Below are 61235 nucleotides of genomic sequence, written 5' to 3'. Positions count from 1 at the left end.
TCAATCTTCGTTGCATATGTGAAGTGGTGTAGTGTGACTGTGTGGTGTGTGTGTTGTGTGTGTGTGTGTGTGGAGTCTGTGATGTGTGCAATGCTGTGTGTAGGTCAGTGTGTGTAGTCAAGCTGATTGATTGTGTGTGTGTGTGTGTGTGTGAGTAGTTTGTGTGTGCTATGTGTTGGGTGAATTTGGGCCCATTCCTCCTGACAGAGCCTGGTAGTAACTGAGTCAGGTTGTAGAGTCGTCTCCTTCGTCGCACCACCAGCTTTCAGATCTGCCCCTCTCTGATAATTGCTCTTACTAATCTTTGGACTTGAAGATCCGTCTGACTTGGTTCTTCGGTGATACGGCACCACGGCGCGACTTACCTTTACTTTGTTTGATCCATTTAGATCCATTTTGCCACAACTGTGGAAAGTTAACTGCGACATGCGACATCATGTAGATACCATGATTCTCTCAAAGACCACGGAAAGATGTAGGCGGAAAGAAGGACCAAACAACAGAACTTCAACCTAAATATCCAAGTGTACAATTTCCTCGAAACAGAGACAATAAGACTGGATGTGGGAGATGTTAGCGCTGTCGAAAAGACAAATATCGCGAACATAAAGTATTGAATATTTCGCTTAAGAATGAATCCGAACCATCTTGATTTTCTATTGCCGCATCAACTTGCCGTAAGAGCACTCAAGACAAAGTGGTGCTCCTGCCTGGCAAGCAGAAAAGAGATTACTGGTGTTTTGATAAGTAACATCAGAGTTGAAATGCCAGGGCAACCAGCAAGAAGATTGCCACTCCTCCCAGACCAACTAAGTAGCATCTTTGATCCCCATGTCTGCCTCGTTTAGCAGACTAGTCCGGTTTTGATGTGTCTCGTGCTTTTAAATATGGGAGAAGGTTATTATGGGGCGCAGATGCACTGCTGTGGCATAGTCCACTCTCTGAACTCATAGATCGTCGTAGCGAGCCCATTGCAAATAAGTCATGTGTCGATGTGGATAGGACCGTTTTCTTCTCCTGGTGATCTCTTAGTTAACCACTTTGGTACTGTTGCCTCCACTGTGAACACCTATATCACTTCAAGGTCTCGAGTGTGCTTGTAGTTCTGGGGATCTGAATACCAATGAGATGGCATGCTTTTCGCGGCACCAAAGTACGTTTTCAGGTCTCAGGAACAGAACGGTCTCCTTCCTGAGCGATCCTGTGGATGACGCTGCCGATGGTACCCATGGTGTTTATACTGGTGCATACTATTGTTGATGTACAGTGGTATGGTCAGTGTGCTGTACCTTACTGATGACACTTGTGTGGTCTGTCTCTTTCTCAGGGAAGGATCCAATAAAAATGAAGAGTGTTGGTACCGTTCGAGCATTTGGGAACTGTGTGCTCCCAAGATGAAGCGTGTCGATGATCGTTTGTGTTGTGATGGTTGTCTGTACGAGTTGTTCTTGTGGGTGTGTGTGTGTTGCTGATTGCTTATCTTTTCTCCCTCATGATCAAGCAAGATGATACGTGATGTCTAATGTGTGTTTGTGATGACTGTTTTTTGTGTAGGGCCTGATGTGACGATACTATGCCACAGAGTACACCTCCAATGATGTCGTCAAAATGGCAATAGCCTATCAGTAGTATGTGCTGTGCTGTTTGTCTGAGTGTGTCGTGCTATGCACGATATAGGACTCGTTTTACTGTGGACATAGATACTTTTGTACCTGTTTCCTCCAGCATCTTCACAAGGTCCTTTGCTGTTATTCTGGGATTGATTTGCTCTTTTCGCACCAAAGTACGTTCATCTCTAGGAGACAGAACGCGTCTCCTTCCTGAGCGGTATGACGGCTGCATGGTCCCATGGTGTTTATACTTGCATACTATTGTTTGTACAGATGAACGTGGTACCTTCAGGCATTTGGGAATTGCTCCCAAGGATGAACCAGACTTGTGGAGGTTCACATTTTCTTGGCTGATTGCTTTTGATTTTCCCATGATGTCAAGCAAAGAGACACTAAGTTTGAAGGTAGGCCTTGAAATACATCCACAGGTACACCTCCAATTGACTCAAATTATGTCAATTAGCCTATCAGAAGCTTCTAAAGCCATGACATAATTTTCCGGAATTTTCCAAGCTGTTTAAAGGCACAGTCAACTTATGTATGTAAACTTCTGACCCACTGGAAATGTGATACAGTGAATGATATCACATTTCACAAGATATCACAAGTGAAATAATCTGTCTGTAAACAATTGTTGGAAAAATTACTTGTCATGCACAAAGTAGATGTCCTAACCGACTTGCCAAAACTATAGTTTGTTAACAAGAAATGTGTGGAGTGGTTGAAAAACGAGTTTTAATGACTCCAAGTGTATGTAAACTTCCGACTTCAACTGTACACATGTCAATAACAATGTGCTACATCTACATGCAGTGAATAACCAGTCTAAATACGCATACCAGAGATAGTTTCAGCATGGATTCTGAATTCCATCATGCCTTTAGGTTACTGAAAACCAATGGTCATTGAGAAGGTAAATTTGGGAAGGACTCCCAATGTTGAACTTCAAAGAGGCAGTGCACTGTGTCTAATTCAGATGATAATGTCGGTCGGAGTGGTTGATTAAAGTTTGCTATCGCTGCACATGGAAATGGCAGGTGGTCTGTATGAGTGGTCTTCATGCTGAGAGAGATGAGAGGAGAGAGGAGGTTTAGCCAGAGGGCTCAGACAGAATGTCCTGTATGGATCTGTAGCCTTCCTTTCCTTTCATCTCTCGTGTAGTGGAACAAGCCACAGACACAGAGACAAGGAACATCCTACAGAGAGAAAGTCCTTTACACTCAGAATCATAGTAGAACAACCTATTGAACACTCTCTGGATATTCAGTGTCTCATTAGGCCATGTGGACTGGGCATCTGCCACACACAAAAAAACACAAATAAATCATTGTAAATCAAACTATGAATGTAAATTGCATTGAATCATCTGTGAGAGTGAGATCACCATTATCATTATGCTTCTTTTTTTAATCACATGCACAGGGTCACAGATGTAGTTGCATTGTATAGTGAAATACTTAATGTTCAAGCTCCAACACTGCAGGTGTGAATGAAACAATGATGTCCAAAGCAGCAGGAAGACAGGGAGAGCAGCTGGAAGACAGGGGGAGCAGCAGGAAGACAGGGGGAGCAGCAGGAAGACAGTGGGAGCAGCCAGAAGACAGGGGGAGCAGCCGGAAGACAGAGGGATCAGCAGGAAGACAGTGGGAGCAGCCAGAAGACAGGAGAAGCAGCAGGAAGACAAGGGACACAGAAGGACAGTGGAGAGCAGCCGGAAGACAGGGGGAGCAGCAGGAAAAGTGGAGCAGCCGGAAGACAGGGGGACCGGAGACCAGGAGGACCCGGAGAGTAAGGGAGCACAGGAACACAAGGGATGGCAGCAAGCGGGAAAACCAGGTGAGGAAGCGACTAGTGCCGGACAGACAGTGAGGCGACCGGAAACAGGGGGCAGCAGCCGAAGCACAGGAGACAGTCAGGAAGACAGTGGGACGCAACCAAGGCAAGCGCCAACGGGCCAGAGATGCGACAGGGACGAGTACAGTGAGAGGCAGCTAGAGAAGGAGAGGCGCACAGCCTACGCCACGGTACACGATCAGGGAGCAGCGAATGGACACGGGCAGCAGGACAGACAGTGGGAGCAGCCGAAGACAGGGGACAGAACAGGGAGCAGCCGGAGACAGGCGGACCGAAGCAGCTAAGCGGTCAAAAGCATCGAACAACGACGCCCACGGAAGGCAGGAGCGCAGGAGACAGTAGCCGAACAGGGAGCACGACCGGGCAGAGACAGCCGAAGACAGGGGAATTGACCAACACAGGAAGACCGGGAACACCAAACCACGGGAGCGTAGGACAACGTTTCTGAGGCAGGGAGCAAGAGGACAGGAAAACCAGGGAATAGCAGGGAGCCACCAGGAAGGCAGGGGTAGCACAGGAAACAGTGGAGCAGCGCGGAGAGACAGGGGCAGAGCAGCAGGAAGACAGGGACGAGAAAAAAAAGTACCCCCCCCCCCCCCCCCCGCCAGCAGGAAGACAGTGGGAGCAGCCGGAAGAGGCTGAAGGTAGAAGCAGCAAGAAAGGGGGCAGCAGGAGACAGGCTAGCGAGCAGCAGAAAATGACATATGCACAGTGTAAAGAAACAGCATGTGGACCAGCTTGGCCCGGAAGACAGAGCCGAAGACAGGTAGCACGAGAACAGGGGAGCAGCGAGGACAGTGGAAGCAGCCGGAAGAACTGAGTGTAGCGCAGAAGACGTGGGAGCAGCCGGAAGACAGGGGAGCAGCGAGGAAGACAGGGGAGCCAAGCAGGAAGACAGGGGGATCAGGTAGCTGACTAGTGCCTTCGGTCAGTGTGGTGGAGTTTGCCATACCCAGGCTGATAGATGCAGCCCGACAGTATGCTCTCGATGGTGCTCCTGTAGAAACACTGCCAAGGGGCCCTCGGGACAGACAGATTTCTTCAGCCTCCTGAGTTAATAGAGTCGCTGTCTGTGTGTTCCTCACCACGTTGCTATAACACGCCCGCCTGTTTGACGTATTTCGAGCTCCTTGGTAATGGGTGTACGCTGAGAACTTTACATCTTTTGACCTTCCTCCGGGCGGGACCATTGATGCGGCATGGTTGCGAATGCCCAGCCTGGGTCCTGTCTGCGTCTGAAGTCCACAACTGCACAGCTCCTTATGGATGTTGGTAGGAGATGTGCTTGTACCGTCCGCTCCACACCCTCAGAGGAGTGATCCCTCCCCAGCTGTGGATGGCCCCGGGTGCGTCGTCGTTATTGATAACAGGTCTGACTAACCTATACGTTGCACCGTCGTCAGCGAGACCTGTGATGATTTCAGTTATCTGGCAAACTTAGTGCGAACTTTTCTCCAACCTAGCAAACGTAACGAATAGAGTTCCCCCCAAAGCACACACAAGCAAGAAACACAGTATATTGAGGGACCAGAGTGCTGCTCAACTCGACATTCGCCGAGCTTTAGAGATTTTGCTCCTGCGCCGCACATGTGAAAATAAACCTGTAATAAAGCTTGAAATGACAATTAATCTGTCCGTAGTGAGGAGAGGAACAGACAAGGATAAACACTTGATAACATCTCCTGTCGCCTCTCACAACGAGTCACTGTCGTGTTAATCAAATTTCCCACATTCATTGCAGCTTACGGAGGGGAGAGAGAAGGGGGGGGCGGAAAAGGCAAGAGAGTCTCAGGGAGGTAAAGATAAAATGCTACAGTATCTATGTTGTCACATATTTGCAAAGATGATGGCATAAACTATTTCAATTAAATCAAAAGCTGCTGTATTGGGGGGTGTGTATCAAACGCTTGCATTGCAGTTACATATGCTGGACGATTCATAAATAACAATTCACTGTAATTATTCCTCTTCAAATGAGTTTTAACCTTCTGTGGCATGCCAGTGTGTTCTTTACCAGTAATCGTTTTTATTTCCTAAACCCTGTGTTATTCGTTGTTCTTAATGTAAGATTCGTCCTCTGATCATCGAGGTTGACAGATATCTGCAGCGGCGACAATTTCTCAAGATCCCAGTCAGGAAACACACTCAGACGTAAGGGCCGTGTGTGTGTGTTGTGGTGTGTGTGGTGTGTGTGTGTGTGTGTTGGTGTGTGTAGTGTGTGTGTGGTGTGTTGTGTGTGTGTGTCGTGTGTGTTGTGTGTGGATGTGTCGTGTGTGTGTGCGCGTGTGTGTGTGTGTGTGTTTCCTTCCAGAGGCCTGTGAACCCCTCTACCTCCTCCTCCTCCACTCCTAAATCTCCCTCTACACTCTGCACCACACCTCATCTTCTAACCTGGTATATCAACATCAACAACCACCTCTAGCCTCCACCATTTCTTCTTTCTGATGTTTATGCAGTTTGTGCTGTCTAAGAGAGAGAGGGGGAGACATAGCCTACAGAGTGCTGACTTGGTGAGAATCTTTGTAATGGTATAGTATTTTATTATACTTTGACTGACTTATGAGGGAGGTACTGTGGAAAGGTTTGCAGCATAGGGTCACAGTCAGGATTCAATAAGACATGCGTTTACAACTCCTCTCCATAGCCATAAATATATGTTCAAATATGACATGCCTGCCTTTGTCAGGGCCATATATCTCTATATGGCTCAGGCCTTTGTACATTCTCTAGGCCTACCTATAGTGCCTACGATTCCAGTTACCTCTTATCATCCAGAAAGTCAAGGCTTTCATATGATTCCTTTCTAGGACTGAATATAGAGCCTACAATTCAACTTACCCAATCCGTGTAAACAAAGCTTCCAGAAAGTAAAGGATTCCATATGATTCCTTCTCTAGGCTTACATACACTGAACACCTTCCTAATATTGAGTTGCCTTCAAAACAGCCTCAATTCGTCGGGGCATGGACTCTACAAGGTGTTGAAAGCATTCCACAGGGATGCTGGCTCATGATGACTCCAATGTTTCCCACAGTTGTGTCAAGTTGGCTGGATGTTCTTTGGGTGGTGGACCATTCTTGGTACACATGGGAAAAAGTTGAGCTTGAAAAACCCAGCAGCGTTGCAGTTCTTGACACAAAACGGTGCGCTTGGCACCTACTACCATACCCCGTTCAAAGGCACTTCAATCTTTTGTCTTGTCCATTCACCCTCCAACAGGCACACAGACACAGTCCATGTCTCAATTGTCTCAATGCTTAAAAATCCTTCTTTAACATGTCTCCTCCCCTTCATCTACACTGATTGAAGTGGATTTAACAAGTGACGTCAATAAGGGGATCATAGCTTTCACCTGGATTCACCTGGTCAGTTTATGTCATGGACAGATTTTGGGGGGAATTATATGACATTTAATCCATAGAAGGTCCTTTGAAGGAAGGATTGCTCACATATATTTGACATTTGTATATTAAAGCATTATTGAGAAATCATTTGTATGTAGTTGGAGCATTTGGGAAATATTGGCCTTCCTCAGGCCTCCTTTAAGACTCCATACATAATGTTTAATCTGTCATATGAAGCTTTACCGCTTTCTCCGTAATAGGAGTAGTATTTAGATTTTTTATTTCTTACAATAATTGTTCAATATTGACAAATATAAAAATGAATATTGAAAATAGAAAATGTTTAGGGAATAATACAAACTAAACTTACACAACACAATAACTACATAATCAGGCCAAAATGGCTCCCTTGTTGTTTAACCAACTATAGCAATGAGGTCAGAATAAAGGTATGTTCTGGGCATCTTCGTATTATCATACTGTATTGACCTTGACTAGTTTAGTGTGAATTCTTTTCACTTCTTTCTCAGTCAACAAATGCACATAGGATGTATGAGTGAAACAAAACAGTGTGGAAATAGGGAGAAAGGTGACAATGTTGATGTCATTGATGATGACGCTGATGGTTATGATGATATCCCAGAAGTGTTTTGATGCCAGGCAATAGATACAAATCTAGGGCTTTAGAGACACGATACAGTGCCATTTGTCATCGGCGGGCAAGGACAGTCATAATCACCCTTTCTGCTCACCTCCCCCATCAGTCTTCCCCTCGCCATATATCAGGATCAATCTAGGCTCATTTATTTTAATCATCTCCTGTTTGCTAAACTGCCAAAGTCAAAGGAGGACAATAGAAACAAACCTGTCTGCAAACAAGCCAAAACAGGCTTTTATTAGCCTGTGTTTGCTATTTTTACATTTTAAATGTAACCTTTATTTAACTAGGCAACTCAGTTAAGAACAAATTCTTATTTACAATGACAGCCTACACCGGCCATACCTGGACAACGCTGGGCCAATTGTGCACCGCCCTATGGGACTCCCAATCACAGCCGGTTGCGATACAGCCTGGAATTGAGCATGGGTGTCGGTAGTGACGCCTCTAGCACTGAGATGCAGTGCTTTGCACCGCTGCGCCACTCGGGAGCCCCCATTCAGACGACAACTTTTTCGAGAATATGGCTTAGGTTGAACTAAGACATGAAATAATCTAATGTTGTTGCTATTGGCATTTCTGACATAGAGTTAAATGATATTTTAAATTAATGTAGCTATTGCAGTGTCTGTGGTTGTGATAACTTGTCAAAAATGTCATGTTTAAATAGAACTGATATAACCAATGTTGGTTTTTTAAATTAAACAGCTCGCCACCCGCAGGCAGGAAAAACCTTTTAAATGTAATGTATATTTGATATTAATCACTCAACACACAACATGCTTTTCCCAAATGGCACCCTATTCCCTATGTACCGCATTACTTTTGACCAGGGCCCACAGTGTTTTGGTCAAAAGTAGTGCAGTATATAGGGAATAGGGTGTCATTTTGGAAAGCAGACCTAGCCTACTGGAAGTCTGTGAAATTATGTGACAGGCCTAAATCTCAAGTCATTTATCCTTCAATATCCCTCATCAGTTGACAGTAAGAGAGACACTCATGTGGAGAGAATGAGAGAGTGAGAGATAAGGCAATCACCAGCTGACCCTATTGACTCCCACATCTTATTGTGGTGGCTACAGGTTGTGCAAACACGGAAGGCCAGTAATCATGATACGTCAGAACTCTCAGGACCTGCTCTTTAAGTTGATTGCCAAAAGCAATTAAAGTGAAGATCAAATCCAAAGTACACTCAACAAAATGTAAAGTGTTGGTCCCATGTTTCATGAGCTGAAATAAAAGATCCCAGAAATCATAAAAAAGCTTATTTCTCTCAAATCTTGTGCACAAATTTGTTTACATCCTTGTTAGTGAGCATTTCTCCTTTGTCAAGATAATCCATCCACCTGAAAGGTGTAGCATATCAAGAAGCTGATTAAACAGCATGATCATGGGCCTCCCGAGTGGTACAGTGGTCTAAGGCACTGCTTCGCAGTGCTAGCTGTGCCACTACAGATTCTGGGTTCGAGTCCAGGCTCCGGGAGACCCATGGGGTGGCGCACAATTGGCCCAGCATCGTTAGGGCAGGACTTGGCCGGCAGGGATGTCCTTGTCCCATTGCACACTAGTGACTCCTGTGGTGGACCGGGCACAGTGCACACTGACACGGTCGCCAGGTGCATGGTGTTTCCTCCGACACATTGGTGCTTCTGGGTTAAGTGGGCATTGTGTCAAGGCTTGGTTGGGTTGTGTTTTTCGGAGGACGCATGGCTCTCGACCTTCGCCTCTCCCTAGTCCGTACGGGAGTTGCAGCGATGAGACAAGACCTGTAACTACCAATTGGATACCACGAAAATGGGGTAAAAATAAATAAATACTAATAAATAACAGCATGATCATTACACAGGTGCACCTTGTGCTGGGGACAATAAAAGGCCACTCTAAACTGTGCTGTTTTGGCACACAACACAATGCCACAGATGTCTCAAGTTCTGAAGAACTGCAACATTTACCTGGAGATAACTCTGCAAATAGCACTGCTTGGTGATTTAAAAAGTCATAGTCAATCGATTAATAATATCATGGGGCATGCTTATTTAAGATGGTGAGGAAAGCACTTTTAAAGAACAACCAGGCGTCCTCTACTGATGGAATGAGGTCCTTCCAGAATACCCGGGCCAGGTCGATTAGAAAGGCCTGCTCGCTGAAGTGTTTTAGGGGCTTGACAGTGATGAGGGGTGGTCGCTTGACCGCAGACCTATTACGGACGCAGGCAATGAGGCAGTGATCGCTGAGATCCTGGTTGAAGACAGCAGAGGTGTATTTGGAGGGCAGGTTGGTTAGGATGATATCTATGATGGTGCCCGTGTTTACGGATTTGGGGTTGTACCTGGTAGGTTCATTGATCATTTGTGTGAGATTGAGAGCATCAAGCTTAAATTGTAGGATGGCCGGGGTGTTAAGCATGTCCCAGTTTAGGTCACCTAGCAGCACGAGCTCTGAATATAGATGGGGGGCAATCCATTCGCATATAGTGTCCAGGGCACAGCTGGGGGCAGAAGGTGGTCTATAGCAAGCGACAACGGTAAGAGACTTGTTTCTGGAGAGGTGGATTTTTAAAAGTAGAAGCTCAAAATGTTTGGGCACAGACCTGGATAGTAAGACAGAACTCTGCAGGCTATCCCTGCAGTAGATTGCAACTCCGCACCCTTTGGCAGTTCTATCTTGTCGGAAAATGTTATAGTTAGGGATGGAAATGTCAGAGTTTTTGGTGGTCTTCCTAAGCCAGGATTCAGACACGGCTAGGACATCCGGGTTGGCAGAGTGTGCTAGGGCAGTGAATAAAACAAACGTAGGGAGGAGGCTTCTAACGTTAACATGCATGAAACCAAGACTTTTACGGTTACAGAAGTCTACAAATGAGAGCGCCTGGGGATGGGAGTGGAGTTAGGCACTGCAGGTCCTGGATTAACCTCCACATCACCAGAGGAACAGAGGAGGAGTAGGATTTTGTTGCTTCCAGCCTACAAACAGAAACTAAAACAACAAGCTCCCTCGCTCAGGTCTGTTCAACGCTGGTCCGACCAATCCGATTCCACGCTTCAAGACTGCTTCGATCACGCGGATTGGGATATGTTCCGCATTGCGTCCAACAACAACATTGACGAATATGTGATCGGGAGGCGTTCTTAGAAAGTGCATTGACGATGTCGTACCAAGCAACGATTAAACATTCCAAACAGAAACCGTGGATTGATGGCAGCATTCGCGTGAAACTGAAAGCGCTTTTAACCAGGGCAAGGTGACGAACATGACCGAATCAAACAGTGTAGCTATTCTCTCCGCAGGATCAACAAGCTAAGTCCGTATAGATACAAAGTAGAGTCGCAATTCAACGCTCAGACACAAGAGTATGTGGAGGGGTCTACAGTCAATCCGGATTACAAAAAGAAAAGCAGCCCCGTCGCGGTCCAGGATGTTGCTCCCAACAGGCTAAATAACTTTTTTGCTCGCTTTGAGGACAATACAGTGCCACTGACACGGCCCGCTACACAAACCTGCGGGCTCTCCTTCACTGCAGCCGAGGTGAGTAAAACATTTACGTGTTAACCTCGCAAGGCTGCAGGCCCAGACGGCATTCCCAGCCGCGTCCTCAGAGCATGCGCAGACCAGCTGGCTGGTGTGTTAGGGACATATTCAATCAATCCTTATCCAGTCTGCTGTTCCCACATGCTTCAAGAGGGCACCATTGTTCCTGTTCCAAGAAAGCTAAGGTAACTGAGCTAAACGACTACCGCCCGTAGCACTCACTTCCGTCATCATGAAGTGCTTTGAGAGACTGTCAAGGACCATATCACTCCACCTACCTGACACCTCGACCCACTCCAATTTGCTTACCGACCATAGGTCCACAGACGACGCAATCGCAACAATGCAACTGTCCTAACATCTGGACAAGAGGAATACTATGTGAGAATGCTGTTCATGCGATACAGCTCAGCATTTAACAACATAGTACCTCCAAACTCGTCATCGCTCGAGACCTGGGTTCGGACCCCTGTGCAACTGGGTCCTGGACTTCCTGACGGGCCGCAGATGGTGAGTGTGGTAACAACATCTCACCCGCTGATCCTCACACCGGGGCCCAGGGTGCGTTCTGAGCCTCTCCTGTACTCCCTGTTCACCCACGACTGCGTGGCCATGCACGCCTCCAACTCAATCATCAAGTTTGCGGACGACACTACAGTGGTAGGCTTGATTACAACAGACGAGACGGCCTACAGGGGGGGTGAGGGCCTCGGAGTGTGGTGTCAGGAAAATAACCTCACACTCAACGAAAACAAAAGGAGATGATTGTGGACTTCAGGACAGCAGAGGAGCACCCCTATCCACATCAGGGACAGTAGTGGAGAAGGTGGAAGTTAAGTTCCTTGTGTACATCAGGACAAACTGAAATGGTCCACCCAAAGACAGCGTTGTGAAGAAGCGGCAGCAGCGCCTCTTCAACCTCAGGAGGCTGAGAAATTCGGCTTGTCACCAAAAGTCCCCAAACTTTCTACAGATGCACAATCGAGAGCATCCTGTTGGCTGTATCACCGTGGTAGTATCACCGCCTGGTAGGCAACTGCTCGCCACAACCGTAAGGTTCTCCAGAGGGTAGTGAGTCTGCACAACGCATCACCGGGGGCAAACTACCTGCCCTCCAGGACACCTACCACCCGATGTCACAGGAGGCCATAAGTTATCAAGGACAACAACCACCCAAGCCACTGCCTGTTCACCTGCTATCATCCAGAAGGCGAGTCAGTACAGGGCATCAAAGCAGGGCCGAGAGACTGAAAAACAGCTTCTATCTCAAGGCCATCAGACTGTTAACAAGCCACCACTACATTTAGTGCCGCTGCTGTCAGATCGTCGTAATTTTGAATAGAGGACCAAGGCGCAGCGTGATAGAAAGAATCTTCTTTATTATGAAGACGAACAAACTAACAAACAACAAACAGACGACCGTGAAGCTATTCAAAAAATAGTTGCTGACACTAAAATACACATAGACAATTACCACAAAGCCTACTGCTATGGCTGCCTTAATATGGTCCCAATCGAGACAATGAATGACAGCTGTCTCTGATTGAGACCATTTAGGCATAGACTTACCTAGACTACACTCAAACAACCCATACACTCTACAAAAACCCCTATACCATACACCACCAGACAAGACAACTATCACCATCTCCGTCACACCTGACCTAACCAAATATTACGAGAAAACAAGATAACTAAGGCAGGGCGTGACGCTGCAACATACTGATCAACTCCAGCCATTTAAATAATGGGATTGATGGAAATTATGTAAAATGTACCCTAGCCACTTTAACCAATGCCACTTATATAATGTTTACATACCCTATTTATCTCCATATGTATATGTATATACTGTATTCTATATCATCTACTGCATCTTGCATCTTTATGTAATACATGTTCACTAGCCACTTTAAACTATGCCACTTTATGTTTACATACCCTACTTAATCATCTCATTGTATACTTGTACTCTATACCATTACTGCATCTGCCCTATGGTTCTGTCATCACTCATTCATATTCTTTGTATATTCTTTATCCCTTTACACTTGTGTGTATAAGGTAGTTGTGGAATTGTTAGGTTAGATTATCTTGTTGGTTATTACTGCATTGTCGTGAAGTACAAAGCAAGCATGTTCGCGTAACTGCTTAACATCTGCTAACCATGTGTATGTGACAAATAAAATTTGATTTGATTTGATTTGATAAGGGTACGGCTAAAGGCTAAAATAACTGGTCATCTAGTACGTTCAGAACAGAGATTAAAAGGAGCAGATTTATGGGCACGGTAGAATAGATTCAAGGCCTAATATACAGATAAGGGTATGGTAGGATGTGAATACAGTGAAGGTAAACCTGTGCATAGAGTGACGATGAATGAGATATTGTCTCTAGAAATATAATTTAAACCAGGTGATGTCACCGCATGTGTGGGAGGTGGAACTAAAGTGTTTACTAAGGCGTATTGAGCAGGGCTAGAGGCTCTACAGTGAAATAAGGCAATAATTACTAACCAAAACAGCAATGGACCAGGCATATTGACGTTAGGGAGAGGCATGCGTAGCCGAGTAATCATAGGAGTCCAGTGAGTGGCTTCAGGCAGCTAGCGGGCCGGGGCTAGCAAGCTAGCAGAAGGGCCTTTGAGGGACGTTGCGACAGAAGAAAGTCTGTTGTGGCCCCCTCGTGCTGTTACGTCGGCAGACGGATCAGCAGGGCTCCGTATGGTAAACCACACGGTTGAGTGAAGGATGGGACTAAAAACAAACAAAAGATAACTATTGTAAACTATATTGCGTCTGTAAAATATATATAGTGTTTATAAGCTGGAAGTAGAACCATAAGAGTTGTTGTCCATTAGTTTACTCCATTTAGCGGAGGGATATTAGGGTTAGGGGAAAATAATAAAGGAAATAAAAAATATTTATATATATATTTGTATGAATATACTGTATATATTTACAAAAAAATGTATGGTGGATTGGAAATGATGCAGACAATTACATTGATGGAAGTCACAATATATCTGCAAAATTAAAGCTGATCTACCACGCAAAAAAAATACAAATAAATGAAAAATAAATTTGAGGGAGTGTGCAAATGGCATGCTGACTGCAGGAATGTCAGAGAATTGAATGCTATTTTCTCTACCGTATGCTGCCTTCAACGTTGTTTTAGAGAATTTGGCAGTACGTCCAACCGGCATCATAAACGCAGACCACGTGTATGCCGTTGTGTCGGCAGGCGGTTTGCTGATGTCAACGTTGTGAACAAAGTACCTCATGGGGGCAGTGGGGTCATGGTATGGGCAGGCATAAGCTATGGACAATGAACACAATTGTATTTTATCAATGGCCATTTGAATGCACAGAGATACCATGACAAGATCCTGAGGCCCATTGTCGTGCCATTCATCCGTCGCCATCACCTCATTTTTCAGCATGAAATGATAATGCACGGCCGCATGTGTCACCTGTCTTTGTGATTGTCTCCACCCATCTCCAGGTGTCAACTCTTTTCCCCATTAGTCTCTGGGTATTCATTCCTGTGTTCTCTGTTTGTCTGTTGCCAGTTCGTCTTGTCTTGTCAAGTCAACCAGTGTGGTTTTCTGTGCTCTTGCTTTTTCCTTATCGACATTTTTCTAGTCCTTCCAGTTTTGACCCTTGCCTGCCCTGACTCTGAGCCCGCCTGCCTGACCATTCTGCCTGCCCTGACCTCGAGCCTGCCTGCCACTCTGTATCTCCTGGACTCTGACCTGTTTAAGATATTTTGCCTGTCTACAGATAAGGGTATGGTAGGATTATAATAAATATCAGAGACTCGAACCATCTGGCTCCCGTGTCTGCATCTGGGTCTGTATCGTTATACCATGTCGCAAGGTTCTGTACACAATTCCTGCAAGCTGAAAATATCCCAGTTCTTCCATGGCCTGTGTACTCACCAGACATGTCACCCATTGAGCATATTTGGGATGCTCTGGATCGACGTGTCGACAGCGTGTTTCAGTTACTGCCAATATCCAGCAACTTCTCACAGCCATTGAAGAGGAATGGGACAACATTCCACAGGCCACAATCAACAGCCTGATTTACTCTATGCGAAGGAGGTGTGTCGCGCTGCATGTGGAAAATGGTGGTCACACCAGATACTGACTGGTTTTCTGATCCACGCCCCTACTTTTTTAAAGGTATCTTTGACCAGCAGATGCATATCTGTATTCTCAGTTATGTGAAATCGATAGATTAGGGCCTAATACATTTATTTTAATTGACTGATTTCCTTTTATGAACTGTAACTCAGTAAAATCTTTGAAATTGTCCCATGTTGTGTTTATATTTTTGTTCAGTATAATATGCATCTAACTAACCATCACCAACACAGTCATATATGGTACATCAACATAAAAAGAAAAGCCTTCAGGAAGACTTGCTCAGAGAGGTGTTTCTCTACCTACTCACCATCAACTCAGAAATAATCATTCAGAAGTTAATATGAATGTCAGTTAATAAGGTTAGTGAAGAAGAGTTGTACATGGGAGTTGTAGTATTTGTTTCCCCACAACATTCTGCTTAACCCAGATAAAGATATGTTGGTTTTTGTTCTATCAGATCTGGTGCCAATGTGACATATTGGCAGGAATTTGGCTTACAGTAACATCACTGGGACTCAGAAGTGTAGTTGATCCTGTCAAAGAAAATACTGCCTACAATGTTGAACATATTTTTTCATGACTATTGAGGGTCATGGGCTTATGTCATGTCATTATCTGGGTCAAATGCCATTTAAAAAAATATATATTATTTGTGTCATCTCATCATACTCCATCCTCGATAATTTACACAAACTTTCTTCATAATCAGACGCCGTTCGACGGTTACCATGGTTACAACATCACTTTGTGCTGAACGTCACCACTTCTTGTGGCTAACGTTGTGCACATAACATGTTTTGAGGCGTTCTTTGTGCCATTGTTCAATCAAGTAAAAACGAGAAAACGGATAAAGTGAGTCATATTTTCAATATAAGGAATAATTGACAAAAGAAAGTAGTATGCTTTTATGCAGAGGAGCACACAATTTGTTTTATTTTCTGAAGATAATGGAATAAATACTACTAGCGGGTCGAGTCATTGCTAGCTAGCTGTCTAGCCGTCTAGCTAGTCTGACAGTTGAATGCTGTTTAGCTAACTAGCCAATTTGTAAACAATATAGTTATCTACTGAGCTAGCTAATGTTAGCTACATTGTTACTGGACGAGCAATTCTGCTAATGTTACAGTTGTAACTAATAGCTATGTATTTCCATTATCTGTCAAAACGTGTGTTCCAGAAAGCTAGCTAACGTTAGTTAGCTAGCATTGTTCCCATAATAATTGAATGGATAATGCTAGCTAGCTAGTTTAGCTAGCCATATCCCTGCAGGTCAAGCTGTGATGCCTGCATAGCAACATGTACTTTACTCTTGTCTCAACCACCACAGCCACTATCATTGTGACTAGTTAGTTATGTGCATTGCTATGATTATCAACACCACGACACCTGCTTGCATATGCTAGCCTATATTCATATTATATGTCTGATACCGAGATCATGGCAATTACTGCAATATGGCTTTTGATCAGTATAAAATAACAAAGTAAGGCAATGGCAGATGAAAATTTGCAGCAAAATACAATTCATTGTTGATTTGGTTTGTTGAGCTATTTGTAATCATGATTTATATTTGCAACACTCAGTACATTAAAAGGCCTGGCTTTAATGATGAAGGTGTTGGTACTTCTCTACCATGGCACTGAATCTTCTCTGTTCTTCTCCTCTTCCCAGTGGACCGTGGGTCGAAGTGCAGGCAGGTGAAGCCTCTGGCTGCCTCTCTGCTGGACGCCTTAGATTATGACAGCTCAGACGACAGTGATTTCGAAGTGGGAGATGCAGATGCCTCAGGTAACCAACCGCAGTGGGGGTCCTCTTCCATCCACTCCCCCTGTAAATTACACCCTTTCTTCCCCCACACACTCAGTTCATTCCTGTTATGTTCTTCTGTCAGTTCAGATAGAACTGGAGAGGAGAAAGATGGAGCTCAGAATTAATTATTCAAACCAACTTGAAATGTACCCAAAAGCAAGGCAAGGATTTCTATTGTTGTTTGTTGCTATTTGGTTGTGTATCCTTTTAGAAGTTGGCCATCATGGACTACTCGTAGTCATGAAGGCTCTATTTAGCTGTGGCTTGAATAGCTTTAAATGACACTTCAATGTCCATCTTTGAGATTTTCCTAGCTGTGATATTCTCCATGTCAACACAGCTTTCAGAAGACTATCTCCACCATTACTTTCTGCCCGGTGCGTCTGTCAGTGCCTCCCCACTCTCAGATGCAGGCATTCCAAGGTTTAGATGAAATCCTCATCACCCTGCTTGTCTGTGTCTTGTAGTGACCTTGTAGAGCGGTGTTTCTCACTGACTCGGTATGATCTAGAGAGGCTGTGGCCAGGCGATCTTGGGCCTGCCACTCTGCCTGGGCTGGATTTATCACTCTGTTGGCCCTGAGGTCTTCATCCACCCTATCTGAAACACACACACTGAGGCCAGAAGCTGATAATGAGATTCTACAGTACCGTGAACCTCCTGGGCTCTGTGGTTTTGGAGTGTTGGACTCTGGACCTGTCACCTGACACTTTGAAATCCAACAGCTCTTGTTAATCTGCATTGTTAATCTGCATTGCAGATTAGACTACATGATATATCGTTAGAGAGCTGAATTCAACTTTGTTTTTATCACTTAGCAACATGATTTGATCATGTTCATCTATATTTAAAGTGTCTTAATACAAACAAGAGATTAAGACAGCAGACATGCTTTCATTCATACTCCATGTTGAACATACCCTCATTCATACTTCATGTTGAACATGCCCTCATTCATACTCCATGTTGAACATACCCTCATTTCATATCATGTTGAAGCATACCCTCATATACTCGCATGTTGAACATGCCCTCATTCATACTCCATGTTGAACATACCCTCATTCATACTCCATGTTGAACATGCCCTCATTCATACTCCATGTTGAACATTCCCTCTGTCCTTCTTTCTCTGTTCTAGGGTCAGAGGGTAGTGCCATTGGGAGTGATGAGGAGGGGTCCAAGGAGGAGAGCGTTGCTGAGGACTCTGACAACGACAGCAACTCGTACAACATCGGCTCTGCAACGGACGGTGAGGAACAGACCAAGGAGCTGACAGGTGGCGACACCCCCACAGAGGAAGAGGAGAGGACCAAGGAAGAGCAGCCGTCCTCTGACACTAGCACCACCACCACTAAAGACCCTGCTCAATCAGGGGTGCCCAGGGGCCGACGGAGGAGAGAGGAGAAGGCCTCGGACACAGAGGCTGGGAGTGGAGGAAGCGGGAGTGGCACAGGTAGGCTATGTTTTAAAATGTTTTTGTTACATTCATGTTTTGAAATAATAATATTTTTATAAACGTGAAAAATAGAAACCCTTGAACCTTGATCCAGGTCGTGGTAATGTGGGTAGTGGTAATGCAGTAGTGGTAATGCGGAGGACGGCCGCCACACAGGAGCCCAAGAAGTGGAACCTGCGTCGTAAACACCCCATGCTGGACTTTACCACCGTGGAAGAGCTCAACGAGATGGACGACTATGACAGCGAAGACGACAACGACTGGAGGCCCGCCTCCGGCAAGAAGAAAGCCAAGACGGCGGCCGCTCAGAGAGGAGGAAGCGAGGGAGAGGAGGAGGCGGAGGAGGAAGATGACGACAGAGGCAGCGGTAGTGATGATGATGAGGATGACGATGGTGGTGATGATGAAGATGAGAAGGAAGAAGGGAGCAGTATCGACGGTGATAAAGAGGTGAAGAAACCCAAGAAGAAAGTGATAAGCAGCAGTGTGTTTGACAAGGAGCTGACCAATGACAGCATGTCACAGGGAAAGAGCAACAAGGTAAACACAACTTTATGTCCTCTGTATCACACTTTGTTGTTCGCAAACTGCCTCACGCCCTCAGCATTTAGGCGTATCATGTAGTCGTGAACGTTGTTAGAGAAGTTTATATAACTCTCTGATCCCTTCATTGGATCCAGTGTGTTAGCCAGCCCAGCACTATGTTGCTATGTGCCACAGAGTTATCATATAATCCAATGAAGAGATTGGATGGTAGAGTGAGAGAACCACAGAGACTGCTAGAGCGATACAGCTTTGTGTTAGGCTAATCCACTTAGCTTAGAGTCCATCCGTGTGAATGAGATTTAGCCTACTACTGTCTATCAATAACGATCTGTGGTCAGATGAGAGGGGAGATTGTGATAGGCTTTAGATTTAGGACTTGGAGGAACTTTGTTTGCAGAGGCCGGAAACTTTATTTTTTACGGTCCGTTGTATACAAACATATTAGAAACACATGTAACAGTGTATTACATTCTAACACGGAGATGAAGACATTTTAGAGACCTATACATTCCACCTAGTTAAAAACAGAACATGTGTACAACACCCGCAATATAGTGTATAAGGGTGCATTGATAATGGTTTTACTGAAACTGTACTGTCTCCCACTTCCTGTCTACCCAGGATGCCCTGCTGGAGCGTGCCCAGACATGGAGCGTGGCGGCCCAGAGGATGGAACACATCCTGATCTGCTGCGTGTGTCTGGGAGACAACAGCGAGGACGCTGACGAGATCATCCAGTGTGACAACTGTGGTGTGACCGTACACGAAGGTAAGAGATATGTAGCCTTTTCCTATTTTACTTCTACGGTAAGCACAGGTCAGAAACACAGCTGTTCAGAAGGGCCAGGACTACCTTGGTAGCTGTTCAGGTTTGGGTCAGAAGGTTTGTGTTTTTTCTGTAAGGCAGATATTTAAAAATGAGCCGGTGTTTGGGTGCCAGGTTGGGTTTTGGTTGCATGTTCCATATACCCACAACCAGAAACAAACACTAAATAATCACCACTTCACTGTCCACCCCACACATAAACATAGCAGGGAAACCAGCAAAACAGAAGTGCGTTCTCCCCATACAGCCCTGGCTGGGGAACTAACAGACTAACCCTCTTCCTCTTCATCTAGCATTATTAGCTCATTGTGTCTCCCTCTGACTGGTTGGAAACAAAATCAATGGCTTCTTAAATCGTGTCTCAGATGTGGCCTTCTCCTCTGGACAGGCGTGGTAACGCTGCCCATGCACACCACTGAATCAATGTGACAGTGCTAATTTTCAATTACGATCACTTTATTTATTTATTTATTTACAGATGTTTTACTGATTTTAAAGCACCTACAAATGGAATGCATGCAGGCACACATGCTGGCACGCACACGCCATGGCCATTGGCAGCACTAAATCAGAGGGTCTTTCAAGTGCCCCCCCACGCTCTCTCTCCGCCTCAGTTCTCATTCTCACCCCAACACAACACACACCTCACACATATACACACACACTTATCTCTCCCTCCCTGTGTTAATAGGTGCTTGGTCAAACACTGCATATTCTTGTTCTACTATTCGACAGTGCCACAGAACAAGTTGTGCTCCATAAGAAAATGTAAGACTACAAATGTTTTTGCTTTTACTAACATGCAGCATCTAATTATTTGGTTCCATTTATTCCTAATGTCTTGCTCAATTACAGTTGATGCCAACCACCAAGCAGACTCTCTCCAGGTATTATGACATGTATTTCATCAGAATTGCACGCATCAGGAAAACGGCTTGTATTACAAGCTTTCCTTTTCTTTCTGTTGCAATGAGAGATGGAGAGAATGCACGTTTTGAGAGAGAGAGATAAAGGGAGTGGGAGGACTGTAGAAAAGGCACAGTAAGACATGCATAGAGGTTGGAGGACTGTAGAAGAGCAAGAAAGTGACAAGTAGGAACTCTTTCTCCTTCATTAGCCTCACTGAGGCATTTTCTCCTCCCGTGGTGGAGAGAGGCTGGCAGGTAGGAGTGTTGTGGCCGCCCCCTGACTGAACAGACAGCTGTTCCATACTGAGCACTGCCCCTCCCTCGCAAGCCATTTCTTAGAGACACACACGGGCCCCCCCCTCGAGAGCCAGCAGCACCACAGTGCCAGGCACCCTGAGGGAGAGGGAGGTTGGTTAATTCAGGAGATGGTTGGCCCACACGGTTGCCTCCATGTCACAACTGCCCACCTGCAGCTCTGCGCAGCAGCTCAGAAAGTTGACCCCCCCCCCCCACACATACACACACACACACACACCTGTCATATGCATGGGATGATGCTGGCATGAAATGGGAAACAGGAATAGCCAGGGCCTTTCTACAGATTCTGTGCCCAGTGCCCTACCCACCCTGATGAGAAAAGAGTGAGCTGGCGTTTTGCCAACTCAGGAGTTTCAACTGTAGTGGGAGGAGGAGAGGATGCTGGATGCTAAAGCTATGCATGGATTCTTCTGTTAGCCTTTTTGGCTCCAACTAGCTCATGTTTAGCTCCTAGTTTTGGGGTCAAAAGGTGCTGAGTTATCCTCCTCTGGGCTTTAGAGGCACAGTGCTCTTTATGATGTCCCTGACTCACTATTCTGAGAAAATAAGAGAGTGAGGGTGGAGGGAGAACAAGGGATTGTAACAGGAAGGAGAGAGAGAAAACGAGGGAGTGATCGTGAGGAAGAGATGAGAGATGAGCTGTCATTATCTGCAGCTTGGTTGAGTCGTCCGACCACCTCGTCTCTCTGCTTGACTCCAGAACTCTTTGTTCTCCTTTCCGGAGCACTACACATTCCCTCGTTCAGACAGACACTCTCCTCCTCGGACCAGAGGGAAGGAATGATGGATGAAAGGAGAAGATGCAGGAAGTCCAGTGCAGAGAGGGAGGGAGGGAGGGGGAGAAAGATCAAAAGCCTTGGTGAGCACAGCAGAGGCTCAGATAGCCAGTTGTCCGTACAGACACAGCCTGTATCTGTCACAGCCCTGGAACCTGCAGACTAGCTGCTTTTGATTAGCATGGGCTAGTGTGTGTCTCTGTGTGTTGAATGATCACAGACATCATTAACTGCATCACCATTAAAAAAAGCTCTGATTCTTTCTCTCTCTCTGTGTCTCTCTGTGTCTCTCTCTGTCTCTCTCTGTGTCTCTCTCTCTCTGTCTCTCTGTGTCTCTTTCTTTCTCTCAAGCCTAAATGCTCCTTCTAGCTTTTCAGTAGAGAAGACAGTCACTTCTTGATTGTTTTTATGTCCCTTTACAATTTCTAGTCTTTTTTGTTTTGCAGTTTTCCTGTTTCAGCAGTGTGCTGGTATCCAGTGTGGCTGTTAAAATGCTCTCCCCTAATATAAGAACATGACATTGTCATTAATAGACCTTGCTTGCATCCCAAATGGCACCCTATTCCCTACATAGGGCTCTGGTCAAAAGTAGTGCACTAATAAGGAATAGGGTGCCATTTGGGACATACATCATTCTACCACCAATTAAATCCCTGTGCTATTGATTTCATTCGGCTCCCTAACGAGTTCTGGACCGTAAAGTTAATTATTTTCTCAAATGTGCTTAATTCATTTAGGCGCTACTGTTTGGGCTCATTTGTTTAAATGCATATTCAGTAGGAAACTATGTTTAGGAGGGCTGTTTTTTGTTGTCGCTGCGATGGACAACGCCAATGTGTGACTAACTGGTCTGGCGTGTGTCATACTGTAGTACCAGCAGATGACACAGGCACAAATCATACACTGTTTCCTTCTATCCCCCTTCACTGTAAGGGTGCTAGTGTATGGCTGCGTCTGAAATGGCACCTCATTCCCTTTGTATTGCATTACATTCTACTCGTGGTCCATTTCATATGACATCGTTTAGTCTGTTACAGAACTGTAAAGAACCTACCCTTCGTACTGTTTGAAGTATAGGCCTAGTAGCTTTAGCATTGTCAATACCCGCTCTTGTTGTTCCTCTGTGCCATTTTGAAGGCAGCCTTGCCTTAGATGAGGTTCAGGAAGTGCTTAGCAGACATATGGCCTTATCCATGGCAGTGAGATGCCTTCTGTACATCTTCCGTATCTCCTGTTATACACCAGGGTAATTATCACATTCATGTGGGTTAAGAGCTCAGCTCAAGGTTAAAAACCATGTTTTCCCTCATGCTGTTTCAACTAACTGCAGAAACCTTAGTGCCACAAGGGCAGCTCCCGAAGCCCCTGAAATGCATTTAAAGGCCCACGCCTTAATAAAATAATGACAAAACGCCAGCCCTGCCACTTGATTTTCTATAATGAGGCTGGAGAAATGTGGCCTAACCACTCTCAAATTCATAGTAAATATCACAGTGAGCCTTTAAGTGATCCACAACACATTAATCTGGTATTGTGTTTATATCCAGTGTTTGCAGATGAATTCAAACCTAGAGGAGAAGTGCAGATGAATGAATGAATGGGACCCATAGAAGAAAACAAAGCATTGTGAAGCTGCTTATTGACAGTTCATTTTCATTTTAGAAATAGCGTTGTAATCCATTATCAGGCCTTTGTCAGACGAGCACATTGAATTATACTTATTATTGAATTACTCCACTCTTTCTCTCCCTCTCTGTCTTTCGCTCTCCCTCTCTCTGTCTTCCTTTCAAAACAGGTTTAGAAAGTCGAATTGAAATGAACACGCTATCAAGCCGTAGCAGCCTTGTGGTTTTTCTCCCCCATAACGAGGAAATGATTTATTCTATGGTATACTGGCCATGAGAATGATTGCATTGTTTTTTAAAAAGGAGCAGAATAAAGTCATGTTTTGAGAGATTGTTCTCCATCTTAATATGGAGTTTTAATTCAGTGCTGGTGATTTAGAGGAAGACAGCTGGCAGTTGTTTTCTGCTCATTCCATCTGAAAACACACACACATCTGTCATGAAAACCGTCAATTACATCATATGTAATTGGTGTTATTTAGTGAGATCTGGGCTCTGTGTGTGTGGGTGTTGTCATGCCTCATTCTGCACATCGGCTCTGCTTATATGAGTGCTTTTGAATAGGTCCACTTAATCTTGGAATCGAAAGTGTTACCATTGAGGGAGAAATTGAATTGAACGAATCTAAGAGCATCCATCTTGAAAACGCTGGATGCTGGAGTTTTTATTTCTGGGGGGGAGAAAAGGAAATATTTTGACAGGTAGCCACAGAGTGAATAGATGAAACTGGAGATAGAGATTAGAATATAGGACATTTGACTAAAACCTCTTTTCAGACCTGTTTTTACATAGGATATTAGTTTATTGAGTTGTTTTTACACGGGATATTAGTTTATTGAGTTGTTTTTACACAGGATATTAGTTTATTGAGTTGTTTTTAATAGGATTTAGTTTATTGAGTTTTGTTATTTTACACGGGATAATTAGTTTATTGAGTTGTTTTTTACACAGGATATTAGTTTATTGAGTTGTTTTTACACAGGATATTAGTTTATTGAGTTGTTTTTACCCAGGATATTAGTTTATTGATTGATTAAACAATTATTTAACTGCATGTATGAAGAGACAGCTGTTATGTACATTTCTCCAAATATTCAACATATTGATTTGTTCGACTTCCATCTGAAATCATTTGTGTCTGAAATCTAAATGAGATGTAATGATGGAACAGGTAACACTGAAGCAGCATCGATAACAATGAACTGAATTCAATGGCGCTGCTCTGACGAGGTGTGTAGGTGTACTCTCTCCACCTCACTTTCAGGAGGAGGCAGAGATGGAACATTATGTTGGGTGTGGTTGAGAACCGTAAAGAGATGATTAGTGTGACATCGCTGCCAACATGAAAATAGGAACCCATCTATGCACTGTCAAAAAAACTGATTACTCTCTCACCAAAATGATGTGTGCCTATTAGTTTGATCCTGGGGAAAAGAAAAACACTCATTTTCATATTAGAACAGATGGAGATTCAGAACCACACACACACTCATATTCACACTTAAATGTTAACACCTAATGTCTTGTAAGCACGACCGCGTCCTCCTTCCTCAGCAGCACCATATACCCAGTCAGACTTTCATTCACTATAAAACCGTAATACAGTTCAAATGACTTCTTCTTCTCTTGATTTAGTCAACATATACCCTACCCCTATAACCTCTTTAACTGCCAAGCTCGTCATTTGTGACAAGGATAATCTTCACTTGGAGGATATGAAGCCTACCCCGTAGTCATCACTTTTGGTCAGCTTAGCTCACATTAGCCAGCACCCCATGGCTTAGTGCTTCCAGCTTTGTATCTCGGTTCAAAAGGAACATCGGAGATTTGCGGCGACGGTTCAGCCGTAAGCCGGTAAAACCAGCGTGGTGATCGTTCACAGCTCCCGGTTCCCTTGGTTCAAAGCACCAATCACTATTAAGCACCCAACTGTTGCCAGCAGTATTTTCAGTAATATCTTTTTTTTTTTTAAGAAAATAAACCTTGAGCTATATTGGAGCACCTGGGGACTTAGCCTCTTGCCCTTGCCTACATACTGTGGGGGGAATCATTGAGAAAGGACATTTATTGTAGTTTGTTGTAGTTAAATGTGAGGCAGAGATCGTGGTTTGGAGGTCAGGATGAAGCTCCAGCTGTGTACTAATTGCCCTATTGAAATAATCAGTGCTTGATTGATGTGATCCTGACTTGATTGATGTAATTCTGACTTATTTCTGACTTCCTGGTCATAAATAAACCTGCTGTAAATGTAACCTTTATTTAACTAGGCAAGTCAGTTAATTAAGAACAAACTATTATTTACAATGACGACCTGGATACGGCAGTACCCTATATAACCCGCCTATTTTCCACACAGACAAACATCGTTTTCAAGCCACTCTAACATATCTGTTCACCGTGATGCAAAGCAAATGGTCAAAATCAGAGCGCACATATAGAGGACATGTATGCACTGAGAGAAAAAACAACATACAACTGAATAAACATTGCCGTCTGGTGTGGCTTCTCAATGTTTGCCGTCGGTTGGTCGTCAGACTCGACTGATTCCCGAGTGTGGTCCAGAGTGACAAGCATGCAGAGCATGTACAACATTGAGAGTTTGATTTGTGAGTCTCCCATCGCTCAGAGAGCCTGGAGGCTGGGTGACTGAATTAGGAGCCAGTGTGTTATCTCTCCAATGGAAGGCAGAGAGGCTGATTGCTGCCCTCATTTGTAGCGCGGACCACGTTTGGCCAGTGTAATAGCAGCCATAGAAACCGCATCAACGAAAGTAATTGTTTTGGCAACCCTGGAAAAAATATTAACGTGCTTTGCGTGTGGCTTCTCTCTCTCTTAGTCTGAGGCCTCGACAATATGATCAAATATTCCCTCTTAGAACGCTGGAGTATAAAGTTTTAGAGTAGATTGAAAGCTCTCTGGAGGTTTTAGGGGAAACAAGTAAACAGAAAGTTGACACGTTGTGTGCTTGTCAGGGCACTGTTTTCTGGTCTTCTCGGTCCTCAGCCTTCACACCTTTTAAGAGGATCCACCACCTTGTTGTTAGACAATGTAATGGATTCTGCAACCCTTACTCTGATAGAGCTATTGCATGATAGATGCATGATAGTTAGTCATTGAATGTTAGCGGCAAACGTAAAAGCTAATGGAATATGTTAACTGTTGTCAGCTACCGATCAGCATTATTGAAAGCACCTCTGACGATGTGACTGACAGACGTTCTACATGTGTTCCAGGTTGCTATGGAGTGGACGGGGAGAGTGATTCCATCATGAGTTCTGCCTCGGAGAACTCCACGGAACCGTGGTTCTGTGATGCCTGCAAGAACGGAGTCACGCCCAGCTGTGAGCTCTGCCCCAATCAGGACGGGATCTTCAAAGAGACTGACGCTGGGAGGTGGGCCATGATTCTACACACTGATTTTATGATTTTTCACATGATTTAATTTGCTCATTTGGGTGAATTACATTGGACCAATCACGCACACTCTTGAAATTGCAATGAACACACTAGGAATTGCCTACAGTATAGGAATTGTCTACACTATAGGAATTGCCTACACTATAGGAATTGCCTTCAACCACATCAACAAAAGTAGTTGGCCGTTAATGGTAATTCACTGTAGGTGACCTAAAGCCTCTCTCCATTTAAATTGTGCATGCATTCAGCTTTGGAGAAAGTATAGCAGGTGGAGAGAGGGAAAGAGAAGAGAGGGAAGACCGGGAGAGAGAGAATGAGAGGGAGGGTGAGGGAAAGAAAGGTAGGGGAAGAAAAAGAGAGAAGGGTAGGGAATGGAGAGAGGGAAAGAAGGCAAGTGAGGGAAGGAGAGAAAGATAGGAGGGGGGAGAAAAAGAGAGGAGAGACAGTGAGGGATAGAGAGAGAGAAAGTGTGTTATGTGAAGCGTGGAGACTCCAGCCACGCTGTCGCTGATAAGGCTCCTCAGCCAGCCTGCACCCGAATTTACTACTTCACTAGAGCATGAAAAACACAGCAAATTAAACTGTGGAGCGCTCGCTTGCTTGCTGGAGATGGATATCTTTATATTGGACTTCGGATTCTCGTCCCCAAAGTCCGCATGTGAAAATGTGTCACACCAAACTGATGCTCAGTCAGAGAGTGTGGCTTGGGCTGCTGAAATCAACTACTGAAGTTTTAAAAGCTGTTTAAGTGATTAATTTATGTTAATTATCTGAGTGAAGTTTTCATATTTTGCAATGTTTACATTTTCAAATTTTGCAGTACCTAATTTAATAGAGCTTTGTCAGCACATGTTTACTTGTATAACTTAAAGATGCGTTATAAAGGTTTTGTATAATTTCAGCCAGTAGTGTACAATGTCATCCATTTCATATTATATGTTACGTCCTGCAAAAAAAAATATATATACAGTACCAGTCAAAAGTTTGGACAGACCTACTCATTCAAGGGTTTTACTTTATTTTTACTATTTTCTACATTGTAGAATAATATTAAAGACATCAAAACTATGAAATAAAACGTATGAAATCATGTAGTAACCAAAAAAGTGTTAAACAAATCAAAATCAAAATAGATTTTAGATTTTATGTTCTTCAAAGTAGCCACCCTTTGTCTTGATGACGGCTTTGCACACCCTTGACATCCTCTCAACCAGCTTCACGAGGAATGCTTTTCCAACAGTTTTGCAACAGGAGTTCCCACAAATTCTGAACACTTGTTGGCTGCTTTTCCTTCACTCTGCGGTCCAACTCATCCCAAACCATCTCAGTTGGGTTGAGGTCGGGTAATTGTCAAATTCATGGTCAAATAGCCCTTACAGAGCCTGGAGGTGTGTTTTGGGTCATTGTCCTGTTGAAAAACAAATGATAGTCTCATGGACGCAAACCAGATGGGATAGCTTATCACTGCAGAATGCTGTGGTAGCCATGCTGGTTAATTGTTCCTTGAATTTTAAATAATCACAGACAGTGTCACCAGAAAAGCACCATCACACCACCACCTTCATGCTTCACGGTGGGAACCACACATGCAAAGATCATCTGTTCTCCTACTCAACATCTCACAAAGACATGGCAAATCAGACAAAAGGACAGATTTCCACTGGTCTAATGTCCATTGCTCGTGTTTCTTGGCCCAAGCAAGTCTCCTTCTTATTAGTGTCCTTTAGTAGTGATTTCTTTGCAGCAATTCGACCATGAAGGCCTGATTCACGTAGTCTCCTCTGAACAGTTGATGTTGAGATGTGTTTGTTACTTGAACTCTGTGAAGCATTTATTTGGGCTGCAATATGAGTTGCAGTTAACTCTAATGAACTTATCCGCTGCAGCAGAGGTAACTCTGGGTCTTCCTTTCCTGTGGCGTTCCTCATGAGAGCCAGTTTCATCATAGTTCTTGATTGTTTTTGCACTTGAAGAAACTTTCAAAGTTCTTGAAATGTTCCATATTGACTGACCTTCATGTCTTAAAGTAATGATGGACTACCGTTTCTCTTTTGCTTATTTGAACTGTTCTTGCTATAATATGGACTTATAATATGGTCTTTTACCAAATAGGGCTATCTTCTGTTTACCACCCCTACCTTGTCACAACACAACTGATTGGCTCAAAAGCATTAAGAAGGAAAGCAATTCCACAAATTAACTGTTAACAAGGCACACCTGTTAATTGAAATGCATTCCAGGTGATTACCTCGTGAAGCTGGTTGAGACAATGCCAAGAGTATGCAAAGCTGTCGTCAATGCAAGGGGTGGCTACTTTTGAAGAATTTGTTTAACAGTTTTTGGTTATTACATGATTCCATATGTGTTATTTCATAGTTTTGATGTCTTCACTATTATTCTACAATGTAGAAAATAGTAAAAACTAAGAAAAACCCTTGAATGAGTAGGTGTAGTAGGCACATGCTTCAAATAGCGCCTTTGCTAATGTATCCTTGTTTCTTTCATGTGCATTTTCTAGATGGGTCCATGTGGTTTGTGCTCTCTACGTCCCTGGAGTAGCGTTTGGGGACATTGATAAACTACGACCAGTGACTCTCACAGAGATGAATTACTCCAAGTATGGGGCCAAGGCAAGTACAAATGACATGTTTTTATACGTTTCAAATAATAAAGATGATGTAAATCGTGTGGAACAAAATCAATCCATATTACTTCCAACATGCTTTATCACAGTGGAAGACTGAGGAATGGGTTTTAGATTTTTGGACTCCCTGTTTTCGTCAACACAGACAATAGACTTCCGTTGTCTGTTATGAATTAGTCTGGTTTATGAGGAGCAGCACGTTAAGACAGTAATAAAATTACTCTTGTGTGGTTGGTTACTGTCAAACTTTACATCCAACTAAACACATTGATCAATCAGTGGAGTCAGTCTGACATTCATTCTAGATGGAACCCTTTTGAGGGTCACTAAGCCAATAGAAGACTTTTGTGGAGGAGAATGATTTTAGAAGCACTTGAAAAGGCTTCCTGCTGTGGTTCAGGGCCTTTTCAAACGGAAAATAAATTGCTGCTGGAAGACGGGTATTACTATATTTGAGAGGAGAATAATTAAAGCATTTGCAAGTTTCTCCATGTGGTCACTTTGTTTGTTTGATTGAACTGAGCGAAGTCATTGTCGAAGGTTTCTGAACCTTTTATGGTCTTTTTTGTCCGTGAGTGCAGTTTCTGAGCTCTCTATTGCATAAGTGGGGTTTCTGACCAATGTTTTTGCTTCCTCTTTGTCCAGGAGTGCAGTTTCTGCGAGGACACCCGGTTCGCCCGGACAGGCGTGTGTATCAGTTGTGATGCTGGCATGTGCCGATCCTACTTCCATGTGACCTGTGCTCAGAGGGAGGGGCTTCTCTCCGAGGCAGCTGCGGAAGAGGTAAGAGAAGAAAACAGGACATGAATCATGTGACCCTGTTTTTTTTGTTTCTGTAAAATTCCTCACATATGGTGTCAGAAGTGGGATTTTATTAAATCTCAGTCTGTTTTTAAAGACCCTGTTATGCGTTTCAACAACATAGCGGGGGTGGGGATGTTCTTAGAGCAGGATATGAGACAGTAACGTATTAATTTACTGTAAGTTCCTCTGGTCCCAAACGAGTAGTCCTTTAAAACAGTCTCTAAAACCGGCCCTGGCTCCTACACCAACCTCCCGCTTATATGGAAATTGTAATAACAAATCTAAGTCTGTATAATATTGACACTATAACGGTCTGGTTATAGTTAGTATTCAGGATCCTTCTGCAGTGCAGCTCATATGCGCCTCGCCTCACTTATTTCTGCGGCATGAAGGTGGCCGGCGCACCGATAAACCCAGCCCAGAAAGTGCATACTCACCGTTATCCACTTAATCCAGTGAGCTGTGGCAAAGGGCCCCTATCAACAGGTGAAGCCTCTGATAAAATCCACCGAAACACCTTAAGCCTAAACGGTTCTAGGGGAGCCAGGGGCCTGCCTGTGAAATGGCTGGCGGGTTTTGTAGTATGTTTTATCCCTATGACGGAGGAGGAAGAGGAAAGGGGGAGATGCATGTTTTAGGACCTTGAAGGTAAGCTGTATGGTTGTTGTGGATATTGAATATAATTAAGAAATACAGACTTTAATTGTAATTCACTGTTTTCTTACCTGGAATTTGGAAGACCATTTCTGAGAAACAAAATCCCCATCGCCATACTCCGTTGTAGGAATAAGATGCACTCTTCTTCACCAGTGAGCACAGTTCACCACTCTGTGGGAGCACTACATTGATGTTATTTTGATCTCGGATAATAATGAAACCATTACTATTTGTTAGTTTCTAATTCTCAGAGTAAAACACTTTACAGACACTATGAAAGCTTAACCACGTTTAATTCTTCCCAGAGGATCAATACAGCTGCATTAGACAAAACATGTTTCCACCAACACAAGTATATATACTCCAATTTAGATGCACTCCTCCTTCTCTCCAACCCTGACATCTGTTATGGTTCGACAGGAAGACGAAGTGATGGGGTAATAAACCATTCCTTCTCCCTTAAGGTCACCTGACCTCAACCCCCTTGATGTCTAATCCAAAACTCTCCACCCGTTTCACCTATAGCACTCCCTTAACTGCCTCCCGTCCACCCAGCACATTCCAAAGCCATCTGTCTCCTACAGATAACCATTAACTTCTGATATAAAAACCAGTCTCTATCACTCCTCAGGTACTATAGTATTACTTCTGATGGATCATGTCTCTAGTATAACAATGTTCCATGTTTAACCCAGAATCTAACATATTATTTTGAATGATGTAAGTGACTGTATTTTACACAGGGAAATTGATCTCTTGACTTAAGAGTGCTGAAAGGCATAGCATACACGGTACAGAAGGAACAATGTTGACCCGTGGTCGATCGTGTTTTGAACACGTGTGTGTTTCCCCAGGACATAGCCGATCCCTTCTTTGCATACTGTAAGCAGCATGCGGACCGCTATGACAGGAAGTGGAAGAGGAAGAACTACCTGGCTCTCCAGTCCTACTGCAAGGCGTCTCTACAGGACAAAGAGAAGCAGCTGGCCCCCGAGGCACAGGTGAGAGGTCAAGACTGGCTCAGACTCACACTGGCTCTCCGCTGTTAGGACTGCAAAATGTAAATAAATAGAAATGCTTGTCAGTGTTTGCGTCATTGATTCTTGTACATAGAACAATGAACCGTCTTCGACAGTAAGTTATCCATGTTTTACTTATTTACTTTTATTTTACATTTACATTTGACATTTTAATCATTTATCAGACTCTCTTATGCAGAGTGACTTACATTAGTGACTGCATACATTTTGGTACTTTTTCATACCGAACTGAATTTAACCCATAGCCCTGGTGTTGCAAGCTCCATGCTCTACCAACTGAGCCAGGCAGGAGTGAGTTGAAGGAGAACCCAGCAGGAACAACCTGGGGAAGTTTTAAGTTGTAATGTCTGCGTCCGAAATGGCATCCTATTCCCTATATAGTGCACTCCTTTTGACCAGGATCATAGGGAATAGAGTACCATTTGGGACTCGGTCAAACTGTCATTAGATAATGAAGTGTGTGTTTCTTTGTGTTGTGTTGAACCCCTGGCAGGCCCGTATCATCACCCGGCTGCAGCAGTACCGGTCCAGGGCAGAGCTGTCCCGTAACACCCGGCCCCAGGCCTGGGTCCCCCGGGAAAAGCTGCCACGACCCCTGACCTCCAGCGCCTCCGCCATCAGGAAACTCATGAGGAAGGCTGAGCTCATGGGCATCAGGTAGGAGTTAAAACCTCTTAATTGATCCAACTCTTTAATTTTAATTTTCACCTAATGTCATACCCAAATCTAACTGCCTGTAGCTCAGTACCTGAAGCAAGGATATGCATATTATTGATACCATTTGAAAGGAAACACTTTGAAGTTTGTGGAAATGTGAAATTAATGTAGGAGAATATAACACATTAGATCTGGTAAAAGATAATACCATCATCTTTGAAATGCAAGAGAAAGGCCCTAATGTATTATTCCAGCCCAGGCACAATTTAGATTTTGGCCAATAGATGGCAGCAGTGTATGTGCAAAGGTTTAGACTGATCCAATGAACCATTGCATATCTGTTCAAAATGTTGTGTCAAGACTGCCCAAATGTGCCTAATTGGTTTATTTATATATTTTCAAGTTTATAATTGTGCCCTCTCCTCAAACAATAGCATGGTATTATTTCACTGTAACAGCTACTGTAAATTGGACAGTGCAGTTAGATTAACAAGAATTTAAGCTTACTGCCCTATGTCCTGGGTAATTTTAATGTTACTTACAACCTCATGCTAATCACATTAGCCTACTTTAGCTTAACCGTCCCGTGGGGGGGACATCATTCCTGTAGAGGATTTATGTCTGTGGGAAAAGACAGTGTTCAGATCGACCGATAGTTGAGGTGTAGCCCAAATGTAGAATTTATTAGGGTTGTGCCAACATGGCAGTACTCATATTCGTAATCGTATCCGTAAATTGACAGTTGATATTCGGATCGGATGATACTCGTGATAGGATTTTATTATGCCTAAATAGGTATTGGCAAAATACCTCCCTGCATGTTCTCACTGCAAATTAGGAGCAGTGCGCGGAGGGGTGTGTGTGTCTGTGTCCTCAACGTGCAGCGGACCGTCAAGTTTGCTGTCACTCAGTCAAAATGTGCATCAGTTTCATATTTTTTCCCTACCCTTGCCCCAATTTTTAGATATTATGCACATTGATAGCTTGATAGCAAATGTTCTCACCATGTGATTCATCATAGTAGCAGTCGGCAGCAATCTAAATGATCAGACTGAAAACATGCGAGGTAAAGTTAAAATATAAAATAAAGTAATCCGGTGAAATTATCCAATCAGAGCAGCAGGATCAACGTACAGCCCGCCCTTCTCTTTACAGACAGGCAAACTAGCCAGTTGAGTTATTTAGACTACACACATGCCTGACTCAAAGACATTATCTGAACGACATGAGAAAGATGCTTGCTGGCACCCGAAAATAACTGTTTTTCCAATCACGGATAATTACAAAAAATACTCCGATCATAATCGTATCCATAAATTGGCCAAATCAGTTACAATACTCGTTTTGTCCGACTACTTGGCACACCCCTAGAATTCATAAAGATTAGTTTTAACTGGAAGTGCGAGAGCTGCACCTTTTTCCCCTCATCAGGGAGGGGCTTAGAGGTTAGAGAGGTGGACCAGCAACCAGGGGGTTGTCGGTTCAAATCCCGGGTCTGCCCTGTTTTATTTCTTCTTCAGCACGGACATCTTTCCCGTAGACACGTCAGACATCAGTGCCAGTGTGGACGGACGCAGGAAACACAAGCAGCCCGCCCTCACTGCAGACTTCGTCAACTATTACCTGGGTGAGCAGGGAAACAAAAACCAGCTGACTGATGGCTACATAGACTTACATTACCAACCTAATACACGATTATACTTCATGTTGTTACTAAATGTGAACTGTCTGAGAGTCTGTGCCAGAGTTCTATAGGCTCTCAGCATGCAGCCTTAGAAAAAATACATGTTCTTCCCCAAAATGAATGATGATGATGCCATTGCCAGATGTGTGTTTGTGCGTGAATGTGTGCGCTCGCATGTGTGTGGATAGGTGTGTGCTCTCGCACGTGTTTGTGTGACGACACAGCGTGCCAGTAACCTTGAGCAACATCCCCCAGCTATCTCCCATCAGATCAGCACACGCTGTTTCTCATGTGCCTTTTCCTGTATATAGATGGAGATAGATTGGGATCGGTCCTATTGATGTGTGTGTATAGATTGGGATGGTGGTTTATTGATTGGTGTCCTTATTGCTATGCAGAGAGGAACATGAAGATGGTACAGATCCAGGACAATATCTCTGAGCAGAAGAGCCTCAAAGACAAGCTGGAGAGTGAGCAGGAGAAGCTGCACGTCGACTACAACAAGGTTAGTAGGGGTACAAGCCGTAAAAACCACCGAAAAACATGCTTGCTTGACTGCTCTGTGGTAGTAGACACGGCCAGGGAGATGGTGGACAAAATGTTAATCCACATTGTTATCAACCAGTCACTAGGGGTTTACCAGTGATTCTCCAGTAGCGTTGCTCTGAGTCCTCACACTGAAGCTGTGCTATGTCTTTGTACTACATGGCCTCTAGTCTTCAGAAACACAGACAGTGCATCATTCATAAACCTACAATGACACATTAACCACTGTTTTACTACATACCGTGAAAAATGCCATTTTAAGAGCGTTCTTGTTCCTCCTCCGTCTAGCTCTCGCCATCTCTCATCTCTGTCTCTCGCTCTATCCATCTTGTTCTCCCTCAATCTCTCTGTGTCCCTCTTCTCTCTTTCTCTGTCTCTCCATCTATCTCCTTTCATCTGTCCTCCCCATGTGACCTGGGTACGGTGGCGCAGGGCAGCTTCGCTCCATCAGGCCCGATGAAGAAGGGAATAAAATAGCGGAGTAAAAGTCAGGGGAGTTAATGTTGCGTTCAGTCTTTCTGCCACACGTATTAGGCGTTATTAATGGAGTGTGTGTTGCTAATTGCACCGCTCGACTTGCTTTTACATGGAGATGGAAAGAGAAAAATAGAGAAGGAGCGAGAGAGCGATGAAGAGAGAGAAGCGGCCCTGGGAGAGATGGAGAAACACAGAGATGGAAAGAGGGAGAAGCGGCCCTGGGAGAGATGGAGAAACACAGAGAGGGAAAGAGGGAGAAGTGGCCCTGGGAGAGATGGAGAAACACAGAGAGGGAGAAGGATAATTAAGATTAGAAGTCTAGCTACTGATACAGCTATAAAGTCCCTGACAAGGGGGGGGGGGTGGAGGAGGAGGTGGTAGACTCAGTCATCTCTGGGAGATAATGTGAGGTGTTAGTGAACGTTTCCCTTTCACCTCCTCTGGCAGAGCTGATTAAGTAAAGCCCAGAGAGAGATTGAGATAGAGAGGGAAGGAGCCAGACAGAGTAATGGAGAAAGAGAGGGGGAGGAAGAGAGAGGAGACAGACAGTTACAGAGAGATGGAGAAAGAGAGAGGAGACAGACAGAGGAATGGAGAAAGAGAGCGGGAGGAAGAGGGAGGAGACAGATGCATGGAGAAAGAGAGGGGGAGGAAGAGGGAGAAGGAGACAGAGAATTATGGAGAGATGGAGAAAGAGAGGAGGAGGAAGAGAGAGGAGACAGACAGAGGAATGGAGAAAGAGAGGGGGAGGAAGAGGGAGGAGACAGACAGAGGAATGGAGAAAGAGAGGGGGAGGAAGAGGGAGGAGACAGACGCACGGAGAAAGAGAGGGGGAGGAAGAGGGAGAAGGAAAAAGAGAGAAGAAGAAGGGAGGGGAAAGGAAGGGGGAGGAAGAGAGAGGAGACAGACAGAGGAATGGAGAAAGAGAGGGGGAGGAAGAGGGAGGAGACAGACAGAGGAATGGAGAAAGGGAGGGGGAGGAAGAGGGAGGAGACAGAGGAATGGAGAAAGAGAGGGGGAGGAAGAGGGAGAAGGAGACAGACAGAGAGTTACGGAGAGGGGGAGGAAGAGAGAGGAGACAGACAGAGGAATGGAGACAGAGAGGGGGAGGAAGAGGGAGGAGACAGACAGAGGAATGGAGAAAGAGAGAGGGAGGAAGAGGGAGAAGGAGACAGACAGAGAGTTACGGAGAGATGGAGAAAGAGAGGGGGAGGAAGAGAGAGGACAGAGACAGAGAGCTGGTGAGCGGGGGAAGAGGAGACAGAGAATTACAGAGAGATGGAGAGGAAAAGACAGGAGACAGACAGAGCATTACAGAGAGAGAGAAAGAGAGATAGAGGGGGAGGAAGAGGGAGAAGGAGACAGAGTTACAGAGAGCGTACAGTACTTGAGATTCACATCCAGTTAATAATACTCACCTCTTTTCCTCCTCTCATCTCTTTCTTTGAGGAGCTTCACATCGTATCTATTGTCTGTTTTCAAATATAGACATGACAGGTGTTTTTACCTGTGTGTGTATGTGTCCTTTGATGTTTCTCTTTGTAAGGGGTAGTATAAGGGTATGTGTGTGCATCTCTCTCTCACACTCACACTCACACACACACACAAACACACACACACACACACACACAACATAAGCTGTCTGTCTCTCCCTTTCTGTAGCTGTGTGAGTCTCTGGAGGACCTGCAGAATGTCAACGGTGTTCTGAGGAGTGAGGGCCATGCCATATGGACCATGTTGGGAGGAATCCTAGGACAGGTATGTTAATATCACATAACTTTCTCCTCCTCCTCTTGTCCTCCTTCCCTCTTCCTCCTCTGTCCACTTTCTCATCCTCCTTTCCTCCTCATCCATTCTCCTCCTCCTATCTTTCTTTCTTATGTTTATTCCTGAGTTGGCAACACTCCCACTAAACCAAGCTCCAGCACCGGTCCTTCATTTGTTGTTTCATCACGCCTACGCAGAACAGAAACAGAACAGAAAAGTTGGTTAGAAAGTCAGAGGATTAAACTCCAACCGGACAGGTCTCCCTGCTACATGCCCAGGAGCTGGTGATGATGAGGGATTGAGAGGAATCTAGATTGGCCATAGCAACCTGCCGTAGCAACCCACAGAGTTACCGTGGGGTAATTCTGCAGCCCGTAATAGGCTCCTGTAAAAAAAACAACATCTTTCATTTACACTAAGTGATTGACCTGTCATTTGCCATAAAGGCAGACCAGACCTGGCTCTGCTCCACTCTAAATGAAGTTAGACACGGTCCGCTTGCTTTCTATCACGTTCCCACTTGCCATGGCAACCAAATCGCCTAGGTGCGTCGCCACGGGTGATGGGTCGTTTAATGAGTGCGAAATGCGGCTCTACAGAAATTGCTCTGTGAGACCTTTTTACTTTTTTAAGTAACAGAGCCTGTTTGGAAGTGCCATTAAAAAATATTTTATTCAGAAATTCTGTCCAAGGCAACAACCAGTGAAACATTATTCACACTTAGGTAGTGTGTGAAATGACTGAATCCAAGATGATCGAAATTGAAACGGTGCACAAGTTAACAATGTTATGTGATAACTTGAACTTAAACGTACAGATATAAACAGGGACAGAATTAGCTTGAGAGATGATATACTGATAATGTGTGTAAATCCTGATCTAATCTAAACTTGGTAATGTACTGACACTGAAGAGATGAATAACCAGACAGGCTCTGTTACTGTGAGAGGGGAGGCAGCAGGGTAATGTACTGCACTGAAGAGTTAATAACCAGACAGGCTCTGTGCTGTGAGAGGGGAGGCAGCAGGGTAATGTACTGACACTGAAGAGATTAATAACCAGACAGGCTCTGTGCTGTGAGAGGGGAGGCAGCAGGGTAATGTACTGACACTGAAGAGATGAATAACCAGAACAGGCTCTGTCTGTGAGAGGGGAGGCAGCAGGGTAATGTACTGACACTGAAGAGATTAATAACCAGACAGGCTCTGTGCTGTGAGAGGGGAGGCAGCAGGGTAATGTACTGACACTGAAGAGATGAATAACCAGACAGGCTCTGTGCTGTGAGAGGGGAGGCAGCAGGGTAATGCACTGACACTGAAGAGATTATAACCAGACAGGCTCTGTGCTGTGAGAGGGGAGGCAGCAGGGTAATGTACTAACACTGAAGAGATTAATAACCAGACAGGCTCTGTGCTGTGAGGGGGAGGCAGCAGGGTAATGCACTGACACTGAAGAGATTATATACAAGAAAGGCTCTGTGCTGTGAGAGGGGAGGCAGCAGGGTAATGTACTGACACTGAAGAGATGAATAACCAGACAGGCTCTGTGCTGTGAGAGGGGAGGCAGCAGGGTAATGTACTGCCACTGAAGAGATTAATAACCAGACAGGCTCTGTGCTGTGAGAGGGGAGGCAGCAGGGTAATGTACTGACACTGAAGAGATTAATAACCAGACAGGCTCTGTGCTGTGAGAGGGGAGGCAGCAGGGTAATGTACTGACACTGAAGAGATAATAACCAGACAGGCTCTGTGCTGTAGAGGGGAGGCAGCAGGGTAATGTACTGACACTGAAGAGATTAATAACCAGACAGGCTCTGTGCTGTGAGAGGGGGCAGCAGGGTAATGCACTGACACTGAAGAGATAAATACAGACAGGCTCTGTGCTGTGAGAGGGGAGGCAGCAGGGTAATGCACTGACACTGAAGAGATTAATAACCAGACAGGCTCTGTGCTGTGAGAGGGGAGGCAGCAGGGTAATGCCTGACACTGAAGAGATTAATAACCAGACAGGCTCTGTCTGTGAGAGGGGAGGCAGCAGGGTAATGTACTGACACTGAAGAGATGAATAACCAGACAGGCTCTGTGCTGTGAGAGGGGAGGCAGCAGGGTAATGTACTGACACTGAAGAGATGAATAACCAGACAGGCTCTGTGCTGTGAGAGGGGAGGCAGCAGGGTAATGCACTGACACTGAAGAGATTAATAACCAGACAGGCTCTGTGCTGTGAGAGGGGAGGCAGCAGGGTAATGCACTGACACTGAAGAGATTAATAACCAGACAGGCTCTGTGCTGTGAGAGGGGAGGCAGCAGGGTAATGTACTGACACTGAAGAGATTAATAACCAGACAGGCTCTGTGCTGAGAGAGGGGAGGCAGCAGGGTAATGCACTGACACTGAAGAGAGATGAATAACCAGACAGGCTCTGTGCTGTGAGAGGGGAGGCAGCAGGGTAATGTACTGACACTGAAGAGATTAATAACCAGACAGGCTCTGTGCTGTGAGAGGGGAGGCAGCAGGGTAATGTACTGACACTGAAGAGATTAATAACCAGACAGGCTCTGTGCTGTGAGAGGGGAGGCAGCAGGGTAATGCACTGACACTGAAGAGATTAATAACCAGACAGGCTCTGTGCTGTGAGAGGGGAGGCAGCAGGGTAATGTACTGACACTGAAGAGATTAATAACCAGACAGGCTCTGTGCTGTAGAGGGGAGGCAGCAGGGTAATGTACTGACACTGAAGAGTTAATAACCAGACAGGCTCTGTGCTGTGAGAGGGGAGGCAGCAGGGTAATGTACTGACACTGAAGAGATTATAACCAGACAGGCTCTGTGCTGTGAGAGGGGAGGCGCAGGGTAATGCACTGACACTGAAGAGATTAATAACCAGACAGGCTCTGTGCTGTGAGAGGGAGGCAGCAGGGTAATTGTACTGACATGAGAGATTAATATCCAGACAGGCTCTGTACTGTGAGAGAGGAGGCAGCAGGGTAATGTACTGACACTGAAGAGATTAATAACCAAGACAGGCTCTGTGCTGTGAGAGGGGAGGCAGCAGGGTAATGTACTGACACTGAAGAGATTAAAACCAGACAGGCTCTGTGCTGTGAGAGGGGAGGCAGCAGGGTAATGCACTGACACTGAAGAGATGAATAACCAGACAGGCTCTGTGCTGTGAGAGGGAGGCAGCAGGGTAATGTACTGACACTGAAGAGATTATAACCAGACAGGCTCTGTGCTGTGAGAGGGGAGGCAGCAGGGTAATGCACTGACACTGAAGAGATGAATAACCAGACAGGCTCTGGGCTGTGAGAGGGGAGGCGCAGCAGGTAATGTACTGACACTGAAGAGATTAATAACCAGACAGGCTCTGTGCTGTGAGAGGGGAGGCAGCAGGGTAATGTACTGGAAACTGAAGAGATTAATAACCAGACAGGCTCTGTGCGTGAGAGGGGAAGGCAGCAGGGTAATGCACTGACGCAGTCTCAGACAGCCTCTCTCACATGACACTTTTGAAACGACAAGGTTTGTGTGAGGTGTGTGTCTGTAACGAGGTGTCTGTGCGAGGTGTGTGTCTGTGCGAGGTTGTGTGTTCTGTGCGAGGTGTGTGTTGGTGCATGGGCGACGTTTCGTGTGTCTGTGCGAGGTGTGTGTGTGTGTGCGAGGTGTGTGTGTGTGCGAGGTGGGTTTGCGTGTGTGTGAGGTGTGTGTGTTGTGCTGTGCTGTGTTTAGGTGAGAATGAGAACTTAGGCGGAGAGGCCTGCAGAGAGCTAGTGCTCTGACAGGATGCTATAGCAAGACACGTACACACACACCCCTCTGGTTACCACCAATCTCTCTAAGGTTAGGGGGTAGTCCTAGATAATACAACATACAGTTGCCCGTAGACTGCATATGTAATCAGCCCTTTAGAAATCTACGCAAGCGGCTAACTGAATGCATGATGCTTGATTAAAAGTATGGCTTGCGATCGGGCTGCGATGGGGGCTTCAGATAAATGGATGGAGCGATACAGCTAGAGGATGTGAAGAAAGACTGGAAGGAAAGAACGACTGAACGAACGACGTGAATCTGCAACGACCTCCATAAATCCCATAATTAGAAACGTAGAAAGGTTTAAGTGGCTACATCAGTCACGTCCCCGCGTTGCTTTGTGTCATCTATCTGATACCTTTTCATTTTTTATTTCCCCTCCTTCTGCCCGTCCCATCCCTTACATTACCAGAAATGACTGCTGTTCGCAACCGCAGCCCCAGCCCTCATCCAAGACATTGACTCAGTGTTGTCGCCTAAGGGAGAGAGAGAGGTACTCTCTAAAAGTGAAGACATTGTGAAACTTTAAAACACCTCGGTCACAGCTTTTTAACCAATGAGATACTTCATTAACATTGCCTGGCAGTGTTCCGCTTGGCACGGAGGTAAAGCATCACATTTGAAATGCTGTGCACGTGTGTGTCACACACCGAGACTCTTCCTTGAAGGCGTGCCAATCAGCTGACCCTTCCCCAGGGTGCCGTTTGTGTGTGTGCTGTGTGTGTTTATGCTGTGTTAGTGTGTGTGTGCTCACCGCTCAGTCCCCCACTGCCTCAGAGCCTGTCTGACTCCCAGTATGAACCAGACAGATGGCCTGAGGCTGGTTCTCACTCCCTGTCTCCGATTCTTATTTTAGCAGATACCTTCACACACATCTCTTTGATATTAACTCTAACTGACAGGGGACTTCCCTCTATCAGTAGTGGAGGGATTTTTTACTCACTGAGCTATTGCACCAGGAGACTGTGGTCCACAATTAGTAGATAACACACCCCAGACAAACACACACACACCCTGGGGTCCTGTGGCCCTGGCCCCTCTCTCTTAGGTCCCCCTATAGGACTGGTCCCTGGGAGCCGTGGGCGACAGCGTACTGAGCGTGCTCAGATTAGAACTGCCCAAGTGAGAAGCCTGTCTGCTTAGTGGCCCAGTAGCTCCCCAGTAGCTCCCTAGCAGATACGTTTTCTAATTAACCTGCGACAGACAGTAGCCATCATGCAGCCAACGAGATGCTGGGGAGAAATAGACCCACATCCGCCTCTGTCTGTCTGTCTGTCTACTGACCAACAATAGGTTCCCACTCTCTCTCTCGCTATCGCTCTCTCTCCCCCATCCCTCCGTCCCTCTCCCTCCTCTCTGTGGACACCTTTGACATTTCTGTCCTTCACTGCTTCTCTCTGAAGTCTCCACTACACCTATGAGTTGATTGTGTGACGTGTCTCTCTCCGTGACAGAAACTGAACTCCCCATTGGTCCTGAAATCCCCAAAAGAGAGGAAGCCCAGCAAGAAGGAGGGAGGAGCTCCTGGGAAGTCCTCCAACCTACCAGCTGTCCTCTACAGGTAAACAAACAAACATTCAAACAACAGGCATTACAAACAAGTAAAAGTCTCATATTGAGTGACTGGGCAATCAGAGAGGTCCCAGTATTCAACCCTGGGGCACTCCAACACTCTACAACCATCACTATTCCTAAGGAGTATGTATTATCATACCTGATTTCTTTTATATGCTCTTTATATCTAGCTTCTCATCTGAGAACTATCTTCTTAGAGTTGATTTTGATGTATTTCCTGTATGTACAGTACTAGTCAACAGTTTGAACACAGATATCCACTCAAGGGTTTTTCTTTATTTTTACTATTTTCTACATTGTAGAATAATAGTGAAGACATAAACTATGAAATAACACATGGAATCATGTAGTAACCAAAAAAGTGTTAAACAAATCAAAATATATTTTAGATTTTACATTCTTAGTAGCTACCCTTGATGACAGCTTTGCACACTCTTGGCATTCTCTCAAACAGCTTCATGAGGAATGCTTTTCCAACAGTCTTGAAGGAGTTCCCACATATACTGAGCACTTGTTGGCTGCTTTTCCTTCACTCTACGGCCCAACTCATCCCAAACCATCTCAATTGGGTTGAGGTGTGGTGATTGTGGATGCCTTCTTGGTCAAATAGCCCTTACACAGCCTGGAGGTGTGTTGGGTCATTGTCCTGTTGAAAAACAAATTATAGTCCCACTAAGTGAAAACCAGATGTGATGGCGTATCACTGCAGAATGCTGTGGTAGCCATGCTGGTTAAGTATGCCTTGAATTCTAAATACATCTCAGACAGTGTCACCAGAAAAGCACCATCACACCTCCTCCTCCATACTGTACTTCACGGTGGGAACCACACATGCAGAGATCATCCGTTCACCTACTCTGCGTCTCACAAAGACACGGCGGTTGGAACCAAAAATCTCAAATTTGGCCTCATCAGACCAAAGGACAGATTTCCACCGGTCTAATGTCCATTGCTCATGTTTCTTGTCCCAAATAAGTCTCTTCTTATTAGTGTCCTTTAGTAGTGGTTTCCTTGCAGCAATTCGACCATGAAGGCCTGATTCACAGTCTCCTCTGAACAGTTGATGTTGAGATGTGTCTGTTACTTGAACTCTGTGAAGCATTTATTTAGGCTGCAATATGAGGTGCAGTTAACTCTAATGAACTTATCCTCTGCAGCAGAGGTAACTCTGAGTTTTCCTTTCCTGTGGCAGTCCTCATGAGAGCCAGTTTCATCATAGCGCTTGATGGTTTTTGCGACTGCACTTTCCGGATTGGCTTACATTCATGTCTTAAGGTAATGATGGACTGTCATTTCGCTTTGCTTATTTGAGCTGTTCATACCATAATATGGACTTGGTCTTTTACCAAATAGGGCTATCTTCTGTATACCAATCCTACCTTGTCACAACACAACTGATTGTCTCAAACACATTAAGAAGGAAAGAAATTCCCCAAATTAACTTTTTAACAAGGCACACCTGTTAATTGAAATGCATTCCAGGTGACTACCTCATGAAGCTGGTTGAGAGAATGCCAAGAGTGTGCAAAGCTGTCATCAAGGCAAAGGATGGTTACTTTGAAGAATCTAAAATATTAAATATATTTTGATTTTTTTAACACTTTTGACTGGTACTGTATGTGTGTGTGTTCCTTTTTAGCTGTGGGATCTGTAAGAAAAACCAGGACCAGCATCTCCTGCTCCTGTGTGACACCTGCAAGCTCTACTACCATCTGGGCTGTCTGGAGCCTCCGCTGACACGCATGCCCAAGAAGACCAAGAACAGCTACTGGTGAGGGAGGGAGAGAGAGAGAGACTGGGGGGGGTAGATGGGGAAGAAAGAGAGAGAGACGGAGGGACTTGGGGAGGTAGATGAGGAAGAAAGAGACGGACTGGGGGAAGTGGATGGGGAAGAAAGAGAGGGGGAGGTAGATGGGGAAGAAAAGAGGGGGGGTGGGGAAGAGAGAGAACATGTGAATGGGTGCTAGAGGACTCAATGGTACAAGAGTTGCAAAAGTTGGATCAAGTGCTGTCCATAGCACAAGCACACAACCCATCGCAATGACATACTGCACTGTACATCTGGTATGACATTGTTTTACCATTGTTGTATAAAAACATGTCATTTAAGCAATAAGGCATGAGAACCCGGGGATTATTGTGTGATAATTCCCGATTTAGGGCAGTTCTTAGGACCGAGGTGAAGCCAAGAGCTGTGAACAGCCCTTAGGTGGGAGTTATCACACAATAAACTCCCGGTTAGAGGGCCTTATTGCTTTTATAAAACAGTTGTCAACATATTTATAAAAATATTAATGAAATGTTTCCATTATAAACATTATTTTAATGAATACATTTGTTTTTGCATTCTGAAGTTGCTACCGAAGCGGGCTGGTCATTAGTTCTTCTCATGTTTTGACCCAGTCATTAGTTCTAATCATTCTATTCATTTGACGTGGCTACGCTAAACAAATCATTGGCTTGTAGCTAGCTAGCAGAGATTCAATGATGATGACACAAGAACTTCAATAAATAATGATTAAAAAAAATATCCAATAGTCCTACGTAGGCAACAACTATCATGGTTGGCGAGTCCAAACTAACCAAGCTAGTTGGTGATGTTAATAGTGACTTCGATGGAAGGACTGTCCGTGGACCTGGCGCTGGTTGGTGACAGCCTGGCGGAGAATGGGACGTCCCACTCACATCTTTGCCAGCTAAAATGGCACTCCAGCACTTTCTGATCTCCATGTCAGAGGCTGCCAATAACTCTTGAGTGAGCTCTCACATCGATGGCCACTCGCAGCCATTATTTCCCATGCCTCCAGGCCCGCATTGGATAACTTTTGCATTCTGTTCATCCGATGTTGCTACGCTAAACAAATCATTGGCATGTAGCTAGCTAGCAGAGATTCAATGATGATGAGAGACAAGAACTTCATTATATCAAATAGGCCTACACAGGCCGCTCTGCATTGGTTAATGAATGAATGGAATTCTGTGTGTTTACGGTTTCCATGGTGAATTATTAGTTTCCCCAACTGTTGCAAACCAATTAGTAGCATGGGGAAATAATGTGTAGACGCTTTCTTCCCCGAGGGAGATGAAGTTTAGGAATTTCCTGCCTGGGCTGCGGGACAGTGGATTGATGAGATTAACACGTCATGGTATTTTGCGAAAGTTGTCCCACAACTCCCGCATATCATCCAATCAGGATCCAAACAACCCGTTTTATAATAACTTGTAGTAGGAGATGCATTAATGTCCACCATTTATTTATTTATGTTTAGTGTGACATTTCAGCTTACTCAGTGGCAGTAGATTTATCAGATAGAGAATGCAGAGATGGTGGAAATGTCCCACTTCACACAGAGCTAGATGTCCTTATCTGAATAGATAGATAGAGGAGCTCTTTTGTGTATCTGTCTCAATAGTTTCAATAGTATTCCATCTCTGTCGCTTAGTGAGATACTTCCATAGTGAGTTATCTCCATAGAGCAGCTAGTCTAATCTTTTTACTTCCGAAGTGAAGGAGGATGGGGGATTGTAGTGTGTGTACATGCGTTTGCATATACGCGTGTGTGTGTGTGTGTGTGTGTGTGTGTGTGTGTGTGTGTGTGTGTGCGCATGCACATCTTAGACGTGTGTATTGTTTGTTTCTGTGGCACCTCAACCTGCACGTTCCTCGTGTCTGTGATTGGGAGTAATTCATTTAACCATGAAAAAGAGAGGGTGGTTGCGTTCTGCTCCAGCGGGCGGAAATTAGAAAGCATTTGGATGGATGAAATTGTGTGGAGCCGAGGCCAAGTCATAGCCTACCTTATTATCAGGATCTGCACGGCAGGAATTTCACAGAGGCAGAAAGGAAGGTGCAGACAGGGCTTCTCAGTCAGAACCAGAAACGCATACAGGATCCACAAGTTCACTTTGTCTTAACTTATAATACTGATATTAACCTTTTTAGACCGATATTAACTTTGTCTTAACTTCTAATACTGATATTAACCTTTTAAGACCGATATTAACTTTGTCTAACTTCTAATACTGATAGAAACCCATGTCACAGTCTTATGCTTTGCCTGGGTCAGCAGAAACCCCTTTCCTCAGATCCAGTGTCGGACCTCCAGGCTCAGATTTCAGTGCTTTGGGAAACCAGTATTTTTCAAAAAAAACATCTTAGTGTTTTGTTTTTCTGCCCAACATAATTAGCAGCATATAGGTCCTGTTGTTCAGACATTGATAGTAATCAGAGAGAAAGGCTTCCGAAACCTATTTTCCATGCATAACATGTTCACAGATAGTAAAATGAATACCCCTGCATAGAGGAGAGAACAGTTTCTGGGCCCTGAAACATCTATTTCTTACTCTTTCTCTCCCTCCCTCCCTCCTATCTCTCTCACTCCCTCCTATCTCTCTCTCTCTCTACCTCCCTCCATCTCCTCAGGCAATGTTCAGAGTGTGACCAGGCCAGTAGCGATGATGCCGACATCGCCATGGAGACACTGCCCGACGGCACCAAAAGGTCTCGGAGACAGATTAAAGGTCCAATCAAATTCATCCCTCAGGAGATGTCCCCAGAGCCCAAGAAACGAGATGTGAGGGGCACGGTGTGTAATAAAACACACTTTAAAAAATATATATTATTATTTACAGTGCCTTCAGAAAATATTCACACCCCTTCACTTTTTACACATTTTGTTGTTACAAGGTGTAATTAAAATAGATTTAATTGTCATTTTTTGTCAACGATCGAGAGAAAATACTCTGTCAAATACTGTTTTATTTTTTTATTTTTTATTAATGGAAAATAAAACACTAATATAGTTTGATTAGATAAGTATTCAACCCCCTGAGTTAATACATGTTAGAATCCCCTTTGGCAGTGATTACAGCTGTGAGTCTTTCTGGGTAAGTCTCTAAGAGCTTTGTAAAACCTAGATTGTAGAATATTTTTATAATTCTTCAAGCTCTGTCAAGTTGGTTGTTGATCTTTGCTAAGTCTTGCCATAGATTTTCAAGCCAATTTAAGTCAAAACTGTAACTAAGCCACTCAGAAACATTCAATGTCGTCTTGGTAAGTAACTTCAGTGTATATTTGGCCTTGCGTTTTAGGTTATTGTCCTGCTGAATGGTGGATTTGTCTCCCAGTGTCTATTGGAAAGCAGACTGAACCAGGTATTCAATGTCTGCTCTTTTATTAGTGTTTATTTTTTACCTGTGTTCTTTATGAGGCATTGTAAAACCTCCCTGGTCTTTGTCATTGAATCTGTGCTTGAAATGCACTGCTCGACAGAAGGACCTTACAGATAATTGTATGTGCGCGGTACAGAGATGGGGTAGTCATTAAGTAATCATGTTAAACACCGTTATTGCACACAGTTACCCCATGCAACTTATTATGTGACTTCTTAAGGAAATTTTTACTCCTGAAGTTCATTAGGCTTGTCATAACAAAGGGTTTGAATATTTATTTACTTAAGACATTTCAGCTTTACTTTTTTTTATGAATTTGTAAAAATTCCTAAAAACATAATTCCACTTTGACATTATGGGGTGTTGTGTGCAGATTAGTGACACAAAATCAAAATGTAATCCATTTTAAATTCGGGCTGTAACACAACAAAATGTGGACAAAGTCAAGGGGTGTGAATACTTTCTGAAGGCACTGTATTATAATAAAACACGTTATTTATTTTGTTTACACAAGCCCGTCTAATTGCTAAAAGCATGCTAGTAGATACTCATAGACTTCCAGTCATTGCGCTAACGCTAGTTAGCATTTGTTTGTGAAATGACCTCTAACTTCCTTCATACTGGACACAGAGGCATACACATTGTATCCAGAAGTTCATCTGACTCGGGAAGTAGATAAAGCATTAATCCTGAAGTATCCCTTTAAGTGGTGGTCTGACAAAATGGGTTTTAAATGCCTCCACTTTGCTAGTTTAGGGGTTGATTGGGTTGATATTTCTGGGGTAGCCTTTTGAATTGTCCTGCCATCTACTGTATAATCCAGATTTGGAGAAACAGACAGTAATCCGTCAACCTATACCTGGGGTTAAAAGTACTCCATCATAGGAAGTGTATATCAGGCCAGATTAACAGAGCCCAACAGATAGCCCAGGCCAGACTAACAGAGCCCAACAGATAGCCCAGGCCAGACTAACAGAGCCCAACAGATAGCCCAGGCCAGACTAAACAAAGCCAAACAGATAGATAAGCCAGGAGACTAACAAAGCCAAACAGATAGATAGCCCAGCCAGACCAACAGAGCCAAACAAGATAGATAGCCCAGGCCAGACTAACAGAATAGATATAACGTTCAGACTAACAAAGCCAACAGATTAGATTAGCCCAGGCCAGACTAACACGAGACAAACAGATAGATAGCCCAGTTCAGAACTAATAGAGCCACAGAATAAGCCCAGGCCAGACTAACAGAGCCCAACAGATAGCACAGGCCAGACTAACAGAGCCAACAGATAGATATACCAGTTCAGAATACACAGAGCCACAGATAGCCCAAGGCCAGACTAACAGAGCCAAACAGATAGCCCAGGCCCAGACTAACAAGCCCAACAGATAGATATACCAGTTCAGACTAACAGAGCCCAAAGAATAGCCCAGGCCAGACTAAAGGCCAAACAGATAGCCTAAGGCCAGACTAAACAGAGCCAAACAGATAGCCCAGGCCAGACTAACAGAGCCCAATCAGATAGCCCAGGCCAGACTACAGAGCCCAACAGATAGCCTAGCCAGACTAACAGAGCCCAACAGATAGCCCAGGCCGGACCTAACGACCCGACTAACAGAGCAAAAAACAGATAGCCCAGGCCAGACTAACAGAGCCCAACAGATAGCCCAGGCCAGACTAACCAAAGCCAAAACAGATAGCCAGGCCGACACGGCCAACTAACCAGCTCAAACAGATAGATACCTAACGCAGTCACCAACAGGCATAACGAAGATGCCCAGGCCAACTAGATAGACTTATAGCCAGTTCAGGGCTAAACAGAGCCCAACAGCACAGATATACCAGTCCAGACTAACAGAGCCCAAAACAGATAGCCCAGGCCAGGACTAAACAGAGCCCACAGATACGATATCGCAGGCCAGACTAACAAAGCCAAACAAGATAGATAACCAGGCCAGGATCTAACAAGCCAACCAGATAGATAGCGCCGAGCCAACAGAGCCAAACAGATTAGTGCCCAGAACTAAAGATAGATATACCAGTTCAACTAACAGAGCCCAAAACAGATAGACCAGCCAGAACAATAGAGTGAACAGATAGGCTCTGTTAGTCTGGCCTGGCTAACAGATAGTCTGGCCTGGTGCTCAGAGCCCAACAGATATAGATCATAACAGACCAGACTAATAGAGCCCAACAGATATAGATCATAACAGGCCAGACTAACAGAGCCCAACAGATATAGATCATAACAGACCAGACTAACAGAGCCCAACAGATATAGATCATAACAGGCCAGACTCACGGGCTAATGGCTGGCCATTCAGAACACATAGGTCACGCTGCTGTACTAAACCGGATTGCTAGTGGACGTGCCAGTAAACTAGAGCTGGTGGATCCAAACACACACTTCCTCTGGTGTTCAGCCCCAAACATCCCCCGCTGGCTCATTGTTTCAGGTCCGCCATCAGATTCAAACTGATCCAAATGGACTGAACTACTTCCAATCTACAATCATGTAAGAGGAAGTTGGAATATTAACAAAGGGGGGAATCAAACATCTCCTTGTTGTTCCTGACACGAGCGAACGAATGATGGATCCGGGTTGTATGTTTTTTTTTTAAAGGAAGAAGAAAAATCAACAACATATTTAAACAGATTGTGAAAACAATTCCATCTGTTGCCTTTGGCTCCTCCGCCACCACTTGGCAGATGGAACGCGTATCATTAGAAATGCTAACTGCTAAATGCTAGAACCACAGCTACTTGGCTCCTTCACTTCAGCCCTCCCTCCTTCCCTAGCTCCCTCCATCCCTCCCTCTCTTCCTTCCTCGCTCCCTTCTAAGCCACCTCTGCCTGCCTGCGACGGGTGGGCGGGTGGCACCACCTTACAAAGGGCCCAGAGTATGAGTTTATTTAACTGTTTGGTTCCTATAGTGGTTGACTCCATTAAGGTAATCTATGATTGGCCAGGGAAAGATCAACACATCCAATGCGGAGTTCAGTGCAATGCAGACTAAGGTTAAAAATAAATAAGATATAAGGTAAAGTGTGCAAACACACACACACACACACACACACACAGCATACCTAATCAAGGTCTCTGTTCAGGTGAGGAAATTAAAACTGGGGGCAGTTTGTACGACTGAGCTAAATCAATCTTTTAATTAAGTACATCATTGCATCTTTAACAGCCATGAATCATGTCACAGCACCATGCAGGATTAGAGAAGTTAACGGAGCAGAGGACCCAGCAGTAACTAGATGTAGTAACTTCATTCTCATCATCATTCTCACTAGACTAATGGCATATGTTCATACAGGATGTTCCTGTGTAATCATGGAGGGGTGTTGCAGCAGGGCCATGTTTAATCACCACCCCATTACACACACTGTCACACAGAAGATTCTAGAAGAAGAAGCAATGATAACCAAGCCTCCTTGAAAATGCAGGATGGTTTTTGGCAATTATTCTTTTTCGAGATAATAATTAGAGATATTGGCCTAATAATTTGAGATATTGTCAGTAGATTCTACTAGAAGAAGCAAATACCAAGCTTCCTTGAAAATTAGGTACCGTTTGGGTCCGGGAACTGATGGTTCTGAGATGTAATCATTCAATGAGTGTTGAAAGTAGTGATGCGTTACGGAGTATAGCTGTCAGGCTGTGTGTAGGATGTCTAACAGATATCCTCCACACTCTGTGACCTTGAGGGCACATGTTGAGTTAGAAGAGGCCACTACCCTGCAGTAGGCAGTGTACTCAGTCAGCAGGTCCTGAAAAAGGGCCAGAGGAGGCTGAGCTGCACCACAGAGTGGCAGTGGGCCATCTTACCCCTGTGGCCTCGCACACACATACACACACTCCAACACTCGTCCCCATGCAGAGGCCAGCGGGAGGTCGATTAGCCAGCCCTGATAAATTGAAACAGGGCTTTAGAGCGGTGCCAGCGCTAGGGTGCCCTGGTAAAAGCATTAAAAATGCAAAGCAGGGCCCTTTCAGCAGCTGCCCTCGCATTTGAAGATAAATGCAGCATTGAAGCTCCTCGACTGGAGCGGACGCGGCGAGAGGAAATCAGAAAAAGCTGGCTTAATCCCTGAGTACTTCCAGCAGCAGGGTCCTCAGGCCAGCGTACTTCTGGGCACTCTGCTTTAGACGTGCTAACAGAAAAACTCATTAACCCAGACTCACCGCCACAGCACTCTACACCACCTCCCTCTACACCACCTTCCTCTCTCTATCCTCCCTTCACCACCTCCTCCCACTCCCCTCCATCCCTCCTGCCTTTCTCCATCCCTCTCTGACAGAACATACAGAGAGTGAAAACCTCCAGAAGGAGTAGAAGACGTCTATGATTGGTTGTTCTTTTCTTTTTTTTCTTTTTTTTGTATTAAGGAATAGCAGGGTGTTTTGGGGTGTTATCTAAGACGGCGACAGCCAGCCAGCCAACCAGACAGAAGCTGGGCTATTCTCTGACTTACCAGGCAGTGAGTGGCCACAGAGAATGAGTGTTCCTCAGGCTCTCTCCTTCCAGGTGTGGAGGGGGTTGGTTATTGACAGTCTAAAAACAAAAGACTAGGGGGAAATAAAATGGAAGAGGACTGGAGAGTGTTTTTCTCCCCTCTTCTCTGATGAATATCTGTTGTGTTTTTTCGGGGAGCTGAGACTGGGAGGGAGAATAGGGAGGCGGGGGGGAAGCAGGGCTGGGGTGGTATATCGGAGGAGGATCAGGGTATGGTGGCTGTAGATAAGTGGGATCCATGAAGAGGTGGAGGGAGAAAGGCAGGGAGGGAGGGAGGGAGCAGCCATATCTCCACAGCTCTTTCTCTCCCTTCTCTCTCTCTCTATCGCTCTGTCTATCCCGCCCCTCTTTTTCTCACTCTCTCTCGTGCAGTTGAATAGAACCTAGTCCACAGACAGCACTGTGTGGCTCTCTTGTCTTGTATGTCCAGAGGTAAAACAAAACACCAGCCTCACTGGGCAGTAGAGGATTAAATACAGGACAATCAAACAAAACATGTATTTGGAAACAGTTTATGCTTTCTGTTGTATTGTAGCAAAAGGCAGAGACCACAGTGGGTTTTCTTTGTTTGACAATCTGAATAAACAGCTGAGGGAGCAAACTTCCACTGGCTCCAGAATCTTTTCCAGAACAGGAAAGGTACAAATAAAGTTAGATTTTTCTGATGCTGCTAATACCTTGTGGAGCATATCTCTAATTAAGTCAAATTATTATTTTGACAGATTCACAGACAAACTACCAAAAACTAAAGATTTGCCTGACCACTCAACAACTCATAGTAAAGAAATATTGTGACCTTGTTTTGACCTTGTGCCTTGCATGCCTAGCTGATAACCTTTCACAAGGATCATGAGACTGACCAGTGCTCAGGTCAATTATCTCTCATCAATTCACACAGATCAATCAATTAGCACAAAAATCTAGTTTCGTTAAAAGGGTCCGAAATGAACCTAACATGCTGTTCTGTATTCCACAGAGAACCAGAGGGCAGAAGAGGAAGAGGGTGTCCATCTGTGAAGAAGAGAAGTTTGAGGTGCAGGTATGTAATTGGTCTAAATTTGTTACTAAACATTCCTACATCTCCTAACCTCCCTAACGCACTCAGAACTAATACATACACAATCCCCTGTGTTACTTACGGGACTACTCTATTCACTCTATTAGCCTGCATAGTACTCTTTCTTCTACGCCATTACCACACACACACACACACACCACACGGCAGTGTCGGCTAATCAGCTGTGTGTTTCCATAGGAACCGGCTCTCGGAGCGGCGTCAGCGCCAGTCTGCCGATGGCAGAAGAAGACACCTAAAGCAGACGACACTAGGACCGACTGTAGGCCTGCAAAGACCCGGGACAACGAGAACCTCGTCAGAGGTGGGTCACTTGTTTGTGGTTACAGTCAAAAGTTTGGACACACCTACTCATTCAAGGGTTTTTCTTTAATTTTACTATTTTCTACATGTAGAATAATAGTGAAGATATCAAAACTATGAATAAACACATATGGAATCATGTAGTAACCAAAAAAAGTGTTAAATAAATCAACATATTATTTTATATCTGAGATTCTTCAAAGTAGCCACCCTTTGCCTTGATGACAGCTTTGCACACTCTTGGCGTTCCTCTCAACCAGCTTCATGAGGTAGTCACCTGGAATCCATTTCAATTAACAGGTGTGCCTCGTTAAAAGTTATTTGTGGAATTTCTTTCCTTCTTAATGCATTTGAGCCAATCAGTTGTGGTGTGACAAGGTAGGATATGGTATACAGAAGATAGCCCTATTTGGTAAAAGACCAGTCCATATTATGGCAAGAAAAGCTCAAATAAGCAAAGAGAAACGACAGTCCATCATTACTTTAAGACATGAAGGTCAGTCAATACGTAACATTTCAAGAAAGTTTCTTCAAGTGCAGTTGCAAAAAAACCATCAAGCGCTATGATGAAAACTGGCTCTCAGGAGGACCGCCACAGGAAAGGAAGATGCAGAGTTACCTCTGCTGCAGAACATAAGTTCATTAGAGTTAACTGCACCTTCAGATTGCAGCCCAAATAAATGCTTCGCAGAGTTCAAGACACATTCTCAACATCAACTGTTCAGAGGTGACTGTGTGAATCAGGCCTTCATGGTCGAATTGCTGCAAAGAAACCACTACTAAATGACACCAATATAATAATAAGAGACTTATTTGGGACAAGAAACACGAGCAATGGACATTAGCCCGGTGAATCTGTCCTTTGTCTGATGAGTTCAAATTTGAGATTTTGTTCCAACCCCGTGTCTTTGTGGAGACGCAGAGTAGGTGAACGGATGATCTCTGCATGTATGGTGTCCCACCGTGAAGCATGGAGATGAGGTGTGACTGTGTGGGGGTGCTTTGCTGGTGACACTGTCTAGGTTTTATTTAGAATCCAAGGCACACTTAACCATCGGTGGCTACCACGCATTTCTGCACGATAAGCCATCCCATCTGGTTTGTGGGACTATAATTTGTTTTTCAAACAGGACAATGACCCAAAACACACCTCCAACTGTGTAAGGCTATTTGACACAAGAAGAGAGTGATGTGCTGCATCAGATACCTGGCCTCCCACAATCACCCGATCTCAACCCAATTGAGATGGTTTGGGATGAGTTGGACCGCAGACTGAAGGAAAAGCAGCCAACAAGTGCTTCAGCATATGTGGGAACTCCTTCAAGACTGTTTGAAAATATTCCTGCATGAAGCCGTGTTGAGAGAATGCCAAGAGTATGCATCGCTGTCATCAAGGCAACGGGTGGCTACTTTGAAGAATCTAAAATATATTTTGATTTGTTTAACACTTTTTTGTTTACTACATGATTCCATAGTGTTGAAGTCTTGACTTTTATTCTACAATGAAAATAGAAAAAAAAAGAAAGAAAACCCTGTATGAGTAGGTGTGTCAAACTTTTGACTGGTACTGTCTGTGAAAAGGGTGGTGTGTGGGATAATGTGGGTGTCGCCATGGAATGGGGAGGTTGGAAGTGTGTGTGTGTGTGGTGTGTGTGTGTTGTGTGTGTGTGTGTGTGTGTGTGTGTGTGTGTGTGTGTGTGTGTGTGTGTGTGTGTGTGTGTGTGGTGTGTGTGTGTGGTGGTGTGTGTTGTGGTTGTGTGTGTGGTGTGTGTGTGTGGACCATATCCTCCTGTGATTTAATGTAGTAGGCCTTGGTTGCCTTGCGTAGGCAGAAGGCCACGATGAGGGGCTGGTGAGGGGGCTGAGGCCAGCAGCTCTGTAGAACACCTGTATTGAACAACCACCACGTTTACACACTTCATCAAGATGTTAGTGAACAGTTCTGATCTGCCCTTGATCTCCATCAGAGATTCAGCGGTCTCCCGCTGCTTAAACAGGACCGTAACTCTACTAGATCCCTCAGTAGTGTTTGAATTTACAGCAATCAGCATTACACACTGTAGACTGACTGATTTATCAGAGTTTATTTATTTATGAGGTAGACCACCCTTATATGCGTTATATTTAGCTTACAAAACTGGGACTGTATGCTTTATTCACTTAATCATTTGTTAGAATTGACTTCATTTATCCACTTAACGTAGGTTCTTTATGTGAGCTGTATTTGGTATTATTAGTGTAAGGTTGAGCAAATAATGGTGGTTGTGTCAGTGTTTTATAGGTTAAGGAGTCGGGGGCTGTGAGGTGTGCTGCCTGCCCTCACTCTTTCTATCTTTGCATTGCACAGGTTGTGAGGGCCGGGGCAGACACCTCTCCTCACCTCCCCACACTTAGACCCACAGCTGGACAGATGAGAGAGAGAAGCAGACCTTTGGCTTAGAGACAGAGAGGGACTTAATTACGTGGAAGAATGACGGCGGCGGGTGTGGGATCAGATGGCCATCTTTGACGTTCACAACCATGGTCTTCTTCATGACCCAAATTGGACCACGTACTGGCCGTCCAATTAAAATTGAGGGAGAGAGGCAGAAATGGAAATGAACTTTGATGAATTCTAAAATACTTGTTGAAATTAGCAAATTAAGTTTTGAAAGGTTCTGTATTACTGAACTGGTCATTCTTGGAAGAACAACAGGCCCTTTGTGATCATCACTGCCAACTCGAAGAGTCCATCTATCTGGACTAAGGTCTACCTGGACTAAGGTCTATCTGGACTAAGGTCTATCTGGACTAAGGAGTGATTCTGAAACTGAACAATATTACTAGAAGCATCTCATTGGTTACCTGTCTGTCTGCTCCTCTCTATTCCTCTAACAATGGTGCTTCTTCTCTTCCCCTTTTTTGTCTCCCTTGTTCCCTTTTCTGTTTCTCTCCCCCTGTCTCTTCACTCTCTCCTCAGCCCCCTTCCCTCTCTCATCCATTCTATGTTGGCACTTCACTCCTTTGACCTCCCTAAGCATCTTATCACCACATCCAATCAGTTGTATTGACTCTAGTCATTTGTGGTCCAATCACATAGTGTTTTCCTCAGTAAAGGCCTTTAATTGGAGATGCACTTGAACTTAGGCTCTCATCTTCTTCTAGTGTTGTGTTGTCGTCAAGTAGAACTTTCTAGAGTAGAGGAAAAGTAGTGATTTTTAGTAGAATGATTTCCCTTTCTAGTGTTTGAGAAGTACTGTAAGTAGCTGCTTAGATAAGGTTTAACATATTGAAAATAGCAACATGTATAGTAATGGTTATTGTAACTTCTAATGTGAGTGTGTGTGTGTGTACAGTAGGTTTTTAGTCTCCCTTCCTTCCTCTCTTTAATATTTTTAAAGTGACAGTTTAACTCTGAGTTCTATTGGAAGTGTGTGTGTGCACGCGCCTCCCCAGTGCCCCATAGTGAGTGCTGTCAACTGAGCAGCTGCCATGTGGTCCGTCTGTCAGGGTCCTTGACAGAAGTGTCACAGTTTGCCCTCACATGTCACTCCTCCGCTCATCCCCCCCATCCCAGGACCCTCTATGTCACTACTCCTCTCTTCTGCCCATCTGTCTGGGGACCCTATATCCATGGCTCTATGGCTCTGGGAGCTGCCAAACCTCACATAATGCTTAGGTCCACTGGAAAATCTGCTGAGGAAATAAAGATGGTGGTTTGGTAGTTTTCCTGTGGAGATTAGAGATGCCTGTACAGGATGACCTGGTCACTCACCACGTCATGTCACCCCCACGAGCCCTCCTCATCCCTGATCCGTCTCATCCTCTTCTGTCTCCTCCTCCGCAAAAAAATTAGAGGACTGTCCATGAGCTACAGCCTCTAGCTAACCCTACTACAGCTAACCCAGCTAACCCTACTACAGCTAACCAGCTAACTATACTACAGCTAACCAGCTAACCCTACTACAGCTAACCAGCTAACCCTACTACAGCTAACCAGCTAACCCTACTACAGCTAAACAGCTTAACCCCTACACAGCCTAAGACCCCTACTCCCAGCTAACCCTACTTTCAGTGCTAACCTTACTCCAGCATACCCCTACTCCAACTAAATTATTTTCATAGTAACCCTTACTCCAGCTAACCCATCCAACTACCATGCTAACCTTTCCAGCCCTAACTACTCTCACCAACCTACTTTCATCCAGCTAACCCTTAATCCAGCTAACCTCACCCTTCCAGCTACACCCTACTTTCAGCTAACCTACTCAGCTAAAGCCTTACCTCCAAGCTAACCTCTTTCCAGGTCTAACCTACTCCCACTAACCTACTCAGCTAACCCTTACTCACTAACCTACTCCACTAACCCTACTTTCAGCTACCTTACTCAGCTTAACCTTTACTCAGCTAACCCAATTTTAGCTTTAACCTTACTCCAGCTAACCTTACTCCAGCTAACCCTACTCCAACTAACCCTACCCTACCCTACTACAGCTAACCAGCTAACCCTACTCCAGCTAACTAGATACTCCAGCTAACCCTACTTCTACTAAACTTACGCCACTTAACCGTGCATGGCTCTGTATATATATATATATATATATAACCATTAGCCCTAGGGCTAGGCTATGACCAGCTGTGTATCTGACTGAGCCAGAAGTGCAACTGTAGCCTACAGTAAACGTACTTTAAACATGGCAATACGTGGTGTGTTCCATCAGTTCAGAGTGTGTGAATGAACACCTGGTAGCTGTGTTGTGTGTACAGTATTTATTGATTGATTGAAGTCCATGCTTTTTTGTGTCTTTTATTTGTGTATTCATTCTCTATTTTATATCATAATACGCCTTTTGTTATTACTGTATTGTGAAGAAATTGAGTTAAGCTCACTTTTGTGTAGGAACCTGAAAGGACTCCTTGCTAGACATATTAATTGTTTATATATTTGTTTACAATACATGCCTTTATGCTACTATTTGTTTACACACATGCCTATATGTGATTAGTATTATTTGTATATTTGTATATGTAATTATTTCTAACAGAAGTTGATACAGTAACTGTGATATACTGTATGGAGTAAGAATGTTGCTGCTGTCATGATATGTGTGAATGTGAAGTGCCCCTTCCAGCCCCTGTGGCCCTCAGCATTACAGCAGAGCTCTAATAAACTCTTGACTTTTTCACCTTATTGCCATAGTGATAAGTGAGAGTTAGACAGTTAATTAATTGTTGTAAAGGTGTGTCGGCGGCCATGTCGATGGCGGGCAGCGGTCCGTTTGTGCGTCTAACGCCCTCTGCCATCTCTGATTTATCACGGGGGAAGTGCCCCCTCGTCGGCTGCTGACCGTTAACAGGCCAGTAGAGCTGGTGAGAAGAGGAGAGTGGGCGGTGGTCTCTTTTTCTCCCTCTCTTTCTCTCCTTCTCTTCGCGACAAAGTTGATCTGTTTATTTCAGCTAAGCCCCGATTCTGTGGCCTCTCCTGTTCCTGCACCAATTCACCGCTCTCTCTTCTCTCTTTCTCCCTCTCACACAGTGCCAGATAGAGAGGGAGAATAGAGGCTTTTGTGTACAATCTGGTTAACAAAAGCCTCCAATGTGTCTGGCACTAGACGGATAGGCAGCAGCAACAGAAAATAGTCAGAGACACTCTCCATGCTGGGCCCAGACCTGGATTCAATTGAGCTGGGTTTGATTTAGCTTGCCTGGCTTATTGTACCAATAGAATACTTCCAAAAGTGCAAACCCCGCCCATCTGGCACTCTAGGAAGTCTAAAGCAAACGCTGAAGTATTTCAAACATTTCCAATGGTATTTGAACCCAGGACTGGAAGAGAAGTACTCTGTGTTGGGCAAAGTAGAAAGACAGCCAGACAGACAGGCAGCTGCCTCACGTCGAGGTTGAGACTCAGAGAGATGGAATCAGCACAGCGTGGAGAACTGTAAGTGCCCCAATCCCTCATTCCTGCAGCCTTCTCTCAGCCCCTCTCAGCCCAGGGTCCACAGAGACACAAGGGGAGCAGGACTTGGCAGAGGGATTGAGTGAGGAAGGGATGCTACAGCTGTGTTCCGACCATGGGGATGAGTGAATTTGAGACAGGCACTGGGTGATGGAGGGAGAGAGGGGAAGGATGGAGAGAAAGGAGGGAGGTTCTGGAAGAGCAGTAACCTTTGGGATGATGAGTGTGTTTCCCATTACCGTCCTGACACAGGATCCACTGAGATGATTTAATGGCGGCATTTTGTTTTTGCTGACTTCACTTTTTCTCTCTACTACCATTAAAAGAGAAGAGAAAAGGCATGCCAGGCTAGGGCTGAGCTGTGCTGCTGTGTGGGTAGAGAAGCCATGCAGCTCCAGTCTATTACTCCCCTGCTAGCCAGCCAGCTAGCTTCTTCCTTCCCTTCTCTTATCCCACTGATTCCGCCGCAGTGTGTGTGTCCGCTCCGCTCACTTCCTGATTGCCCTTTCTTCCTCCTCTTATCCTTCTCTCCTTTTTTATTCCCTTTTGCCTCTGCAGTGCAGTTGTACCCCCTCGGCCCCTCCCACCTCCCCACCTATGGCTCAGTGACTACACACTAAGATGAATCACCCAACCCCCAGAGGTGCCTTATATCCTAATTAGTGTGGGGTTTGCCCCAGCACACAGACAGATGTACACTGTTAAGGGGTGTGTGTGTCATAGACAATATCTTTCCTTCCTGTAACATAACATAAGGCCAAGGGGAGACAGCACATGGAGAGGCCCTCAGTGAGCAGGCTGGGGCCTTAGTTAGGTCAGTCAGGGGCTAGAGGAGTCAGGCTCTACCTGGTGCTACTGCTCAAGTCCACACACACACACACACTCTCTCTGCCTGGCTCTGTATCTGTATGTCTGAGCTCGGCCCACTGAGGCCCCCTACTGGTGAGCTAGGGGAACAGCTCCAGACCTGTCTCAGTTACATTCAGCATTTGCTTGTCTGCCTAGAGTGACAGCTGGGTGGGGTTTACACTATTCTATTGGTTACGTTGCTCCAGGCAAAGTATTTGAACTAGGGCTGACCCCATTTAGTCGACTGGTCGGGGGGGGGGGGGGGTCGATAGCCTGTTGGTCAACCGAGATTTATTTAGTTCGCTTAAACAATAAATAGGCCTAAACCATTCCATTTCGGAAAGTGCATTCACGAATGAATGTGACTATTTTTAGTCTTTGCTGTAATAAAGTCTTTGCAAAAAAAAAATGCTTATAATATAATTTGTGTTGTTTACGTTGTTCCAAACGGTCAGAAAAATGATATTGTAATCTAACAGCACCTGTTTGGGACGCATAGGCCTAATATTCACACAACGCTTGTCCGTTCCTTCTTTTAAATATTTTGTGTCGCGTCCTCTGCATCCATTTTGGTGTTACGGTGTTCAGAGTTTGTTCTAACCAATTTATTAATGTGTTTAGGATATGCTATAGGTCAGGCCCTAATGGTCACGTGCATTCGAAGCATACATTTGTCACATAAAGAGAGCAAGGGTTGAGGGAATAGGGAATGTTTTTCCTAAACTAATTAGGGATTTCAGTGACAACTTTTCAGTCAAAAATGGCTGTAATCATGTTGCAGCAGGGAGGACAGGGCTATACACACTGTTATGTGGTGGTCACTGCAGCAGGGAGGACAGAGCTATACACACTGTTATGTGGTGGTCACTGCAGCAGGGAGGACAGAGCT

At 44.7% G+C, this 61235-nt stretch overlaps 1 protein-coding gene across 4 annotated transcripts; it reads left to right on the top strand.

The window, feature by feature from the left end:
* Positions 1–15905: 15905 nt before the first annotated feature.
* Positions 15906–53268, top strand: phf14 (PHD finger protein 14). 4 transcript variants are annotated; one of them, XM_070436362.1, is made up of 18 exons: positions 15906–15996; positions 16816–16932; positions 18095–18409; positions 18507–18952; positions 19580–19727; positions 26645–26804; positions 29347–29458; positions 30118–30255; positions 31788–31934; positions 32467–32630; positions 34151–34257; positions 34713–34819; positions 37000–37095; positions 42368–42474; positions 44128–44259; positions 46912–47062; positions 47580–47642; positions 53158–53268. In XM_070436362.1, coding segments are annotated over exons 1-18 (2622 nt in total). In that variant the 5' UTR covers positions 15906–15995. The 4 variants fall into 4 exon arrangements, with proteins under 4 accessions (XP_070292463.1, XP_023831499.2, XP_070292465.1 ...); XM_023975731.2 differs by having other exon boundaries at positions 46912–47074; XM_070436364.1 differs by lacking the exon at positions 47580–47642.
* The last annotated feature ends 7967 nt before the right edge of the window (positions 53269–61235 follow it).

The sequence above is a fragment of the Salvelinus sp. IW2-2015 genome, linkage group LG31 (genome assembly GCF_002910315.2).
Source record: "Salvelinus sp. IW2-2015 linkage group LG31, ASM291031v2, whole genome shotgun sequence".
NCBI lineage: Eukaryota > Metazoa > Chordata > Actinopteri > Salmoniformes > Salmonidae > Salvelinus > Salvelinus sp. IW2-2015.
Note: the sequence above shows the minus strand (reverse complement) of the source record. Positions and strands in the feature narration are given on the sequence as shown.

What these genes read in the sequence shown, in the direction of transcription:
- phf14 (XM_023975731.2), top strand. An exon ending in AGGAAGCGGGAGTGGCACAG is followed by an intron (nt 18,410 to 18,506) that starts GTAGGCTATGTT and finishes ACCTTGATCCAG; the next exon opens with GTCGTGGTAATGTGGGTAGT. An exon ending in TGCACGTCGACTACAACAAG is followed by an intron (nt 34,820 to 36,999) that starts GTTAGTAGGGGT and finishes CCCTTTCTGTAG; the next exon opens with CTGTGTGAGTCTCTGGAGGA.